Genomic DNA, 60,948 nt, shown 5'->3' on the forward strand with positions numbered 1-60,948 from the left:
ATTATGGATTTGATCTGCTGGTAACAACAACAATCACCAGGCTGTTGGTGCCCTCTGCAGGCATTTGTTATAATACATAATGAATTTTCTTTTTTTATTGCCACAAAAAATCAGATTACTCAATAATCGTCAAAATAAATAGATTAATTACTCGATTACCAAAATAATCATTAGTGACAGCCCTAAATGAGTGTACAACTGATGCACGCTCAACGGCTAGAGAATACCCATGATGCACTGTGAAAGTCACGCCGAATGAATTCCTGCATCTCGCCAGAAGATGGCGCCCGTGGCTGAATCATCCATACGCTTTCCAAACCGTAAATATCTAGCTTGAAGCTTTTCTGTATATTGAATACAGAAGGTGAAGGACGTAGTGTAAGCGTTTTGAACTGCGAGAGGTGTTATGCTGCGTTCACACCAAACGCGAATAGAGCGTCAAATTCGCGTCTACCGCGTCTAGTTTGCCGCTTGAACATTTTGAATGCATTCGCGCGTCTAGAGCGAAATAGCGGGTCGCGGGTCGATAAACGTGTACGTGACTCAAAAGTGGAAATGTGTATTTACAACTTACCAGGTTGCCCAATCTCCTCACCGACACTCTTCCAAGCGAGGTCCTTTTTATTCCTGTCTCTACTATGAACTTGTGTCATAAATCTCTGGGTGACTGCTCACTGATAATATCAGTCGTTCATCCATTTTGAATGAGTGACTCCGGGCGGGCCTGCCGCCACAGCAGCAAGCAGGCTCCTGATTGGTTAACGCGGCGCGAATTTACGCCAAAGTTCAAATTTTTCAACTCGGGCGTCAGACTCGAATTCGCGTCAAACGCGTAAATGCACAAAAAGCACCATTCGCGCGAATCGCACGAAACGCTCAATTCGCGTCATTCGCGCGAACTAGACGCGCGAATGAGGCGAATTCGCGTCATCCGCGCCGCGCTAAACGCCTCATTCGCGCCGCGAGACCTCCAGACGCGCGTAAACGCGTCTTTACATTGACTTAACATTGAAACAATTCACGCCAGACGCTCTATTCGCGTTTGGTGTGAACACAGCATTACACTTTCTTCGTAAGCTGAATACGGGAGGCAGTCTGGCGGAAGCTGGATATGTTACTTTATAACTTGTTAAATATGGATATTTTTCTTACACAAATGCATCGTTTCGCTCCAGAGGTCGTGTGAAATACGTTTATGATGGATGGATGCACTGTCTTGAGCTTTATACTCGTTGGACCCGTTCACTGCCATTATAAATCTCGGATGCGTCAGGATATTTATTAATATAACTCCGATTGAGATCATCAGAAAGAAGAAAGTCATATACACCTAGGATGGCTTGAGGGTGAGTAAAGCTTGGGCTAATAATCATTTGAAAGTGAACCAATCCTTTAAGGTTTATTCATGCTAGTTTCCGTGACAGAGCTCAAGATAAATCTTTTCATTACTACTGGAGCTGCCAGTATGCCAAATTTCAAATGATTAATAAACAGCAAGCACTAGCCCTTCCAGTGCACTCAGTGTCTGAATTCACTCACTCGTTTTCATTCAATCCCTCATAGTGTTGTCAAAAGTACCGACTTCTGTACCAAGTCTGTACTGAAATTTTAAAAATGTGACGCTTTGAGCGCTGTTGAGCAGATTCGTAAACACTTCTGGTTGTGTTCAAGCGCTCAACAGAGATGTCTGTGATTGGCTACAATGATCAATGCTTTAAAAACGGTAAACGGTCAACAATGACGCTCTTGACCGAGCGCTTACACAGATACACATGGACCGATCTACTGATAGACGCCTGCTTTCAAACGCTCACGCTTTCAAATTCAAACACTTCGGTGTGCTTTCAAACACTCCCGTGCATTGATCATTGTAGCCAATCACAGCCATATCTGATGAGCGCGTCATCACGATGGCCAATCAGAGGTGTTTACGAATCCACTCAACAGCACTCAAAGCGCATTTTTAAAATTTTAGTACCGACTGATACTGAAGTTGGTACTTTCTACTCCCTCAAGTGGACTTTATTAGTGAATGAGGGTATGGGGCGATTTCGAACACAGCACATATCTGCTTGCAGTCTCTATTAATGAGCCGATGAGCTGAATCAGGTTTGTTTGATTAGGGAGACATACAAAATGTGCAGTACTGGGGATCACCAGGACAGGTCTGAGAAGCTCTGCTTTAAAGGGTCAATTCTGATATGAAAAAGTAACTAAATCCAAAGTGTAAATAACTTGCTGTGAATAAATACATACTTTGAGCCATCCGGAAACCTGATGCTAGATCTCCCGCTGCCTAGAATGGAAAGCGCAGTGTTGCGACATGAATGGAGAAGGTTAAGTTTAGTCTCCCAGGAGGACTAGGCTTACATACACAGCAAGATGCACAAACACACACCTACGTTCTGTTAGCACTCGCAGGCGGCAGAGCGCTAACTGTATGCGAGCGTGTCCCACGGGGCATGTTACAGTGACACTGGAGTACACACCACTGAGCGAGACAGCTGGGAAATGGCGCCAAAAAGGATCCGTGGTGTGTGTTTTCTCTGTCCTTTCACTCTCTTTTGTGCGGGTGCAAATACAAACACAAAGACAGACCGCAGCCTCTCACGTGACAGCTGCGTCACAACAATGCAGTATTAGGTCAACAGATCAATACATCTGAACTTTACGTTCAATACGCGCGGCTGTTAAACTAGCTGACGAGGAGCTTTTCTCTAATACACCAGCAAAGATGCAACCGCAGACAGAAAATAAACAGACAAAGGCCTCAAAATACGCAAGCGCACTCACACGCACGGGAAAAGTTGCTTGAGGTGCTGAATAGCAGGGGGACACCTGTCACAAAAGCTGTGAGCTCTGGGGTGGGGGTCTCGTTTCCCTCCTCCTCCTCCTCCTCTCCACTGGAAGGATTAAATATCCAGACCGTTTGTGCGGGACCAACAGATGTCTGCTTCAAATCTGACACAGCCTGGCCTGCAATCTCAGTACACTAAGCCAACAAAAACCCCATGACCTCACACTCCAGAGCTTTCTTTTCCAATTACCACACAAAACTACATCTCTGTCTAAAGTCACCATGAAAACAAAACTTTTTTTTTTTTATGGAATATCACAGTATTTATTAGAAATTATTTATATATATATTTTTTTAAATTCATGTGTCCTCGTAATCTTTAATAAAAATAACTTCCCGTCCCTCTTCTCTGATGCCGTGTTTACTGGCATGAGGGTGGGGCAACCTGTCACTCACATGAGATCAAACCACAACCATCCAATCAAGTCCTGATTGACAAAATCAAGTCCCGCCCTACATTTTTTCTTGTTCGAGAAGCCGTTTCACTTGGATATATGCATCACAATAGAGAAGAAAAGACAATCGCAACTTGTTTCATACTGACTTCATATTTCTCTCTATATTTTCTTGAATGTTTACTTCACAAGTGAACAAGCCTAAATAACAAGGCTCAGGTGTTTCTCCACAAAACGGTGCACAGCAACAAAAATAGACAGTCTCAAAGGGGGAAAGAACCCACAGATAATAATAATAATAATTCAAGAGAAACATACTTTACAAATATTCTCAGAAATGGCAATATTAGTGAAAAAGGTATCTAGTTTATGGACATACCATACACTGTAAAAAGTAATACGCTCTATCTACTCAATAAAATTGAAGCAACAGATTACACGCAATATTATTAATTAAATTGAACATATAAGAATTGAGTTGGAATTAATCAAATTAATTCCTTAGAAGTCAACCATTTAAAATGTGTAAAATTAGCAAACACCATTGCAAAAACCACAAACTGACATAAAAAGCAAAGAGTCAAACTGCCCAACTAAATGAAACACTGATCAACATAATAGTGACCAACTATTTTCAATCAAATCAGCATCAACATCTAAACCTCTTAATTCTTGTGTTTCTCTTTCCTTCAGTGATTCTGCTTGTTATCATCAGGTGTCTTCAATGTTAGCAATAAAGAGTTCTTAAAGTGTTACAATGCTTCAGGAAGCTTCAGAGCATTATGAATCTTTTGTGTCGAATCAGCGATTCGGAGCGCCAAAGTCACGTGATTTCAGCAGTTTGGCGGTTTGAATCATGAATCGACACAAAAGATTCATAATGCTCCGAAGCTTCTTCAATGTTTTGAAATCGGCCATCACTAAATAAGTTATTTTGGCTTTTTTTGGTGCACCAGAAATATTCTCGTCGCTTTATAATATTAATATTGAACCACTGTACTCACATGAACTGATTTAAATATGTTTTTAGTGCATTAATGGATCTTGAGAGAGGAAATGTCATTGCTCCCTATGGAGGCCTCACTGAGCCATCGGATTTCATCAAAAATATCTCAATTTGTGTTCTGAAGATTAACGAAGGTCTTACGGGTGTGGAACGACACGAGGGTGAGTAATAAATGACAGAATTTTCATTTTTGGGTGAACAAACCCTTTAATTCATCTTTGACGTCTGTCTGTTATTCAGATATTTTTGTTTAAATTTTACTCGTTTTAAATGGTAGACATTTAAGGAATTAATTTTGATTAATTCTAACTCAAATCTATTTCTCTAGTTGAAGTTAATTAATAATATTGCTTGTAATCTGTTGCCAAAATTGTATGTAGATATAGCGTATTACTTTTTACAGTGTTTGATTTTTACCTGGAGCATACCGCTTTTTTCAAACATGTCACCATGGCAAAATCGTGTTTTTTTTTATTATATTACAATAATTTTTAGTACGGTACCATGGTAACTACAGCATACTGACCACTGTTCAACTGTAAAATACGGTACAACGTGTAAATATGATACATGATTATAGCAATCACTCAGTACCATGGTATGTATCAAGGGACAACAGTATCCTCACCTGACACCATCAATGTACCATAGTAAAACCGCTGAAGGACTTTTCTATGTGTTCCAGCTGATTACAACGCTGTTTATGACTGTTATATATATATAAACGCGTTAAAACCATACAACTGACAGGAATATACTACATTATGCGCGCAAACTGAGGTAAAATCTACTCAGAAGTTTAATGTGACATTATCGCCTCAAGGCCAAAGTTTTATGAGTAACACGACAATAAACTACCTGCCTATTCCTATAACTTTCATCTGAAGCGATGTTAGACGAAAACGTGAGGGGATGTGACGGTAAACGCGACGGTAAACTCGTCAGAACCGAGAACCGAGTCCTCCGAGCAGCGGAAATGTGCAAAAGCTGCAGAACAAACTAACGAACCACCGCCCGGCGCTCGCGCAGCATACGAGCCGCTCCGCGCGCACCCGCTGCCTGACAGCTCGACACACCGGCGAACGCGCGCTCTACTATTATTATCAGCACTTTATAAGGGAATATAACCGCATTATTAGAATTTAAGAGGGAAAAAAACATGGATATAACAATAGAAACTGTTAATTTGTTGAAACTGCACTTGTTCACGTCAATAATTACAGCTAGAATAAAAACATCAACGCTGTAAGGTTTGATAACTGTTAACGACACAAACCTAATTCCGAAAACTTGTTTAGCTTGAACACACAAACAACAAACGCTGCTGTCAAAATATGAAACATTCGCGCAACAGTATGACATTCTCCTCGTTCAGTGTTTATAGTTCAGTCCGAACACGCAAAGTCAAGCCTTACCTTGGATTTCGGGCTGAAGTGCGTTGAAACGGCCTGTCAAAGTGGAAAACAAACAACTTGTGAATGTATGAGAGTGAACGCGCAGTAACCGCTCGCGCCGCGCGCACTTCCTGAGTGCTGTAGAACTCCGCACACAAGCTTGGCGGTGGCAGTCGGCCGGCGTCTCTGATTGGCTGCACCTGTTCGTGACGCAGAACGCCAGATGGAAGGTGATTGGCTGTCCGGAGCGAAATGTAAAGCAGGCGTGGCGCTGCATGAATCAGATGAAAAAAGTAATTTTAAAGGCTTTATGGTGATTTTAATTAGTGTATGCAGACAAAAGGAAACAATGGGAGGTTGCTTTCTGTTTTGGCGTGGCGCGCCATCTGCTAGTAATCACATGTTGATGACGTATAATAATTTGGCATTTAAATATTAAATATATTTGCTTCGTCAAACACGATAAAGGCGTTGTTTAGAAGCTCCGTGAGGCCATTTTCCGGTCTGGCTGCAAAATGCAACAACATTTTGAAAGTTACTCAATTATTGAAACAAGAGAAAGGGCGATTTCCTGTGGAAACTTTTGTTCCTAAACCGAAGACATCAAAAGCTCATTACCACATTATTGCACTTGTTACATCACAAAAGGTCCATAACAAATAAAACAGTTTTATACCCATACAATGTTTCTAAAAGAGTGGATAGTTTCCTAACAGTGCCTTTAGATCAAATCAACACGAATTGTGTGCCTATATAGATTCAGGTCACACTAGTCTAAAATATATGAGTTCAAGGGAGACCAAGACTAGCTGACACCTTTTACTTCACTGCAAGAGATACAGATTTGTGACTGTACATCATATATATATATATATATATATATATATATATATATATATATATATATATATATATATATATATATATATATTAAAATGACTATAAAAGCTATCAACCTTGAAGTCGAAGTAGCAGTTGCTAATTTGAATAAGAGCTACAAAACAGAGTGCAGATTGGAATTGATAAGGAAAGATGCCAAGACAAGCCCACAGCACCCAGGGGCCACACCTGCTCTTTACACATCTGCACAAGCTGTTAGACAACCACTAATGCATGTCATGACAGCAATATATCAGGCATTACATTATGATCACCTTCCTATTATTGTGTTGGTCTCCCTTTTGCTGCCAAAACAGCCCTGACCCGTCGAGGCATGGACTCCTCTAGACCCCTGAAGGTGTGCTGTGGTATCTGCAACCAAGATGTTAGCAGCAGATCCTTTAAGTCCTCCATGGATCAGACTTGTTTGTTCAGCACATCCCACAGATGCTCGATTGGATTGAGATCTGGGGAATTTGGAGGCCAAGTCAACACCTCAAACTCATTGTTGTGCTCCTCAAACCATTCCTGAACCATTTCTGCTTTGTGGCAGGAGCATTATCCTGCTGAAAGAGGCCACAGACACCAGGGAATACCGTTTCCATGAAAGGGTGTACATGACCTGCAACAATGCTTAGGTAGGTGGTACGTGTCAAAGTAACATCCACATGGATGGCAGGACCCAAGTTTTCCCAGCAGAACATTGCCCAAAGCATCACACTGCCTTCTCCGGTTTGCCTTCTTCCCATAGTGCATCCTGGTGCCATGTGTTCCCCAGGTAAGCGACGCACACGCACCCGGCCATCCACGTGATGTAAAAGAAAACGTGATTCATCAGACCAGGCCACCTTCTTCCATTGCTCTGTGGTCCAGTTCTGATGCCAAAATAATGTTATGCCTGATCAGTGTATATACTTCAGTGTATCAGTGTATATATTTATATATACTTGCAATAAACTTGAGAAAAAACAGTTGGTAATTCTCTTATTTTCACAGTTGATTTTATGAGATTGATTCAGATGCATTGTAAGGGCCCTCAGTAAGGTTTATTTGTGACTGACTTATTCAGGGAATGATAAGGCAAAACTTCACAGGAGCAGCTAACAGCGGCTCACCATCTCTCTAACAGGCTGGCCCATAATTTCCTGTGAAGACGATCATGTCGCCAAACACTGATCTTCACAGGGTGTGGAACACTGATGCGCTGAGTTTGCTCACAAGTAGCGGTGCTTGTACTTGCAGCAGCGAATTCTGTGACTGGTCCAATTGTGACTTACTGCAGGGGAGTCAGTGTGTTCTTTAGCTCTGTCAGTGATGCATATTGCACATAAATGTGTGCATATCCTGGTTGTGTTGTTGAATTTCTAATGCACTGCCTTCACTTCACGCTGCAAAACACTTTCCCAGTGTAACACTGCAGTGAGCTTGTGGTTTAAACATATACACTCTGCAGTCCGTGGCATAAACTTGGGGCGTAAACTTGACCTGAAACCAAAGAGAAAATAAAATGCAAAGCCACAAAAAAAGTCACACTAGTCATAAAGCTATCTATAATAATCTTAATAGAGCAGCAAGAGGAAATCATCAGGGTGGAAGCAGATTCAGACAGTGGCGAAAATAACCACATTTGCCAAATGAAAAATAATAGAGTGTATGGATACTGTGGATACGGCTGTTTTAGTGTAAAAATTCTGCTCAACACACAGTTGCACACTTTTGAGTATTGTTTGTTATAGCGCCCTCTAACAGTGAAAACTGAAATGAACTATGGCAGGGGTGTGTGTGCCCAAATCAATTTATTGCTCAGATCCATTTTTTTTTAAAATTCAAGATATCTCTAAATACGTTTAAATCTAAATTTAAAAATAAATATTTTTAAAATTAAAAAATAAAACCCTTTTTAAAAAAAATGATATGGTATTTTTTTTAAGTTTTAAAAAATATATATTTTATTTGTTTACTTGCATGTCATGGGAGCATTAAGATACATAAGAGAACCGTGAACTTAATTTTGTTATTATTTATTATTATTATTGACTTAAGTTTATTATTGACCTAATTTATCAATTTAAAATCGCAGGGGGTAATTCAAGTAAAGGTTAAAGAAAAATGAAAAATTTGAGGAGTCCCTGGATTACATAAAATATGAAATGATGTGAATTTGTACAATTTAATGTGTTTGAAAGACAAAAGCCTTCCAGAGACAGTGATGCATCACTGAAATGATCAATAAAAAAATCAATAAAAAAGTAACTTAGTCTGATTATGAGTATTTTAAAATGTAATATAATCTTATTACAAGTACTTAGTTTTGGAATCGGATTACATAATCCAGATTACATGTAATCAGTTACGACCCAGCACTGACTAACGATTAGTGCTAACTGCTAACGGTAGTCTGCTTTTGTCGTCACGGCGAGAAAAGCTATTGGATGAAATTACTTCAGGGATTATTAGATAAAATCTGGATCCATCATATGGTAAAAGATCTTCAGCACACCATGTATATGCAGCGTTGTATTTTAATAGAATCATGCTGCAAAACAGGCCAACTAAAGTGTAATGTTCAATAAAGACAGCAAACTGCTCATATGAATTAATTTATTGTACATTTTTAAAAAAGTCAAGAGAACAATGGTATTGTACACCAAAAATGTGAATGACAGTACAAATAAACATCAGAATCAAGCTTCAGATCCAGTCAAAAAAGGCTGATTTTAAAAAGATTATAAGTTAATAAAAGTTTACCTGTCAATTTACACAAGTTACATTTATAGTTTACATCTTATGTGCCCCAGCTACATTTTTATTTTCAAACTGAATTAAAATGACCCAAACATACAGGACCTTTATTATACAATGCTTAGACAAAATAACGGATGACAACAGTTTCCAAGGTAGGATTGGCTAATAAAATGTTTAAGGTGGGGCTTAGCAAAGGTGTGTTTACATGCACGTTTCAGATATCTATAAAGTAATTTTGACTAGTCAGAATGTTAATTCCAGATATCTACATTGAAAACAGTCACAAAGCTAAATGCAGATATCTCCAAAATTCAGATTGAGATACCCATAATTAAATTGCAGTTACCTTTAAATGAGATTTGACTAGGAAAAATTCCAATTCAAGTTATCTACAATTGTGATTTGACTAGTAATACATTACTCTCAAATATCTAAAATTATATTTTGAATATCTGATGATGAATTAAAGATATCTTAAATTTGAATTATGACTATTGTCAAACACCAGTTATAGACATATTGCTACACAGGATTCTGGCAAAAGTTTAAAGGTGCCCTAGATTCAAAATTTGGCATTACACAAGGGCAGCCAGTAACGTCTGGATCTGCACAGGTGAATCAACAGACTAGGTAAGCAAGAACAACAGCGAAAATGGCAGATGGAGCATTAATAACTGACATGATCCATGATAGCATGATATTTTTAGTGATATTTGTAAATTGTCTTTCTAAATGTTTCGTTAGCATGTTGCTAATGTACTGTTAAATGTGGTTAAAGTTACCATCGTTTCTTACTGTATTCACGGAGACAAGAGCCGTCGCTATTTTCATTATTAAACACTTGCAGTCTGTATAATTCATAAACACAACTTCATTCTTTATAAATCTCTCCAACAGTGTAGCATTAGCCGTTAGCCACAGAGCATAGCCTCAAACTCATTCAGAATCAAATATAAACATCAAAATAAATACTTTACTCACATGATCCGAAGCATGCACACAGCATGCATGACGAACATCTTGTAAAGATCCATTTGAGGGTTATATTAGCTGTGTGAACTTTGTAAATGCACTGTAATATAGTCGAGAGCTGGTGTGGCAGGGAGCAGGCGAATTAAAGGGGCGGTGCGCTGAAAAAATAAGTGCATAGTTAATGATGCCCCAAAATAGGCAGTTAAAAAAATTAATTAAAAAAAATCTATGGGGTATTTTGAGCTGAAACTTCACAGACACATTCAGGGGACACCTTAGACTTATATTACATCTGGTGAAAAAGCATTCTTGGGCACCTTTGATTTGATTTGATTTGATTCTATGTAAAAAATTATAAGTTGATACATGCTACTAAACACAAGACAGAGAGACGTTCTTTGGCACATGTCCTTTGTGAAATATTCACTCTAAAAAATGTTGGGTTAAAAAACAACCCAAGTTGGGTTGAAAATGGACAAACCCAGTGGTTGGGTTAAACGTTTGCCCAACGTGCTGGGTAGTTTTATTGAACCCAACTGTTGTTTAAAAATTACTATATGGCTGGTTTATAAATGAACCCAAAATAGTATAAAAATCTATACGAATGTTTAACAGGAAGCCAATGCAGTGACGACAGAACTGGGCTAATATGGTCATACTTCCTACTTCTAGTAAGAACTCTAGCTGCTGCATTTTGTACGAGCTGTAGTTTATTTATCAAGCGGGAGGAACAACCACCCAGTAGAGCGTTACAGTAGTCTAACCTTGAGGTCATGAAACGCATGAACTAACTGTTCTGCATTTTTCATTGAGAGCATATGTCGTAGTTTAGATATATTTTTCAAGATGGAAGAATGCAGTTTTACAGATGCTAGTAACATGGCCTTCAAATGAAAGATTGGTATCAAAGAGCACACCCAGGTTCCTAGCTGACGACGAAGACTTAACAGAGCAGCCATCAAGTGTTAGACAGTATTCTAGATTATTGCGTGAAGAAGTTTTTGGTCCAAAAATTAGAATCTCTGTTTTTCCTGAATTTAGTAGTAGGAAATTACTGGTCATCCAGTTTTTTATATCAGTTATACATTCCGTTAATTTTGTGAATTGGTGATTTTCGTCAGGGTGTGAAGAAATATAGAGCTGAGTATCATCAGCGTAACAGTGAAAACTAACGCCATGCTTCCTAATGATATCTCCCAAGGGTAGCATGTATAGAGTGAAAAGCAATGGTCCTAGTACTGAGCCTTGCGGTACTCCATATTTAACTTGTGATTGATATGATATCTCATCGTTTACTACTACAAACTGATAACGGTCAGATAAGTATGATTTGAACCATGCCAATGCAATTCCACTAATGCCAACATAGTTTTCAAGTCTATTTAAGAGAATATTGTGATCAATAGTGTCAAATGCAGCACTAAGATCCAGTAACACTAATAGAGAGATACAACCACGATCTGATGATAAGAGCAAATCATTAGTAACTCTGACGAGAGCAGTCTCAGTACTATGGTACGGTCTAAATCCTGACTGGAAATCCTCACAGATATTATTTCTTTCTAAAAAGGAACATAATTGTGATGAAACTGCCTTTTCTAGTATTTTTGACAGAAAAGTGAGATTTGAGATCGGCCTGTAATTGACTAATTCTCTAGGATCAAGCTTGTGTTTTTTTAATAAGAGGTCTAATAATAGCCAGCTTAAAAGTTTTTCTCTTTCAGTAGCTTAGTTGGTATCGGGTCTAACATACAAATAGTTGATTTTGATTATTTAATGAATTTAGACAATTCTTCCTCTCCTACAGCAATGCATGAATGAACTTGACTCATACTTGACACTCCTGCCCAGCCAGTTAGAGCATAAACCTCCATCTACCAACACATCAGCAAAAACAGTGAGTTAAAGGGATAGTTCACTCCGAAATGACAGTTTTATCATCATTTACACACCCTCATGTCACTCCAAATCCCCATGACTTTGTCTTTTCTTAAACACAAAAGAAGAACTTTTAAAGACACAGTTTCAATGAACGGGCACTGAAGCATCAACCTTCAAAAAGGACACAAAAAACACCACAAATCTATCATAAAGGTGGTCTAAAAGTGCCCTAAACACTACCTGTGAGATTAAGTGTGGATTTGATGGCAAGTTTATGTAATTGCGTTGCTGAAATGCAAGATAAGTAACCTCTGAACCTACATTAAACCAACTCTTAGACAACGTTATTGTGCAGGTGCGATCACTTTACAGTTCACGCTACTGTTACCCAGTTTGCTGCACCGGAGCAGCGATAAAGAGAGGAAGTGAGATGAGACAAGACACATCTGTACAACAGTGCAGAAACAAGGGTTTGTGTACTACATTAGCAGTCCTAATCAAGTGCAACATACTGCCATATATGCAAATATAGAGGCATAACAAACCCCACCTGTGAATGACTCTCTGAGTCTGAGCTGCATTAAACACATCTAAATGCCACTTCAGATGCAGCTTCTGTGCCACATCTGCATTGCAAAGATGGATTTATCTGCAAAATAGTCTATTAAAACGACAATGTGGGGGTCATACCATCTGTTGCATATGGAAGCTTGTTTACGCCACAGAATAAAACTATTTAAAAGATAATAGTGAATTTTTATCTCACAATTCACACTTTTTTCTCACAATTGTGATTTTCTTCTCAGGCTTCTGAGATATAAACTCGCAATTACAAGTTATAAAGTCTAATTCTGAGGATAAAAGGACGGACTTTTCTCGCAATTGTGTTATAAAGTCAGAATTGCGAGTTTATATCTGGAAATTCTGACTTTATATTACGCAATTCTGAGAAAAAATCAGAAAAGTTACAATTACCTTTTTTATTTTTTAATGAGTGGTGGAAACAAGCTCCCATAGTTGCAGAACTCCTTGTTCAAGATGAAAAAAAAAATAAAAAAATTGACAATTCTATTTTTTTATTTTTTTATTTCGTACACATCATTATTATTTTTTATTCATGTGTCCTTGTAATCTTTAATCAGAATAACTTTCCCTCCCTCTGGCTGCTCTTCTCTGATCACGTGTTTGTTGGTGTGAGGGCGGGGCAACCTGTCACTCAAATGAGATCCACTAATAGAAAACCGCAACCATCCAACCAGTGGATAAGATCAAGTCCTGCCCAACATTTTTTTTTTTTCTTGTCTAAGAACCCATTTCACTTGGATATAAGCCACAATATGGAAGAAAACACCATCGCAACCTCCATTTCATGCCAACTTTAAAGCAAATGTTTGTGTTAATCATCTAATCATCTTTTGCACAGTGCTGTCCCAGAAATATTTCATTATATTATAGTAGATTGCAGGGCTCTTATAAGTCTTGATTATGATGACATGATAGAGAAGTAAGAGGAAGAAAGCAGCACTTACACACTTCCAAAATGTCTGTCTTTGGGCAACTACAGCACTCTCGCATTCTGTATGCAGCGCTTGTCAGTGTTTGGTGTAACGCATTACGAAGTAATGTGTGTTACGTAATCAGATTACTTTTCCCAAGTAACTAGTAAAGTAACTCATTACTTTTAAATTCACAACAAAATATCTGAGTTACTTTTTCAAATAAATAGTGCAAGTTACTTTGTTTTCCCATTTACTGACTGACCTTACTCAAGATTTCTCTTCAACATGGAGACAGAGTTTATTGTAGTTCTAGACTAAATGTGAACATTTACTCATCTCACTTGCACAAAAACAGATTTCAGTATTCCTCAAAATTAATAAAAACAGTCAAATGCAAACTCAGAATATTACACAAACCTGCAATAATTAAATATGTTAAACAACACAAATGTAATTTGGCCTGGTTTCACAGACAGAGCTCAGATTAAGCCAGGATTAGAGTATTTAAGTAGCTTTTATAAACATACCCTAGAAAAAAAAAAAACATTACTGGTGTCCATCTTGAGACAAAACAATGGCACTGATATATTTTAAGATAATTACCTTTATTTAAAACAGCTCAAACATGCATTTTAGTCTGGGACTAGCTTAAGCCTGGTCTGTGAAACCGGGGGTAGGCTTACATGTATTTAATCTTTATTTATCCTAACTTCATTAAGCAATGTCTTTGCTGTTGGCCTTCTTTAATCCAATTCAACCATAGATAAACATCACATTTTTTTTTCTTTGAAGTGAACTTTCTTCCCCTGTATCCTATTCTTCTGTGATCCAGAATGGCAGCACAGCTGAAAGGTTTGTTTGAGCTGCGCCCTCTACTGTACAGGTGTGAATTTGCATTTCGAGGTGACCATGTGTGACGTTCTATTCTGAGCTGTTCACGTCCTCCGACTGGGAATTAAGCATTTCTATGGTGACACTACCTAAATTAATCTGCAGGTCAGGTGGTACAGCGGTCACATAAGTACAAGTAGGAGCTCTCAAAACAGTTGCATCTTACACAGAGCAAAATCCCTAGAGTTAAATCAACTCTGTGCAGAGTACATATGGTCCCTCTCTTTTCTTCAGTGATTCTGCTTGTTAACAGCAGGTGTTCATCACTAATGCTCAATCATCACTTAATTAATCGCTTAATTATCTCATTAACAATAACTCTGTTTCAGTGTTACTTTAACACTATTTAGAGAGGGACCATATGTACTCTGAGCAGAGTTGATTTAGCTCTGGGGATTTTGCTGTGTACAAGCTGTAATTACGAGCTCTACAAGGACGTGAAAACTTTTTTGAAACCTTGAAATTAGGGTAATGCACTTTCCTTCATTTCACTTTTGGTGTGAAAGAGCCTTTATATTTGCCAAAACTAGAACTTTAATTATTTCTATTAACCCTTAAATGCATACCTCGGGTCTTTAGTGACCCGGGACGTCATTCACTACCCTCCTCCTCATTCATTTTTTAAAGTTAGACATCAACCTTCTTGGTATTCCTCAATCAATTTATTATAAACAATATAAAAAGAAAAAAATCATAAAAATATAAAAGAATGCCTATTTTTGCGTTCATTTTGTGTAAAAATTGTATAGGGTCGCAAACGACCCGAGGTGTGAATGAGTGTACGCATATTTTTTCTGCACAACAATAATTGAATCTTAGATGACGGAATAAGTGCAATTCACCTTTATTCCACAAGGTGGCAATGTCTGATAAACAATGCTGAAGTGACGACTCATTCAGACAGAAAACGAAATAATAAGAAACATGAAATGGTTCAGTGATTTATTGCAGAGCAGTACTGAACGCAATCAAATATGACTGTAACTGTCACTGGATGGATCTGGTGAAGCTGTTAGTGATCGAAATATTGATTTTGAAGATGTTGAAAATTATATAGCTCTGAGAATACGTTTGAGATCGCGAATTGGCTCATATTCGTGACCTCAAACATAAAAATAGCCTATTATTTGCTGAATTTACTGGGAAATGAGCTCTGACGAGGACAGTGGTGATGGCATAAAACATCTGCACAAACGGAGCCCTTTCAAGCTCCAAAAGGTAACAAAATATGCTTTATTTTATTCTTCTGTAATTGTTACTCTAATATCAGAGGAGTTTTATATTATCGCGACAGGTAGAGATCCTTCCGTGTTAGAAATAGTTTTGGATCGATAAAGACCCAAATATGTAAGAATGATTGGCGAAACAGTCATGCATTTAAGGGTTAAAAAAAACAACAAAAAAAACAAGCAAGCCCAGCCCAGCTTTGAAAAAAGTAACGCAAAAGTAATGTAACAGATTACTTTCCATAAAAAACAGGCACATTCCATGTTTAATTCATCGTACATCATAAACAGCAGATTAAGAACACCCACTAAACAGATCCCAACACATTTCCGTTACTTCAGTCCAACATATAGATTTAAAACCTTTTTGTTTGTATATTTTGTAGAGCTTTGTTTATCTCAAAGTTTCTCAACTGGTTTTCTTTCAGTTGGAGATCAAGTGGTTACTCAACGGTACCAACAATTATTATACAAAAGTCACAGAAATGTCCATAAAATAATGCAATTAATTAGTTAGAGAGTAACACAATATTTGTAGGCCTATTGCATTACTTTTAAAAGTAACTTTCCCCAAGCTCGTGGCATTGAGGCAACAGGCTATTGCACATGGGGGAACTGATCGGAAGAAAACACAGACAAAAGCAGACAGTCACTTCAGCTCAACACTTCTCAAGTGTTGCAAATAGTGCAGTGATGTAGAAATTGTATAGTCACAGGCACATTTTACAGTGATAAATGGAGCATGAGACTACAGTACTTCTGCTGGGTATAAAGCTTCATGTTTACAGTTAAACCAAGACATTTGTCAGGGCTTGACTGTATGGTGGTATACTTTATCTTCCACGATCACATCAGTGAGTATTTACAGCAGACACACATACAAATACACTCGCCTGGAGTTTCTGAAGAACAGAAAGATCATGTTGTTCTCTGCTCTTCAACCAAACTCTGTCATGCCTGTTTTTTTCTTTTCTTATTCCATCGCAAGCTATTGCTGCCTCTTCCTCTGACTCAATTTAAAATGTGTCCGTTCTTGTTTTTAATTCTAAAGGAAGATGTTGATTACACATTTAATTCCACACATTTAATCAACTGTTCCGGTATCTCAAAAACCAGGAGCAATATTCTTATAATAGATATTTCTGAGCACCAAACCCCATAGTAACTCTGAAAAAGAGATTGTTCTGCCCGAAATAAAATAATAACAATAATAAAACTTTTATTTACTCAATCTCATGTCATTACAAACCTGTATGACTTTCATTCTTCTGTGAAACACAAAGGAAAAAAATAGATATCAATGTAGGGTAGAGTGGGGGAAAACGCCTCCCCTACTGTTTTTTCCCCAAAATAACCACTAGAGAAAGTCAAAATACATCTTTGTTGTTGCTATGGGCTACATTGACACTACATTGACTACCTAAATTAATTTGCAGGTCAGTTGGTACAGCGGTCACATAAGTACAAGTAAAAGCTCTCAAAACAGTCCCATCTTACAAAGCAAAATCCCTAGAGTCAGTTGTAGTTTTTGTGTTTCTCTTTTCTTCAGTGATTCTGCTTGTTAACAGCAGGTGTTCATCACTAATGCTCAATCATCACTTAATTAATCGCTTAATTATCTCATTAGCGTTAACTCTGTTTCAGTGTTATTTTAACACTATTTAGAGAGGGACCATATGTACTCTACGCAGAGTTGATTTAACTCTGGGGATTTTGCTGTGTACAAGCTGTAATTACGAGCTCTACGAGGACGTGAAAACTTTTTTGAAACCTTGAAATTACGGTAATGCACTTTCCTTCATTTCACTTTTGGTGTGAAAGGGCCTTTATATTTGCCAAAACTAGAACTTTAATTATTTTTATTCAAAAAGGAAGACACGAGTGTTGTAGAAGTATCTAAAATGAAGCTTACACTGGTGATGTACCTGAAATAAAATGGATTTCACTGTAAATTATCTAATTTTTAGCAGTAAGAAAAAGGTGTTTTAAAGCTTGTTGTTGTGTAGAACATCAGTTATATATGATATGAGTATAGTAAGGCCTGTAGATAGGGAGTACGTGTTATTTTAAGGAAAATATAATTATATTTTCAGAATGACAACATAGTCTGTGGGGTAAAATGCCCCGTTCATTCACAATTACTGTAGTTACTCTGTTCTGAACATCAAATCCTTTGTTTTTTAACAGTCAGAGATCGTCCAGGCTCCATCACCACCCAATCACAGAGATCACTGTCACCAGAGTAATAATCACCCGCACCTGATCGTCATCTCCTCATCACACAGCAGCATATATATATATATATATATATATATATATATATATATATATATATATACCTTATAAGCACACACTTCACCCTGGCACTTTGTACACGAGTAAGGACTCACTCACCTGCTCCACTTACCTCCATGTGTTATTGCTCCATGGGCTTTCCTGATCGTCTGTGTCTCCAGCGTCTTCATTCTCCGGACTCCTTCCATGCTCCACTCTCGCCACTGAAGCCTGTGCTCAGATGCTCTCGTCCACAGCCTCCTCAATCACCTGCAGTAACAAGAACTGTCAGTATTTCCATCTATTATTGCATTACTGTTTGAACTGCTTTACTCACCTGCTTGTTTACATTACCTGTGTCATCCAATAAACTCTCATATTCATTTCTACATCGTTGTGAGTCTTTTATTCAACCTAGGTGGTTGAATAAAAATATATTTGGACTTTATATTTAAAATTGACTTCAAGTTAGCATCAGGTAGCTAGCCAGTTAACATCAGCTAACATCATTTTTCAAATAAGATATAATTTTGTAAATCATAATTATTAAATTATTTTTAATTTTAAGCTAAAACTGCACGTTTTGCCCCTCAATTTCAAAACACAGTTCTCTTTTATCCACAAGAGGTCACTGTGTGCCATGATGAAACTTAATCTTTCTCACGGGGAACCTTGAGTTACAAATGAGCTACTGATCTAAAATGCTGTGCTTCAAAAAGGACTAAAAAAACTATGAAATAATTCACTTTACACAATACAATAACGTTTATATAAACGTTTCTATTCTTAGAAATACCCCAGTTAACACTGAAAACATGTCTACAAAAGCAACCAAAACAGACTCCTGAAAACTGACATAAATGTATTCCACAAAAAAATAATGCAATATTATGTATATGAATTATGCAACATTTAGTTCCTACGGAAGAGGATTAGGGCCAAGCAATAATAAAAAAATAAAACCATCTCGAGATTAAAGTTGTTAAATTTTGAGAAAAAACTCGATAATTTCGAGAAAAAAGTCGAGATAAAATGTTGAGAATAAAGTCATTAAATTATGAGAAAAAACTTGTTAAATTACGAGAACAATTTCGTTAAATTATGAGAAAAATGTCGTTAAATTTCGAGAAAAAAGTCGAGATAAAATGTTGAGAATAAAGTCATTAAATTATGAGAAAAGTCAAGATAAAATGTTGAGAATAAAGTCATTAAATTATGAGAAAAAAAAGTCATTAAATTATGAAAAAAATGACGTTAAATTTCGAGAAAAAAGTCGAGATAAAATGTTGAGAATAAAGTCATTAAATTATGAGAAAAAAGTCGTTAAATTACGAGAACAAATTTGTTAAATTATGAGAAAAATGTTGTTAAATTTCGAGATAAAATGTTGAGAATAAACTCATTAAATTATGAGAAAAGTCGAGATAAAATGTTGAGAATAAAGTCATTAAATTATGAGAAAAAAGTCGTTAAATTATGAAAAAAATGTCGTTAAATTATGAAAAAAATGTCGTTAAATTTCGAGAAAAAGGTCGAGATAAAATGTTGAGAAAAAAGTCATTAAATTATGAGAAAAAAGTCGTTAAATTACGAGAACAATTTCGTTAAATTATGAGAAAAATGTCGTTAAATTTCGAGAAAAAAGTCGAGATAAAATGTTGAGAATAAAGTCATTAAATTATGAGAAAAAAGTCGTTAAATTACGAGAACAAATGAAAAAAATTAAATTATGAGAAAAATGTTGTTAAATTTTGAGAAAAAAGTCGTTAAATTTAGAGAAAAAAGTCGAGATAAAATTAAATTATGTTGAGAATAAAGTCATTAAATTATGAGAAAAAAGTCATTAAATTATGAGAAAAAAGTTAAATTATGAAAAAATGTTAAATTACGAGAACAAATTCGTTAAATTATGAGAAAAATGTTGTTAAATTTCGAGAAAAAAAGTCGAGATAAAATGTTGAGAATAAAGTCATTAAATTATGAGAAAAGTCGAGATAAAATGTTGAGAATAAACTCGTTAAATTACGAGAAAAAAGTCGTTAAATTATGAAAAAAATGTCGTTAAATTTCGAGAAAAAAGTCGAGATAAAATGTTGAGAATAAAGTCATTAAATTATGAGAAAAAAGTCGTTAAATTATGAAAAAAATGTCGTTAAATTACGAGAACAAATTCGTTAAATTATGAGAAAAATGTTGTTAAATTTCGAGAAAAAAAGTCGAGATAAAATGTTGAGAATAAAGTCATTAAATTATGAGAAAAGTCGAGATAAAATGTTGAGAATAAAGTCATTAAATTATGAGAAAAGTCGAGATAAAATGTTGAGAATAAACTCGTTAAATTACGAGAAAAAAGTCATTAAATTATGAAAAAAATGTCGTTAAATTTCGAGAAAAAAGTCGAGATAAAATGTTGAGAAAAAAGTCGTTAAATTATGAGAAAAAAGTTGTTAAATTTCTAGAAAAAAGTCGAGATAAAATGTTGAGAATAAACTCGTTAAATTATGAGAAAAAAGTCGTTAAATTATGAAAAAAATGTCGTTAAATTTCAAGAAAAAGGTCGAGATAAAATGTTGAGAATAAAGTCGTTAAATTACGAGAACAAATTCGTTAAATTACGAATTTGTTCTCATAATTTAACGACTTTTTTTCTCATAATTTAATGACTTTATTCTCAACATTTTATCTCGACTTTTTTCTCGAAATTTAACAAGTTTTTTTTCTCGAAATTTAACAACTTTAATCTTCGAGATTATTTTTTTATTATTGCTTGGCCCTAATCCTCTTTCGTAAGTTCCGGTAAACCAGCGCGGATTTTTGAAATGTTTTGCTGTTTGTATTATACCATTGTCTGTGTTTGCTACATATAAAAAAAGCAAATTTATTATTGGAGGACTAAAACAAACTTCTAACACGGAGAGTTCCAGCCCTTGATTCTGATTGGTTGAGCCGCGTTCGAAGCCGTTGTAAAATTCCCGAAAACATACAGCTGACCACATTACATAAGTATTGCCGCAGACATGATAAATTCATAAGGCCTCTTTACACAGCAGACTTAAGGCTGCTCTTTGCCTGCTCAAAAGACATAATGCTGCATAAAAGCCAGACCAAACTATGCCTGCTCTGACCCACCTCAGACCCTAGTGTCAAAGTACACCGCTGAAATTGCTGTGTGAGGCATTTATGCCACCTCTGAGCCAGACCCGGCGCCAGACACAAATTCACGGACGGGCATTTCATTTTTTTCAGGGGGGCACAAATGAGATCAACTTCATTGCATAAAAAAACATTAATTATTAATTAAATGGACAAAAATGAGTAAGAACTGACGTACCACTCCATTGACGCAATACAACAGAGTCATAAAGATTCAAGCCTACTGAAGCAGTGAAAGAAAATTTTACTTGCCCGACCGGACAAGTAGACTAGCTTGATTAAAACGCTAATAACAATTTTACCAAAGCGCGATAATGATTCTGCATCATTTAGTCTAAATGGCGATCGATAGTGCATGTATAATGTAATGACGCTAACAAGGTTGCTTGCACTGCTTCTCTCGAGGAGAAATCGAAACAAATTAGCGCAGCAAACACAAAGTGAGTTAAACTCAGTTAACATACTGCGGTAAAAATAAAAAGTTTTTATAACATGATCATTAAGCAACATCACACAACCAAGAATGCTGAAAGCTGAATACCATCACGATTGAAAATGTGACACTCATTTTATAAGACAGTTCACCAAACAAGTAATTAATATTAAGTCACTTACATTTTAGATGCAATATTGACTGTTTTTGTTGTTTCAGCAGCGAAAATAGTTCAAAGCTCACAGCAGAACCATAACGCGTCAGTCTCACAGCAGCACTCAACCGTGTTTTCATTACTGAATGATTCGGCGTTTTGAACGAATCGGTTGAGTCAAAGATTCAATGACCCATTCATAAACAACTGCCTCATTCTTGATGAATCAGCGGTTTGAATAAATGACACAATGACTCGCTCAATAAGACCGCTTATCACCTGCCGCCACCTACTGGCGGTTTAGTTTGTTTAAAAGTGTCATTCTTTCTTTCCTATATTTCTTATTTGTATATTCAAAAAAATATTTGTAAATTATTTAATGTAAATTATTCAATTTGATTAGTAACAGCCCTATAGTGTCTTATTCTGTATTTAATTTATTGATATTTATTATTTAAAATGAAAGATGCATATATTTAAAAAGATGCCCTTTATAAAGGTAAAAATATCACAAATATACATATTTAACTGTCAAAGCTGATTGAACTCTGATGAGAATATTGCTTTATAATCAATTATATACAACACAATTGTCACAATGTCAAGCCCTGACGCATTTTATTTATGTATTCATTGTTACAGTCTATATCTTTATTACATTTTGTTTTTTAAAAGGCAGGGACTTTATAAAATAGTCAAATATAAGCAACTCACCACTCCAACAAGTTTTAAACAAATAATAATAAAAAATAATATAAAACTAGGTCTACTCAAAGTGCTATTTTCTATCACATATAACCATATCATGTTTTATTTCATTTTTCACAATGTCTAGACAAGGACCTGCTTAAAATAAAATAGGCTTAGCCTACCCATTCATATTAGTAGAGCGGTAGGCGACGTTGTGCAACAGAGTGGAATCTTCTTAAAACAATGTCCTTCCACTCCCCCCTGAACTTTTTGGTTAGGTCCTTTTCAAATGCCAACTTAATTAAATTGGCCTTGCGTCGATGAAGCATGCTAAGGCGATGCTCTGTAAGCACGTTCTTTAATGTGGAAAAAGAGTTCTCACAGAGTGCTGTGCTTGCACCAAAGGTCAAAGCATGTTTGAGTGCAGTGATCACACTTGGCATTGCTTCGAGAGGTTTCTGAAAGTGTTGTAGAACTTTTTTCATTGTCCATTTACCCCCGTCGGCTGGAAATGAATCCTTCATTTGCACGCTTAGGAATTGGTGAGCCACTGTTTATTCAGATTCCACAATGGGTGTATTAGTAAGGTCCAGTAAAGATTTCACTTTGGACACATCCAAGAAAGTAGAATCCTCTGGGTCCAGAGATCTGAGTGCATCCATCAGAACACAATTGCGTTCCCCAAAGCGTTCCTTCATTTCCCCACAAACTGCATCAATACAACTGAAATACAACCTGCGTAGCTCTATGTCATTGCTGAGATCTTCATATATAATTCTTTCCTCAACTGCATACATAGCGAAGGATGTGTTTAGTGTGCGTCGTCTCTTATTTGGCACAGGCTCTATTGTTGCATCCTTGCAACGCTTCAAGAGTGTCACAAATTCTGTCTCAGAACGGAGATTTTCAATACACGTACATGCTGAATTTACAAGTTGCACACCTGTTAACAGATCCATGTCTTCTGCCTGTAGCATCAGGTTAGGGGGGTCAAGATACGATAAGATTTTGTGCACCATCTCTGCAATGAACCTAAAGCTGGGTTCAGACATGGCCCGTAGTAAACCTGATGCTTCAACTCGCACATCTGCTCCATAGGATGGGCTGCTGTTGATTTCTCGGAGCAGTGTGGTTAAGTCATCAAATGATCTCAGAATAACGGAGACCGTGCCAAAATGACCAGTCCAGCGTTGGTCTAGGAGGCGCTTCAATGTCTCTCCCTTGTAGAGAATGGCAACGGTAGGCTTTCTGCAGAATTTGTAGAGCATGTTACACATAGTGAAAAAGTCCACCAAGGCCTGCTCTGCTGCCAACGCATGGGTAACCACCAAATGTAATTGGTGGTTGAAACAGTGGACATAGGGTATATCTCGGTGCAATTTTTGTTGGAGACGTTTTTGCACCCCTCCATGTTTACCTGACATCAGGGAGGCACCGTCATACACCTGACTGATGATTTTCCCAGAATTCAGTCCTGCTTTTGTTAATTCTTCAATGATCGTGTCAGTCAGTGTTTCTGCGTCTCCCTGGTCAGCGGTGGCAATTGTCAGAAGACGTTCAGTTGGCTCATTCAGTTCATTCACAAAACGCACAACTATCGAAATATTCTCTCTTCCTGTCGGGTCTCGAGTTCCATCTACTTTTATCGTATAAAATGACTCGCCAACCTCTTTCACTATGTGCTCCGTGACCAAAGTACTCATAATCTCTATCAAACTGTTTTGAATGTCATGGCTAGTATACCTAGCATTGTGTGGGATAGTCTGCGCTATCTTGGCCAACACAGCATCTTTCCTCAAAGTATATTCAAATAAGGATAAAAATAATCCGCATCCTTCTTCAGCCATACAATCAAAAGCATCATGGTCACCTCTAAAAGGTAGCTGGTTCACTGCAAGGAACTCGACAACATCGATTACGGATGATAAGTAGTATCTGTTGCGTTCTAAATGTTCTGCATTGATTAAAGTTGTGATTTCTTTACCGGTCTGAATCCGTCTCTCCTTGTCCCTCCACATAGCTTCACAAGTCTGATGTTCCCTTGACGCTGAATGTTTATTAAGTCCTTTCCCAGTTTCCACTGCATGCTTCCAGTCGCAAAATCCAATAATCGTAAATGTTGTGTCTGTGGCAGAGGATGGCGCTCGAAACGTTCTGCATGGGTAGCAGAATGCAGCATCTGCATGAATAGAGTATTCCAGCCAGTCTCTGCTTCTATACCAGGCGCTGTTAAATGATCTTTTTTCCCCTGAGAAAACACGTGCAGGAAAGTTTTTTAAGATTACTTGATTGGGTTTCTCAACTCCGAGATCCCCTGGTGCTGCCACCTGTGACGACCCTTGCTTGAGGCCTTGGCAACTGGAACCGCTTGCCTCTGCATTGTCGGGAGTTGAATCAACGTCTCGCGAACTGCGACACCCAGGGCTTTCACCTAACGTTACATCGCTGCTGCTCTCTCCTGCCAACTTAGGTTGTTTTTTATTAAAGAAACGCCGTATATCCATATCACTGCCACGCGAGACCGCTCATCATTTTTTAAATTACAACTAACGCGGTAGCGCTATGCTTAGCAAACAACCAAATATTTCCGCGCGCACTATCGACAAGCCAATCAAATACGTTTATTTATTTTTTTTTTTTAAATCAGACCAAACACATTTTATACAGATTTTTATTCATGAGTTATGTAGCCTATATACAAAACGATAACTTTTGATAACAGCAGCCTATTGATAAAAAAAAATAAATAAATATAAATTAATTGTGCAAACAAGCAAGGAAGGACTGGTGGTTGGTTTGACGTGGAGCTGGTGAACAGGTGAAGGGAGACAGCAGGCTCGTCCAGGGCGGGCACTAGTGACTCTCAGGGCGGGCCAGGCCCCCCAATGCCCGCCCATGGCGCCGGGACTGCTCTGAGCAGCATTAAAAAGTCTGTGTAAAGACACCTAAATGCCACTAAATGCACCAAATTTGCAGTGTAAATTTGGCAATAGACGCCCTATTGGCCGCTGGATCGCACGTCAACAGCGCCACCATATTGTGCGGGGCAACTTGCTGTAACTCTCATAGGCAGATGCCTACCTTTTTTGAGGTTTTACAAACCAGTACACAATCCAAACCACATATCAGGGAATTACCTTTCACATGTAAGTCTGGTTGCATTTGGTCATTATAACATTATTTTGACAGCTAGTTGACTATTAAAAGCTAACGACAACGCTAGTTAGCTATGAAAACTGAGACTTATAAGAAATAATATAAAGTTTACATGATTCTTATGAAGTCTGAGATTATATTATAGTTATATATATATATATATATATATATATATATATATATATATATATATATATCATTAACTGATCAAAATCGCAAGTCAGTCTTCCGCAATGAAGCCAGAGGACTTTGACAGGACAGACTGTCAGAAGAAGAAGGAAACATCTCAGAGAAGGTGATTTGATTGATAATCGTGGCTCATTTATATTTTTACAGTTTATCCAGAGGAACCAGGACAACACAAACCTCAAGGAAGGCTGAAGAAAGCCTGTCAGTGGACTGTTCTGTGCTTCATCTGCATATTATTATTATACGACTATTATATTATTGTACTCACTATTTTATTTGCCATTTTTATTTTATTGACTATACTATTTTACCATTTATGATAGGCCTATACTATCTGCTATTTTATTCAGTTATTGTATTATTATATATTATTTTACTGTTTTATACTCAATTGTATTTTTAGGTTATTTATAATAATAATATGGGCTGATAATATGCAGATTAAATCACATAATTCACATTGTACTGTAATTGTATAAAAAACCTTCTACCGCTGTAACTCAAATGTTTTACTGGATCTATTAAGGATTGTTATTATAATAATTAGTACAAGCTGTGCTATTAATGTTGTCCACTAGAGCGAGCCACAGGATGAGGAAACTTTTAAGCCCAATCCTTTTATATCTTGTTAAAATCTATTTGAATCGAAATAAATTCATTTAGTACATTAACTATGCTGTACTGACATTAAATCTGTGAAATGCTTAGGCCTATAGATAATGTTTAACTTTCTTTAGACCCCAATAAAGTTGCCAGACAGTTAAATATAATGCTGTTCATTCAAAATGTTGTGTCTTTTTTACTATAATATAACATTTCTGTAAAGCTTGTTGTGTTATGAATAATAAAACATACATTTGTGTGTTAAACTGCAAGCATAAGGTTAGGAGGCATCACCTGTAGAAATAAATTATAAACATGAAAAGGACCTTAAGATAAATGCTTCAGATTAATACGGTTTTGAGATGCAAATTATCTTCATATTGATTTGAAACTGTCCTGTGATGTGATTCAAGAGGAAAATATAAAGGCTTTTCTGTTGTTGAAGACAGAAAAAGCCATTTCCACAATTAAAATCGATGTCCACATTCTATGTACATTAAATTATATTACATTAGGAACGTCTCCTCAATTATTACCCTTGAAAAATAACCAAATCTACGTTTGAGAAGCGAGATTCAGGAGACAAAACCTTCCTCGTACTCCACGCAGATCATAAACCGTTGAAATCGGTTGAGAAATGTAAACTTTATTGCGCTTCTAGTCCAGAAAAGCCGCAGCTCCCCGTTCACTTGCATTTGTTTAATGAGGAGTCTTGCCCCGCACAATATGGCGGACTCGTTGACGTATCGCAGCAACAGTCCAAAGCGGGGCGTCTATGTATTTATGATGTTATTCAAATAAAAAGTAACCGTAATAAAAATTGACTTTTATTCCTCGTGAGGTGTAAAATACTGTAATTTCTTTCTTTTTTTGCAATCTAACGGCTATCGATGACGTATCCGGCGGATGCAGCCTCTGAAATGAGACGCAGAGAGTATCACTGCGCCACCGTGTGTGTATGTTGTCTTAGCAACCACTCTTAGCAACGTAAGCATATGATTATTTTGTTCATTGAAGCTCACTGCATTGTGTAGAAGAGTAGCCTATTGTGAGAGAGATATCGAGTGACCTGCATTCAGATTTAGCATTTTCCTTCAGGTTAGTCTTATGTTCTTTTGAATATCCGCTGCGATCTTGTCCTTTTAACAGTTAATGGGTTTTCCGTGCCCTGCTTACACTGACAGCGCTAGTCAAAGCATTTGTCATTTTCGCCTTGTTCCTTAATTGTTCACAATAAGTTTCAATATAAAAGTCTTTGCGACTGAATGACTCGCTCATAAAGTCAATCTTTGTCGCCTTCTAATGGCGTAATAATGTAACTTCTGTTGCTGGTCACGGTCAGGGACTATTTTTTCCAGCGGAGGGAAGGCTTTTAATGATTTTACTTCATGAAAGTTGCATTGATAGTACATATTTTTTTTTTTTTTTTGCTTTAATATTTGTATTGTATGGTAATCGTTTTATAAAAGCAATATGCTCCAAGAAGCCGTGGTTTACAGTGAATTTATAACAGCTCCACGTCGTGCCTAACAACGCCCCTTAGCTGTTATAAATTCACTGTAAACCACGGCTTCACAGGGCTTATTGCTTTATTAAATAGCCGAAACGTACCCTGTTGAAACAAAAGATTACTGAGTGCAGCAGAACTACAGTATTTAAACGGTGTAAACCCTGGTGTCAAATAGCGATGTCATGCTTCTGCGTGAAATGTTTATTTGCTTTATTACGCAACTCGCTTGCTTTATTATGTCTGAACTCTCAGGAGGGACGGACAATCGTCTGAGGAAAGAGCTAACAATAACCTGTAACTCAATAACAATACTCCACCCTCGTGAGAATACCTTGTTCTCGGCAAATCTGATATGCTTACCTGGTGATAACGAGCACGAGCTCCGCAGCGTGTCTGCGCACAGACCGGCTCAACCAGTTCAGCTGGGCTCGTGCTCGTGGCTGCTTTGCTTGACAATATCAGTGTTACAGTGCTTGAAAAACAAAACAACCAGACAAAACGTGTTGGAAATAGATTTTAATACAAAAAATTCGTCAACGACCAAACACAAAATCTACTGGTGCCTTAGTACGTTTTTAAAATATATCTTATTAAGAAATTATCTGCTTCACACCATTACCATTCAAACAACACATCTGTATTGGAAGTGAAAGCCGTCCCTCTTTATATTTACAGATCATACTCACAATATTACTGATCCAAACCTAAACCTTAAAATGGCTATTCTCTAATAACTTCACAGTGATAGGAAATCAAGTTAAGTAATCCAAAGTATGATTTTTCTTATTAGCTCGTCTTGCATTTGAGATTTGAATGCAGATGGTTTCACTAGAGCCACATTTTATTTATCATTACTTTATATATTTATGCCACTTTTCTCTTTGGGACAGTGATTCCTGTCAAAGGAAACCTCTCAAGGCAACCCTGGAAATAAAACATTTAACAGTTGGCAAGCCTTGCATTCAGAAAAAAAAAATTGCAACCTTTCTATTTAAAGGAATAGTTCTCTAAGAAAAGTAAAGTGATGTTATTTATTCACCCTAATGCTGTTCCAACCCTGTATTATTATTATTATTATTATTATTATTCTTCAGCTGAAACACAAAAGGAGATGTTTGGAAAGAATGTTCAATCTGCCGGTTTCCATACAATTAAAGTGGATGGTGATTTATACAAAAGAACAAAAACACCATACATTTATTATAACAGTCCATATGACTTGATATAGGTCTCCTGAAACCATAGGATTTTCCCCTCAGGCAGCTCTCAATCCCATCTGCAGTCATATAGATCAAAACGTCCAATGTATTGGTCACAAAATACGCAACAATCAATCCACATTGAAACTTTCCTATGTGATTGGACAGAAAATGTGCACTAAATACATTTGATGAAGATGTCAGACCTGGTGTGAGACATCCTTTCTGTCATTTAAATGTTAGTGTGAATAAAATTTGTGGCCTCCAAAAGAGAAGTCTTTTTTGTGGAGACTAAAGGATCACACCAAGAATGATAACTATAAAGATAACGATATAGTTATAAAAATCGCTCTAAATAAGAAAACAGCACTGTCCACAGCACAGCTATAACCATAATGATATAGAGGAACGATATCCGTTGGGATCACTTTCAGAATGATTTTTCCAGTTGTTGAACGATAAAACAATGACAGCCAATCACAATCCGTTCTAATTTAAGGGCTCGCGCATTTAAAATGGCGGACGACATTGAGAAAAGTTAACCGCCGAGGTCCAGTAAAAGTAAAACTTAAATCCCCTTTTCAAGAATACTTTAAAGAAAATAGATATATGCAAAACAATCGGTCATACCCTCAGAAAAAGATAGTGAGAAGTATTAACGATAAGATCGTTATGTCAGGCTAGCAAACTGTAATAAAATGACCTCAGGTATCCAGAGCTAGTTGTCTTGCTTCCTTTGAAGTTGCAGTGAAAAAGTCTGGGCGTTGTTTTTATTCCACTACATTGACTTCATCAGCTAAAAATTCACTGTTAGATCATATCGATTACACTAGCTATCCACTCCAAATGTAGCATGCTGAGGACATCTGCTGGTTAAAGCCTGTAAATGCAACAAGAACAGCAAAAACAAGTTGTACACACTTTGAAACTGCAGAATAAACAGACCATTATCGTACATTGGTGGACGCTAATATAGTTATCGTTCTTGGTGTGAACGAGGCTTAACGGTATATAAAACAGAAAATAAGGGGTTGGAACGACATTAGGGTGAATAAATGACAAATTTTTGAGTGAATTCTGAAGAAGCTGAAGCAGTTAGTGTCAATGAACACTAGCATTCCTTTATATCGTTGTATGCTCGTCACACGGCTTCCTAAGAATAGCACTAGTCGATGGTAATTGAATGTGAAAAGGGAAGGGAGGTGCTGCGGCTTATTAGCAGGCCTTTACTTGTCCTGTGAACTGTGAGGCACCATAGAAGCCCGCAGTAGGAGTGTTGAGGCATGTTCACCTGATATTTCCTCCACTGATGGCTGTCGAAGGCTAAAGTTCTGCTAATCGAATTCCTGCAAGAGATTTACCTCAAACAACACCTTCAGACTGCTCATTGACGGCACTGTGCGGGTCCCGAACGCTAAATCGAGCACTGCGTTGTAACACGTGCTGCTGTTTGAGGCACTTTGACTGAATGACCGTCATACCAGAGAGGCTTCTTCAACCACACACAACAATGAAAGCTAAAGCATACGGACTCTCTTCCTCTGCCTAAACTAGGTTCAGATGGGATATTTGTTCCATAATCAAACCATCCATCCATCAGGATTGGTTCAGAATCAAACCATCACTGTAAAGGGTCTGAAAGTCATAAAATCCTCTTTCACACCAAAACCAAAGGAGAAAAAATTAAATATTTTGCATAAAAAACATGAAACTGTGTGTATGGAAGCTTGTTTCCACCACTAAATAAAAAATAAAAAGGTAATTGCAACTTTTTATTCCACAATTCAGACTCCCCACAATTCAGAAGATATAATTTCTCATAATTGTAAAAAAAAAAAAAAAAAAGTCAGTCTTTTCCTCAGAATTGGACTTTTTAACTTGTAATTACGAGTTTATATCACAATTCTGAGAAAAGAAGTCAGAATTGTGAGATCTCACAATTGCAAAAAAAGTAAATTGCACAATTATATCTCGCAATTCTGACTATTTCTCGTAACTGAGTTTATATCTCACAATTCTGACTTTATTTCTCTCAATTCTGGGTTTATATCTCGCAATTCTGACTATTTCTCGTAACTGAGTTTATATCTCTCACAATTCTGACTTTATTTCTTGCAATTCTGGGTTTATATCTCATAATTCTGAGAAAAAAAGTCAGAATTGTGAGATAAAAAGTCACAATTACCTTTTTTTGTGTTTTATTTAGTGGCGGAAACAAGCTTCCATAGGTGTGCACAAGTTTAGAGCAGGTGCATGACCAAACTAACATTCAAGAAGGACTTTAAAAAGGACAGCACACTCCCACAATGCTCTATTTTAATAGTAGACAAACAGTGTTTCGACCACCTGGCGAAGACTGCATCGGTTAAAGCCGTTTGTCTACTATTAAAATAGAGCACGGTGGCAGTCTGCTGTCCTTTTGTTCCCTTTTTTAATAAAGAAAATGAAGGCAATTAAGATTTTTCTGCATTAAAACTTGACCTTTTGATTTTGATCTGGCAGTTTTCGTGAGATTCATCAAGGCAAAGTCAGAATGAGAATCAGTTTCAACAAACAATGACTCTTTTTCTAGGTTCCACACCCATAGTTGTCAGCAATTTAGACTATTTGCTGTCGCACACGTGAGATGAATCGACAGGTCTCACAAGTCTTGTGTGTCGAGTTTAATTCCTGTTAGTACATTTTTACAGCCTGGATGCTGGTGGCAGATTAAACCTGAGATCCAATATGTGGGTTCTAAAAGAAAAGATGAATTAAAAAGAAGAAGTAGAAAAGCAACAGGTGTGTGAAAAGCAGCAGGGCAGTGACATACGAGGCACTTTCAGAAGACACTCTCTCCGTTCACGATCATATGATCCTCTAAGAGTTTATTAATAGGAGCAGTGGCAGAAATGGGCATTTATGCTGCACTGATTTGTGTCATCTGCACATGTGAAACCCAAACATGTGACAGGATCCCACAATCAAAAATAAAGCTCCCTCTTCAAAACATCCAGAAGGCACACTTTGTAGAAACTGAAACTGAAACCAGTACAGTTATTGCTTAGAGATCTTATTTGCCATCATTTAAAGTGCCTCAAGACAACAGTCCAAGAATGAAAGGCCACCTGACAGTTTTATTCAATATCCGTCGTTCGAGGGAAGGACTGGGGGATGCTGGTTGTCCCGGCGCTTTGTGAAAGTCATTCAGGATCTGAACACGTGCACTGCCCGCACCACATACTGTCGGCAGATGGGACATTCGCTCATGCGCTTGCCGCACTTTGTGCATGTGACCATGTGCCCGCACTCCAAAAGAACACAGTCGATGGGCGAGTCCATGCAGATCTTACACAGGTTCTCCTCCACGGCCGTCCCAGATCCAGTATCTGCATGCAAAAAAGAAACAAGAAATCATGCAACGCGGAAGAAAAATCAGTGTGAAGAGATATTAAAGGTCCCGTTCTTCGTAATCCCATGTTTCAAACTTTAGTTAGTGTGTAATGTTGTTGTTAAAGTATAAATAAAATCTGTAAAATGTTAAAGCTCAAAGTTCAATGCCAAGCGAGATATTTTATTTAACAGAAGTCGCCTACATCGAACGGCCAGTTTGGACTACATCCCTCTACTTCCTTCTTTAATGACGTCACTAAAACAGTTTTTTAATAACCTCCGCCCACAGGAATACACAAGAGTTGCGTTTGTAGAGTGTGATTGTCGCCATGTCGTCGAAACGCTGTTATTTTCATCCCGCAGTCCAATCACCTTTGTTTGGCCTTCCCAGGGACGCTGTACTTAGAGATCAATGGTTACAATTTATGTTTAACTCGGTTGACGAAAATTATAATCCACATGTAAAACTATGTGCAGCACACGTTTACAATAACACTGAGCGCGTGCATCTCCACGTTATGGTAAGAGGCGTGACCTTTCAGGGCAAGGTGCGCTAAGCTGCTGTCGAATCACAACACAGGAACCGCTGGCACAATCAGAACTCGTTACGTATTTCTGAAGGAGGGACTTCATAGAACAAGGAAGTCATCAGCCCGTTTTTATGACAGTGGAAACAGCGGTATACAGATAAGTAAATTATGTGAAAAATACTGTGTTTTTTTACACGCGAAACATGAACACATGTTATAAACACAATCAAAGCTTCAAAAAACCACGAAAAACGGGACCTTTAAAGACACAATGACATTTTAGTCAGGACATTAATACAGTTTATTCACTATAGTTTAAAACAAATGGTAATAAAATATGTCAAGATCTCAGAGTTAAACTGTGTCAGAAAAAAATTATCTTAATTATGTCAGATAACACTTAAGCAAAACATGTTCAGGTCCAATAATTTTTGGTTCCAATGTTTTATCAATTTTACTGGTAGTCCACTGTATGAAGATTTTTTGCATATAATATGTAAGTTTACTTTATTTTGCTATCCTCACTTACATGAATGAACTATAGTGTTCTGCACCCACTAGTAAAAATATATCAAAAATATAAAAAATGCCTGAATAATTTTTGGTTTGACTATATTTCTTCTTTTCAGCAACATTTTACAGAAAGGACAATAGGTGCAGCTCTTCCATGTGATGAGAGTGAGGATGAGTTAGCCAAATTATAGGGAATGACAGGGATTAAATGATAGGGATCTACTTGTTTTTGGTTTGCTTGAGTTCCAAGTATATAAATCTATCAATTTCTAAAAGAAATGTGCATTTAAATAGAAAAGAAAATCATAATTTTATAGACATTTTATAGACACCATTTTCCATTGTGGTACTGAAGCAATTTCATGTGATAAAAACTTATTTGAAAAAATATAAACATAATGCATACCATAGAGGGTTAAATTGACACTTAAAATATTAACAAAAACCATTCATAACTTCTGAAGTCATAAGAAATTGACCCACCTGTGCCTTCTATAGCAGTGGACACTGTAAAAATGAAATACAGCCCACGTTAATGAAATCATAACAGGATATAATACATTCAACTTTTACATTTACTTCAGAAAACGAGGTCATGTTTGCCCAGGGTACCGACTAAAATACCACTTATGAGAAAACAGATGAGCCCTCATCCTCTTGTTTATGCATCAAATTCTTTACCCATGTTCTGCAGGTCCTTCTGGTCGTGGTAGAGACGCGTGACTCTCTCCATCAGTTCCCATTTCTCACAGCAGCCCTTGTAGTCCACAAAGTTCCTGGCCAGAATCTCCTTCAACTGCCGGACACTCAAAGCCTCAATATCATCCACTGATCTGAGGTCTGAGAGGGACGCCCGTCGCCCAGGAGCCAACACTTCTTCAGAGTCTGAAGACTGACAGAGCAAGAGACAGAGTGAGTGAGAGTATGCAAAACAACTGTTCTTCTTGGGCTGCTTACATAAATGATCTCTTGGCATACCAAATTCATGCAAACCTCATTCCTCTGAGAGTCAAAGACAACTTTAGAGAAAGAGAACCTGCCAAATCAAGGGCAAATGCTAGAAAATGAAAGTGTGTCAGTGTTCACTTTACTGATTTGGAAACATTTGACGGTTTAAAAGCCCCAACCACAACACGATCTAGAGATGTGCAAAATAGCGGCGGTCTAGATGAGGTTAGCCAGAAAAAGCTTGGCCCACATAAACACAAACAGAACATGTGTAATGCCGAGAGAGATGACAAAAACACACACGAGGATTACTGATTACTGCAAGACAGTGTGAGGGCAGTTTGTTTAACTCACATCCTGTTATTATACAAACACTATATGCTAATGCTGGGGTAGAGATAACATGCTGAGTGCTTCATTAACGTCTACGGTTTAAAGGTCTTGTGTAGATGACTTCTAATCTTGTGCTAAGGAGTGGTACCATGTGTCAATGTTGGCCTTGCACCGCATGGTAAACATTGCCTTTCTGTGCTATATTTAGCAAAATAAGTGCAAATGTCCATCCATGTTTGACCAACAGAGAGACTATATGTAAAAGAAAAAGTGGAGCCGCATGCACAACAATTGCAATGGAAAAGTCAAAACAGCCCATCCTCAAGTGGACACTCCTTTAATGTCAGTTTAGGGGATTTTATATAGTATTGACAGACTCTTTTCTTTTAAATACAGAGTAACAGGGATTGCACAGACAAATCGACTTTAACGCTCTGTCATGACGCACTGAGCATGTCGTCAACTAGTCGCTGATCATGGCCTATAGAGGGCACAGCAGGATAGTCCACATTTACACTCCATATACCACAGCTAATGACAGATAAATGCATTCTCCAAGAGCGCTCCACAAGATATGTTTGATTATAATATATTTTAATTATTTAACCTAAAATACATGTTTACTACTTTTCCAAATAGTTCTATGTTGCTTAGAAATAAATATATTGTGTTCAAAGGGAAAAATGATTGTTTTTTGCCTAGACATTTTAGAGCTGTAATAGCAATACCATGATACTGTAAAATCGTGATATTTTTCGCATACCGTCAAAATCTCATACCGGCCCATGCCTAGGACAGATATGGTTCATTTCAAGTGAAAACACCACAAGTAACCAACTTCAGCATGGACACCTAATGATGTGAAAATTAAACTTGAATTTCAATCTTTTAGACCATACACACAACTTTGTATAACACACACTGGCACACAAATACAATAAAAATAGAAGAAAAAAAAAATGAAGGCACATCCTGCATTAAACTGCATTTTAATATTAATTGGGTTTTTTTTGTATTATTTTTCATGTCCATTTTCCACTTTCTCTCGGGTCTTTAGAGTTACACAGTCCATTTTTGGCTTACTGCACCTTTAAGAAACACCCCTTTCACATGTGAAAGGAGCAACAGTGCTCATGCCAGCATGAGGGTCTGTTTCTGTGTCTGATGTAGTTCCTTAAAGTACACATGAAATCAAAATTGACCTTATTTATTTTGTTAGCTTTTGTTGTGGTTAACAATTCATCCGTGCAAGTCAATCCACACACAAAAATTGTTTGGCTTCATAATATTTAATAAAAATCTGAAAATGCTCCTCCCCTCTGCAAACGGTGCCCCTTCTCTAATGACGTCAGTTTGACGGCTTGGGTTGAAATCGCTTAAACCACTCCCCTGCAACCGTTAGTCTGCTATGAGCGAGAGATGGAGAGGAGGAGCGCTAAAGTAAAACTCTGCCCTATATTCAATATTCCGTTTCATTTGGAAATACGTCACAACACTGGAGAAAAGTCGTTTGCAACTTCCGGTTCACGCGGACTTTAAGGTCAGATTGAAATGACAAGGAAAAGAATTGTTCTATTGAGTCAGATCTTTGAAATGAATCGATCGATCTGGTTCACAAAACTGGTCTGAATGCTTTGTGCCATGGAAATGGTCTAATCCGGATCTTGCGTTCAACAGGTCACAACATGAGGGTGAGTACATGACAGAATCTTCACTTATGCATGAACTATCCCTTTAAGATGGACTGGCGTGAAAAGAGTAGACTTGAAAAATAGACTTTCAAAGTAGCAGTGATTCATCCCAGCCTGTAGCCAAGCTTTTTCCCACGCACAAGGCACCCACATGGAAGAAGACATTCTTTAAACGGACTCTACTGAAGACGGCATAAATCATCAAAAGGCCAAATCTTTTCATTGCAAAAGAACGACAGAAAGATTCCCAGGTCACCGATCTATCCTCTGCCCCATTTAACGGCCCAGACGGCGCAGCAGGAAGAAGAAGAGGAGAGGTAAGGAGTTTCAGGAGGTACCTGCATCTCCTGCTCCACCTGCAGCTCATCGTCCATCTCGCTTTCAGCTGTCGCCTCAGCCAAGCTCTAAGGGTCAAAGGTCGCAGCCAACACAGTTTAACACAGCTGTGCTCTCTAACTCGTTTTAAGTTACAACAAATATTTCACACACTCCTTAGTGCGCTTAAGGGACGGTCCATGTCAAAACTTCTTTCCAAAGCTGTGCTTTACAGTGCTTTATGAACCACACCGAGAAGTGAAGCACATGCCAGGGACTGTGAGCAGAGATTAATTTGAAATGTTTTCCAGTCTTAAAATAATTTCGCCTAACCGTAGAGACAAATATAAACAAACCTTTTGCAGTTTGACTTCCTGAAGTACACTATCAGTCAAAAGTTTGTGCTCAAGGCTGAATTTAATTGATCAAAAATTGTAAAATATTGTTACATTTTAAATATATTTCTGTGATCAAAGCTGAATTTTCAGCATCATTACTCCAGTCTTCAGTGTACGGAAGAGGATTAGGGCCAAGCAATAATAAAAAAATAAAACCATCTCGAGATTAAAGTTGTTAAATTTCGAGAAAAAACTTGTTAAATGTTGAGAATAAACTCATTAAATTACGAGAAAAAAGTCGTTAAATTTCAAGAAAAAAGTAGATAAAATGTTGAGAATAAACTCGTTAAATTACGAGAAAAAAGTCGTTAGATTATGAGAACAAATTCGTTAAATTATGGGGAAAAAAAGTTGTTAAATTTCGAGAAAAAAGTCGAAATAAAATGTTGAGAATAAAGTCATTAAATTACGAGAAAAAAGACGTTAAATTATGAGAACAAATTCGTAATTTAACGTCTTTTTTCTCGTAATTTAATGAGTTTATTCTCAACATTTTATCTTGACTTTTTCCTCGAAATTTAATGAGATTTTTCTCGTAATTTAACGAGTTTATTCTCAACATTTTATCTCGACTTTTTTCTCGAAATTTAACGAGTTTATTCTCAACATTTTATCTCGACTTTTTCCTCGAAATTTAATGAGATTTTTCTCGCAAATTTAACGAAGTTTATTCTCAACATTTTATCTCGACTTTTTCCTCGAAATTTAATGAGATTTTTCTCGTAATTTAACGAGTTTATTCTACACATTTTATTTCAACTTTTTTTCTCAAAATTTAACAGCTTTAATCTCGAGATGGTTTTATTTTTTTATTATTGCTTGGCCCTAATCCTCTTTCGTATCAGTGTCACATGATCCTTCAGAAATCATTCTAATATGATGATTTGATGCTCAAGAAACATTTATTTTTATCATTTATGTTGAAAATCATTCCGCGACTAAATATTTTTGTAGAAACTGTGATACACTACCATTCAATATATATATAAATTTTATTCATCAAGGACACATTAAATTTATCAGTAGTGACAGTAAAGACATTTAAAATGTTCAAAAAGATTTTTTATTTCAAATAAATGCTGTTCTTTTGATCTTTCTATTCATCAAAGAATCATGAAAAAAAATTTATCAGTTTCCACAAAAATATTAAGCAGCAAAAACTTGAATATTGATAATAATAAGAACCAATTATTAATAACTGAGCATCAAATCATCATATTAGAATGATTTCTGAAGGATCACGTGACACTGAAGACTGGAGTGTGTGTATATATATATATATATATATATATTTTTATATATTTATATATATTTTATATTTTTTTTTTAATTTTTTTTTTTACCTGTGCATCTTCTGTTGTTTGAATCGGAGGTCCCAGTTCCGTTATGCCGTTGTTCCCCGACGGGCTCGCTATAATGACTGGAGTGTTAGGGGCTTCCTGCGGGTCTAAGCGTGTGGTTATTGGGGGTGGAATGTGCGTGTCAGATGTAGGTGTCTGTTGGCCAAGAACCAGCTCGACCAACTCCTCCTTCTCGCGGCACATCTGCGTGGGGACCCCGTGCAGGTGGAGGTACTCCCTCAGATCCTTCACCTTGAGTTTCATCAGCTCGGCTCGCTCGAAACAAGATGCCGCGGAAACGATGGCAAGTGTGGCACAGCCATGGCTGGAGGTCCTGCTGAGTGGAGCACCGGCTGCAGTAGTTTTTCTTGCAGTCCATGCACATGTGCTGCAATGATAAATGGGAGTGTGCATTTTAAAGCCAGGTTAAGACTAGAACACAGTGTCAAATCTTATTGCAACACCATTAAGAACACTGAATTTCGCAGTTGGCAAAGGCATTAAAGAGTTTAAGAACTGGGTCAAAAGCTACACTCTAAACATACAGTATGTACTGTTTTGTGTCATTACATCTGATAAACACTGAGCTGTACTGGATAATGCCAAAGCAGTCTGGGAAGTTTCTTCAGGAAATATAAACACGTGACTAACTTAACTGGACCGTAGTGTTCTGGAAGTCACAATGCCATTCAGTCAGAGCTGTGGATCAATGCACACGCAAGAGCTGTTGGCTCATGTCCCGATCTCATTCCCCTCCTCTCACTCCTACTTTCCTGTCTACAATCCTCATCACTGTAATATAATAATAAAATAGCTCAGTCTGCAAAACCTCAAAACTGACCCCCATTTACTTTGTTAGTGCACATTATTAGTCTTACAGTGAATCTGTGCAAACAAGTCTGTCTAGTCAAAATCTAAAAAACTGCTCATTTAAGGCCAAATTTAAGGCTTTTTAAGACACACAAATAAAATTATTACCATATAATACCATATTAATACCAGGGGTGGAAAACAAAAAACAAAAAAAACAAATCGATTCACATAGGAATCGTGACTCAATCTTCTGCCGATTTAAAATGATTCACAAATTTTGAAAATCGATTTTCTAAAAATGTATTAATGACGTGATGTTGTCGGGTCAAAGGCGGCGAATGTCACCCAGGAGAGCAGTTCAGCAGCTGGACAGATTAGAGGAGCACACAGGCTTGCAACAGAGGAAGCATTATGAATGAAGCTTACTTGACAACAACAGTTACTATATCAGTAACTTAATGAATGAAAATTAGCCTTAAATAATATTTAGTTACAAGCTTTCTTGGAATCTTGCCGTGTACAGGTACTTTTTACACACAAAAACGTGTTTAAATACCCGCCTATAAAAGCGAATGAACATACCCTGTATCTGAAGCTAAAGTACTAAGATTGAGAATCCAACAGTGCGTATATATATATTTCTAACCCAAACATTCGTCCACTGATCGGATCCAGCTGATAATCACTTACTTTGATTCTTAATATCTGTCAACTTGACGCTCACATAAACTGATCACATTTTAACGATGCAAAAGATGCGCACGCACCGCTCAAGCTGAAGAGGCCAATATGAAAGGCTGAGCGGCAGCGGGCTAGAGTAAAATAACACGCCTACAAGGGGTCTATCATTTAAATTACTTTATTAAATAAGTCCCGGCACTAACAGTAGCTATTGCTCTTCTGCACTCTTTCTGAAAGCGCCCTTCATTAAAGCGACAGGTGAAGGGTTGCCAGATATCACAAACGTTTTTGAATCGATTCGTGACCCCAAGAATCGATACGAATCGAATCCCACCCCTAATTAATACCACATCCTAAACCACGAAATGACTGTAAAATGACAATTTATCAACTTTACAGTTCAAATAATACAGATTATGACAAAAACAGTCTTATAAAATATAAACCTCACATTTCAGCATTTATTTCATTTAAGAAATGAGTCAAAAAAAAAATTATCATATTTATTTTAATATCATTAAGATGTTACCTTTTGAAGTTTAATAAGCACATTAAGCCATATCTTGATTCCTGTTTAATTTTAAATATTTTATTTTTTTTTTAATTAAAAACCTCTTGAAATGATAAGACTTTTTTCCCTTCCTTCTACCATTAGCAATATTTAAGACTTTTTAAGAACTCGTGGGGACCCTGTTTTACCTGTACAAAAAGTAAATTATCCTGTTTGATATTGCAAACTGGTATTTGTTATCATATTTTAATTCATTATCATAATCAAACTGTTTCAACATTTACTGCACTTTGTTTTTCTACTATATTTACATATAGCCACTAATAAACTGAAAGTCACTCACATTGAAAGAAAATAGCTTAACATTGCTAAACAAGGTGGATACTGAAGTCTGTCTCAACTTCTGGTTTCACGCAGACTTTAAGGCCGTGAAACAAGTTGGCATAGTTTTTGCCGTTTGCTCCACACCGTTAGCACTGGTTGGACCTCCGTCAGCAGCTTGAGCATTGAGTATTCAGCCGATTGAGCATGTTGAATCAGCAGCAAAACCCATCGGTAAGAGATATCACTCTGATTGGCTGCTCAGCTTAGCAAACCAGTGTATGACAAGAAAAATGGAAGTGAAGAAAACAAGCAAAGTCAAGCGGATACATGAAAGGGCTCTTTCTGTTGCAATTTATCAGACATATTCAAAGAAGATACATTATGAATTCATCTGTGGTGAGTGAAATTGGTGTAAAAAAGATAAGCAAGCACTGCTATGTTTATGGTTTTATTGATGAATACAGACTACTGCCTACCACTGTCTTTGTGGTGTGTTCAAGCACAACTTTTTGGCCCAGACACAGGTGACGCGATGAAAGCCACTAGTTCTTTGAAGTCGGCTCAGTGTGTCATGGCCTTTATGTAGGCCATGTTTTTAGGACATCTGAGGCTGGTTCATGCTTCTATAGAAGCAATACTTCAATGGAACTTAAGATGAATTCATAAGAAACTGTTTTTAACAGGGCTATGAACCGGTTCAAGGAACGAAAACGAAAACCGGAAACGAACGAAATTTTGACCGGAACGTAACCAGAAACGAAAACGAAATCAAATTTAATCGTTCTGAACAGAAACGCTAATTTGAAATGGCCATTAACCGGTTAATAACGTTATTTTATCGTTCCGTTTAATATTTTGATTTGGTAGTCAACCAATCACGAATTCAAATAGTACAGCCTGTGCAAATGTGACGCTGACGCATCCAACGAGTGAAATGCCCGCGCTCACGCTCTAAAGTGAGATGCCTGCGCTGACGCTCTCAGCCCAGCTGTCAAGTCATCATAGGTAAGTCACAATGGCAATGCCCTGGCATTAGTTTTTCCGATGATAGGCCTACATGTCACCAACCGTCAAGTATTAGGCCTACATTTAAGTGAAAATGAATGTCAAGTAATGCAGCTTGTTGTGCGTTTTGAAACCAGCGAAAATTGCAGGATAGTGCAATTTTCAACGTCACATCACGCATCTGCAGCTTCTGTGAACGGAGAAAACTAGGCCTATCTACAAAACGCATATAAAATAAAAGGGAATATTTAGGCCTATAGGCTACGCGACATATTTCACTTAAATAATCAGGTCTACGGATTAACAAAACGAAAGTGGTTATTTGTGGCGCACAAAGACCTAGAAAAGGAAACAGACATTCTGCTTGTTTTCGTTATTTGAGTGTCTTTTGTAAATGTATGAATGATTGAATGATGATGCTTTTACCTGTATGAGCATAAATTACTGAGACAGTTTACTGTCTTATAGAAGGAAAATAAATCCAGTGGTCGCGCCGGCGCCTCACGCGCGCACACACAAATTCTTGCATTGCTTACTGGATATTGCAGCCTGTTAAATATTAAAATAAAATACAATCAAACGTTACACTGCTCAATTCAATTCTGTAATACAATGTGCCGTTTAGCACCCGTGACCACCGCCTCACTGTGCTGTTATATGTGAAGGATGTCGATAATGCGAGTGAAGTACAAACTCATAAAATAAATAGTAGTTTAGCATCCATTCGTCTCGAAAATGAAAACGGTTGGATTCGTGCCGCATGAGAAAGGTAGGCTACAGATTCACTTTAAATTAATTCGTTGTGCATCTTATTTAGTTTTATTTCCAATAAATAAATAAACCTGTTTCTCGCCTTGAATATAGCAATAGAAGCTGGAGGCGTTAAAAAAAGAAAAGAGATTTTTTTTTTATTCGTTTTGGCTTGATGTTTATATAGTCTGAATAGTCCAACTGTTAACTTTAGAGGTTTTGTTGTGGAGTACATAAGTGGATAGGTAAAATAATATAGGGCAGTTTTGTTCATAATTTATGTTTACATTATATGTATAACATTATAAACAAAGCTATGTCTAGGTTACTTTTACATTTTACTTTATTTAGGCTACCGATAACTTTATTATCATTATTTCTGAATGTAATAAAATGCGACGTATAGGCCTATGCGACTTAACTTTTTTCCTCTCAGAAATAGCGTCGGTATTTTTAACCATGCAGCAAACATTAAAATAGCCTATCTTGAAAAAATACTTTAATTTATAAACCATTGTTTTTTCCTTTCGTTTAATAGGTTTACATTTGGACAGAATCTTGTTATAAAAGATAGCCTAATTGTATGCCTATTGACTAAGACGGCAAATACACTCTGTTTTTTAATAAATAAAATGCTGTATGTATTATTATTATTATTATTATTATTATTAATATTAAATAGGCTACATGCAGAAAATGAATAAAAAAATAAAAATAACGTTATTAACCGTTATTTTTTCTAAAGAAACCGGTTTCGGAACGTTTATAATACCAAGGAACGCTGGAACAGAAACGATAAAATACCGATTCTGCTCGGAGTGGAACGATTGATTTTTTTTTTCGCTTTTAAGCCCTGGTTTTTAATCACAAAATTACTAGAGAAGCACTACACTACCCACAAATCTAAAATGAAATCCTACAATTAGAGAAGTCTCCATTACTGTGGAAATAGGAACCATTGTAATTTCCACAGTGGCAAGCTTTTGCTCTGTTACCCAACAATGGTTTGGGTAATGGGATGGGATGTTGAAAATACATCTACAACATTCTCGATGTGTCATGGGATGAGTCCTTCATTCATTTACTGATTCTCAAATACTTTTTGTCTTAAAATCAATTGTTGTCGAATGAATTAAACCATGGTGCTAGTTTGTTTGGTTCAAGGCTTGGAAAAAATTTTTCAAAATATCTATTGACAAAAATACTGGGCGGTCACTATTGAGCTCTATTTGAAGAACAATACTGGATGTGCTATTAAGTGTATAAAACAGCTTGCTTTTCAACATCAAAAACTTCTAATTCAAAAAACAGCATTCCAAATCAGGAATCCTGATCCCAATGTTACTCTCTCTTAATACTCTTATGTAAGGTGCGTGTGCAGGAATTCCAGGAACGTGATGTGACAACAGCAGCACTACTGTAAGGAATTGGTACAATGGCCATGACATCGATATGCTCCATTGTATTCGAGTCATTCGAGCCACAGTTTACAAAGTGCATTCCGGACAGCTCTCCTTGTGAGGCGAGTGAACATCAATCACGCTGAATCAAACTGGTATTTACCATTTCACATAAAAAGAGAACATGCCTATTCAGATGCACCTGCTTCCAAGCATAAAGGCTCACACATTTAGAAAAATACTGATAAAATCTCATATTTACATCACATTTCTTTAGAAAGAATGAACATTTCTATTAATTTCCCATTAAATTATGCGATCTGAGAAGGTTTTAGCAATCTCTCCCGTCTCACTATATCCTTTCAGCCAGAGAAAGAGATGGAGCTCATGAGAAGAAAACAGGAGTTATGAGTTATTACGAGTTAACCGGAGTATAGGTAATTTATGACGCAAATGTGGATGGCTTCATTAATCCAGTATCAACAAAAGCACAGGGAAGAGAGAGATAAAACATGAATCCAAATAAATACACGAATACAATCATATATGCTTTGTCTACGTTCTTCAAGCAGTCTCTGGTATTATCCATAAATGTGTATTTATTATTGAAACGGTTAGCACAAGTAGCCTTTAGCATCGCATATAAATATATTTCTGAATCCCCATCGGATTGCAAACGGAAGTTATTTCAAACACTCACTGGTGTCTGAAAGTGAGTTTTGAGCTGAAAATTGTATAAATGTTTTGACCCACATAACCTTATTTCTTCCATGGTGATGCGTCATACATATTTCCATGCTTGGAAACAGCACACCACAGCCACAATAAGGGGCCGTTCACACAGAACGTGTTAATCCATTCCACTGCACTACTTTTCCATTATTTTTCTATGTAAACACGTGCTAGACGGACATGTTTGACTGTTGTACTCGTGTTTTGTCTTTTGTAGTGTTCCGCGCATGACACAGCATTATAAAAATGTGGCACTCAAGTTAAATAACTAAATTCCCCATTCCAATGCTTGCATCTCAAAGCAAAAACATGCTCTGTATGAACCAGCCTTACCATTGTATGACAGATGTATCTCTTATTTCATTTCTTTTTTTATTCAAAATATTCACAAACTCGCTATCCGTGCCATCAAATATCGGATATTCCGATTCTCAAATACGTGTAAGTGAATGTGTTTTGTCGTTTAAAACCCTTTATAATGATCTTGATCTATAACGTGAGATGGGCGCCGCTATGTTAGTTTGTGGCGCAGTTCAGAGAATTCTATCAGTCATATTTACATATTTATGTATATTCTTAAGTTTCTCTTGAAATACATTTAAGTAAGTGTCCAATGAACTGGGAGAAGTATAGAGTAAACTTTATAGTTACTTACATAATTTGTATCTGATATAAATAAAACACACCAGCAAATTTAGATATGAATGGATTGTTATTGCCGCATCCTTAGACATCTGTGTGTATTTTACAAACTATAAAATGTATTGTTTTACTAGTACTTGTGTATTTAAATGTCTGAAACCTAAAATAAACATTGCTAGTGACAAGCACTAAGCACGTCCGTCTCTGGCTCAGCGCCGGCCAACACGCGGAAGCACAGTTTGAATCTGGCAGTTATGTGGCGTCACTGTACATTCGAAAATCACAAATGTGGGACTAGGGTTGCAAAGGGCCGGAAAGTTTCCGGTAAATTTCCGGAAACTTTCCACGGGAACTTAACCTGGGGAATTTTACTTAACAGGAATTTATGGCAATTTACAGGAATTTATGGGAATTAATTGGAAATTTTGGGAAATGTATATAAATGTATAATATTTACATAAAAAGTATCATATAAAAACAACTATAAACATTTTGTTTGGTCATAACATGAAATAACAGTTATTTATTTTTCGCATTCAATTAGTTCTAATTTAGTAAATATGTAAAATAAATATATTTTTATTGAAGCAATTGTTATGTGTTATTTATTTCAGTGTCACATGATCCTTCAGAAATCATTCTAATATTCTAATTATTATCATTGTTGGAAACAGTCGTGCTGCTGAATATTTTTTGGAACCTGTAATACTATTTTCAGGATTTACTGATTAATAAAAAGTTTAAAAGTCCAGAATTTATTCAAAATAGAAATCTTTTCTAACAATATCACTTTAATATCACTTTTTATCAATTTCACACATCCTTTCTGAATAAAAATATTAATTTCTTTCAAAATAGAAAAAAAATTACTGACCCCCAAATTTTGAACAGTAGTGTATATTGTTACAAAAGATTTCTATTTTAAATAAATGCTGTTTTTTAAAAAAATTTATTCATCAAAGAATCCTAAAAAAGTATCACAGGTTATAAAAAATGTTAAGCAGCACAACTGTTTCCAACATTGATAACGGAGTATCAAATCAGCATATTAGAATGATTTCTGAAGGATCATGTGACACTGAAGACTGGAGAAATGATGCTGAAAATTCAGCTTTGCATCACAAAAATAAATTATATTTTTATGTATATCAAAATAGAAAAAACATTATTTTAAATTGTAGTTATGTTTCACAATATTACTGTTTTTTTCTGTATTTTTGATCAAATGTGCATGTTATGGACTGGGAGAATGCACAGTGCATGCAGGGGGTGTGGCCTCAATAGCCCTGCAGTAAGTCGTGTGCTATGTGAATGTGATTGAGGAATGTGCAGGGGAAAAATTTAACTAAAATTGCATTAAATCTGGTTGTTTTAACCAAAATTATGCTGCAAGATGTTCTTTTCAACTACATTTAAGTACCCTGTTATAGGCTAACCTGTAACTTTGTAAATTCCCTGTTTATTCCCATTAATTCCCATATATTCCCATTAATTCCCTTATATTCCCGTTAATTCCCATATATTCCTGTTAATTCCCATGGAAAGTTTCCAGCTTTGAAAATTCCCGGAATTTTGCAACCCTATGTGGGACTGTACCGCTCAAAAAATTAAATGTTGAAGTTAGCTGGTAGGCTGATATAATAACATGGGAATTGAGCAGCGGTGTTGACGTCTCCTGACTCAGGTAAACTCCGCCTTTGTTCAGGACCACTCCTCAAGCCCCAGTTGACCTGCTTTGGACCAAGGTATTTGGCAGGACAAAAACCCTGACCACTGGCCCCAAAGAAGCCCCGATGAGGCCTGATCAAGCCCCGGAAGCAACTGGCCCTAGCACTCTCGCTTTTGATCCGACAGTGGAAACGTGGCTAATAACTCCAGTCACTAACTCAACTTGGATGAATGGATGTGCTAGGATGTATGGTGGCTATAAACTTGAGCCTTTCCCTTATCTGTCAGTGACAGGAGGATGATGTTAAATGCAAAACATCAACAGTACTCCAAAAGGCACCAATAAGTGCACTTACTATTTAATGTATATTTTGTCCCATATTTGACAGCACTGCCTAAAATTTCTGCAAGCCTAATTGACCTGCTTAAGGTTCTCAGTAGGTTAAAACTTGCTGTGGTTTTTAATAACATTAAACACAGGGGAATCTCCAGTTGAACTACTAGAAGGAGCAAGGCCTCATGGTCGTCAGCGACACGGCCAGTTGGAAGGGAACTGGAATAAACTTGACTAGACACTCTGACACATGTGATAATCTAGCACAATAATCATTAAGCATAGGTTTAAGACATCAGTACATGTTGCAATTGGGTTGGACTTCAACTTTTATTTCAAATAAACTGTCATATTATAGGATTAACGTGATCGTTCACCCTAAATTAAAATGCTGTCATCATTTAACTCACTTTCTTGTCAATATAAACTTGTGTAACCCAAAAGAAGATGTATGAGAAGAAAGCATGTTGTTTGTAACTTTTTGAGAGGTACAAGCAACATTTGACCCAATTGACTTTCATTGTATGGACAAACACAACACTAAAATAATATTTTTAAACATCTTTTATGTTACACAGAAGAGTGTAAAAAATGAAGCAAAGGAAGACAACTTTCCTTTTTGGGTGAGCTATCCCTTCAAAGACTTTTTAACCACAAAAATTTCCATGTTAATTAACCAAAATTGCTGTTAATTGTCATTTAAATTTCAGAATGATAATATATACTGATTTGTTGACAAGTTTGTCCAATTCATTGACAAAAATGAGCACAAATTAGAAATCATGTGAAAAAGTTTTATTATAAAAAAGCAATACTTAGCCTATGAAATATTTTAGAACAGAACACAAATAGAAATGTAATGTTCATTAAAGAAATTCTCACTAATTTTCCCCTTTATTTCCAATTTTTCCATGACAGTGAGAGACCTGTACAAGAAGTACAAACTTCAAGCAAACTGCCATTTGCCAGTGCTTTACCAAATAATTGTATACCACTGTTAAAGCTAAACATCGCAAGATGGAACTGTACATCATGTCATGTCGATTACCTTCCTGGCGAGGCTGTCAAAGCGACCTCCGCAGGCCTTGCACGTGTGTTCTGGAGCAGGGGGAGATGGGTAACTGCTGAAGCCAGAGTTAGTGAAGGCCTGATGTTGTGTGCTACTTCTGGTTTCCTCCACAGTGGAATCATCCAGACAGAGCCAGCCGCAGCAGCTGGCCCACATGCTCCACACCTACTGCAAGAGAAAGAGAGACGCTTAAATTACAAGTCATCACACCATAAATTGAATCTGCTCAGTCTTCAAATAGAATCAAACCACCTTAGTCCTAAAAGAAAAAGGATGTACTTTTTCAAAAAGTAGACTGGTCTTCTCGAATCAATACCCTTGGAAGTGAATTAGCAGCATGGAAAAGTTCTTCCAGCGTCAGTCAGGGTGGCTGATAAGCTCTCAGCTGGAGTCATTTGGCTGAAGAAGTAGGACTTCCATCATTTATTCAAAGGCTGTGTGCAATACTCCTACTAGGATGACACTGTATCCCTCTCTCTCTCACACACACACTCCCTATCTCACTCAAAGCCAAATAAAGGCTGTCTGATCCAGTATCACTACCATGGTTATGCCTCACACGGTTTGGGCACAGTGTGTGTTGAGTCAACTGATAAGATTAATCACTCAGAATAATAAAAAAGGACTTGGTTAACTCCCTGCCAACGCCAAGGCATATTACCATGATAACCCTCAATAATTTTACTTCAGTAAGATATGCTTGTATAAGATTTTAGTTTTGACTAAAAGTCACATGCAAAAAAGTATTGAAATCAAAAACCTGTATGACCAGAATTGACATTATAAAGTAGTTACTGTAAACATTAAAACAAATTGACACCGCTTACTTTCCTGGTCTTATTGTGCAAGATTAATCAAGGGATATTCTTCCAAAAATAAATGTTACGTTTTTGTAATCTTTCATGAAAACTATAAATTGCTTGATCATTTCAAAAACAAGATCTCAAGACTTTGCATTGCATTCAACTGTACTCAGTCTTATAGGTATAGTTAACCAAAAAATTGTCCAAATCCCAGAGTCAAAGTCACTGGGCCTTAATTATCAATCTAACGTAGATCCGAGTGCGACAGATCATCTTACGACAGGGTTCATGTGTGATTTATGAAATATTCGTATGCTGCCAATCCTATCATACGAAAAATCCAATGTTTATAAGGGTGGAGCCTCAAAACAATAGTCATTTAAATATCACGCCCCTAAAAATTCATGGTTTAGAGAAGTTTACGACACGGAGAAACATAACCTGGCCAAGAGGAGGAAGTAATGTCATGAAAGAGAAATTGATCTTACTCCAAAAACACCCGTTAATCTCGTAATTGCAAACAAGTACATTAATTTATATGTATATTAAATGCCGGTAAATATTTACAAACATTATAAACACTATAGCCTAGGCTTTTTCCCCCCTCACTCCACAACAAATCCTTTAAATTCAGAACAGAACAAGAATGAAAAATAAGTAGCTATAAATTATATATTTAACTATAAAATAAAGCGCAAATTAGCTACAACATACAAATGTCAAGACTAAATTTATTTAAAGTGAAACTAAAACGGCAATGGGCAAGAATCCAAATGTGTTTCCATATTTGCCATGTAACATTTGGTTGCTAAACTAGCCTACATTATGTATATATTATCGGCTTTATACTTCACTGCTCCAATTTCCACCTAAACAGCATCCTTCAAATGTGCAAAAATGTGTTTGGTTAGGCGCTGGGCATGCTGATTTACAGCAGACCATTTAAATTGAGCAGTGTAACTTTTATGTTTGGCTGACTGCATTTTAGTTGGCTGAAATGTCAAGTTAGCAATGCTGGAACTGATATGTTGCGCATCAATGCATGAGGCGCCTGCGCGACCAGTTTAATAAAATAAAGATACAAATTAACAAAAGAAAAAAATTGTTTTTGTCACACACTAAAGTATTGTTAGTGTGTCACAAAAACTTTTTTTTTTTTTTTTTTTAAATCAGTTAATTATTTAAGTGAAATATATTTTGTGTAGTCCTATTTATTTTATTCCTTTGGTTAATTTTATTCAGCTTTTCTCGGTTCACAGAAGCGCTGCAGGTGTGTCATGTAACTGTGTGTGAATCCTCATGTTCTCTTGTTTATGCTGCTATTTGCACATGTAAAGCTAAACCTCCTGGGAAAAACAAACATTTGTGGTATTTTTAATGGGTCACAGACACCCATCTATTCTAATTTAATTTTAATTTGACATTCTAGCCGTTTAATGATCGATTAATGAGCTTCTGTTGTCGGACTCGGTAAAGAAAATAATCTAAATGATCAAAATGCTCTCATTACAATTCTCCAGCAGATTTAATATGCTGCACGCAAATTCATGCCAACTCAAAAACTTGCGTACACGAGCTGAGCCACCGCTCACGTCCATATTAATGTCCACAAATCAGTCACCATGGATATAATCTAACCATTATTTGTCCTTGTTGAATGTTTCAATTATGAAAGTAAAATGGGTTGTGTATACCATTTCCTCTCTATATGGGTGGACAGTTGTAAAGACGACGACTTGTTTCACTGAAGTCTTTGGTTTACAATAACACTGCAAAAGTCACAAAAGTCAAGAACCATGACGTGACAAAAGAAAGCCAACTGAGATGTCAAATAACAAGGAAGTCAAGTACTGGGCGGACTCCCCTGTGGTGCTCTATTCACTGCCTACAGTGGTAACCTGTGCGATTACACACAGACACTGTCATGGTGACTGACCAAGATTCTCCTGGCACTGAAGGAAAAAGCAATTAACGTTCTGCCTCAAAAAGCAACAAAGACCAAAGAAAGAGACAGTAGGATCCTGTTACTTTGGCAAAACCTGGAAGAGCAATTCTGATTAGTTTGAGTATGGTGACAGAATCTCTCTCTGCAGTCAAGTGGCGTAATAACCCAAGTAAAAATAACATTTTGCTTAACCTCAAATACATTCTCAAGAGAATTCCTGACCTTGAAACAAAATCACACGGGTCTACGAGGTTATGAGGGTTTTATGATTTAATTGTCACAACAGCAAATTGTCTTCATGCATGTTGGTTAGACCACAATGACTTCACAGATTTCAGTTTGGCAGACAAAGGTTGTTGTAAATAATAATTAGGGATGAACCGAGAGGAAAATTCTGGGCCGAAACCGAATTCAGGATGTACTCAGCTGAAATCCAAAAATAAATAATATATTGATAATCAATTAATTAATCAAACTTATTTAATAATCAACACTCAAATAGTTGTACAAACATTTAAATTGCACATAATGCAGTTTTAGATCAACTTTTTAATAACAGAATTGTTTTTACTGCAGTTTGTTGGTGAAATATAAACATTAAAATGACATTAAACTGTAATAACTTGTTTTCATGACTTATTCGAACATACAGTAGTCAACGTTTGAAGCGGATCAAAAGAGTTCATAAAAGTTGTCCTAAGAAGAAGGCTTTAGGACAACTTTGATAAAAGGTTTTGTTCCACTTCAAATGTTGACAACTGTACATTAAATAACGAAGACATCACTAACAGGTTAAGTAAAAATTAGCACTTTCAAAATTAGCATGTTAACGCATGCCATTAATTTTTTCAGTTTAACGCGTTAAAAATGTTTAACGCAATTAACGCAGCATCTGTTTTTTCCATCATGGTTTGGCCCGCGTTACATTATATGATCACGGTCTTATTCACGCAAATGCTTTTAAACCATTCAAGCACGACAAGACAAACGAGTCGTGTCATGTGACACACACAACTCGTTTGCACAGAAAGACGTGTGCCGGTATCGAGTTCTATTTCACGCTTGAACAAACAATAACACACAGAATTATGACAAAATGCTTGTTTTGTTGAGTATCCTCATAGGAGCAGTCTTAAATTAGTAAGTTCATTTAAGATGTTATTAAAGACTTGTGAGAAAATGAGATGCGCGTCAGATTCGTGTCACGTTTGGCAGCGGCAGCTCTGCTCAAAGTGACAGCAGCCTAACAAACCAGTTGCTGTGATACTGTCATTAATGTTCATCAAAGAACAAAGGGAACAGAGAAAATTGTAGCTTTAATAAAGATCAATCTATATTCTATAATTTATGCAGTGAAGACTGTAAAGTCTTTGATAACTTTATTCAATTTCTGTATTATTTATTACCTGTTAGACAGGTAAACATGGCATTTATTATAATGGGTTTATGTGAAGATTGTTTTAAGTTTACTTTAAAAGTTGATAAATGTTGAAATTGACAGTTTTCAGTTTTACTGTAATGTTGAATGTCTATAATTAATGTTTAAAAAATAGATTTCATAGACATCAGTAGCAGTGTTAGTGTCAGTGATACTGTCATTCATTCATAAAAAGATGCCATTAAACAAATATTTATAATATACAGTCTTTAAGTTGCTTCTACATTAATGTGGAGAGTAACTGTGGAATTATTATTTAGCAAAATGCACCTCTTGAGTTATTTTTTCTAGTTGACAGTCTAGTTTTGGTCACTGAATCCTGAGCTAAATGTTATGTGATGTGACTCTGTTTACAAGCTTTTTTATTGACAGATACATGCGATTACATGAAACATGATACATGTCATTAAGTAGTACTATTCCAACATTCCTTCTGATGTTAATTCATGTTTATTTTGTGACATAACTAGTAAAGTGGAAGAGAAGATTGGTTCATGTGCTCTCCCGAGCTGCTGCTCGAATGGTATTTGCTGTTTGAATTTTTTTTTTTATAAAACTGAAATAATTTGAAAGCAGAGATTTTGTCTCACATCAAAAGAAACAAAGCAAAACGTTTATTGCAATTAAAATATTAAAATAGATTAGTCCAAACCACAATAAAACCATAACTACACATGCAATACAAAGTTAATTCTGAAACACAGGCTATGAGTTTAAATACCTTATGCATTTCTTCCACTTTTAAAAAGGAAACCAAAACGTACATCCATGTTGAAAAAGAAAAAAATCCCCCAAATCAAACAAACAATTCACATTACTTGGTGTCAGCAAACATGGCAGCATGTGCAAAGTTCAAAACAACAAATGCTCTCACAGTCCCCACTGACCAGCTGACTGGACATTGTTGCCGCTGGGCTGTCAAAAATACCCCAGCCCCCCTGTAACCCCTCAGCCTTTAGTGTCAGTACACCCAAACGCTCCCTAGTAACAGAGCAACAATAGCTGCACTGTGGCTAGACAACACACACACTGAGACACATCGCTCAGCAGCAGGAGGATACTTGTAATGCCTGGAGTTACTGGTGACGGGTCATATGGTTTGAGGGAATTGTGGTCAGAGTGGAATTATAAATGAACCATTAGGTTTGACTGCCACAGGGAAAGAATTTGAAGTATGGAAAGGAGATGAATATTCTGAACAGTTTTAAAGGTAAAATTATTGGTGCAAGTCTATACAAACTGGTGCATCGAACCTGAGCGGGAATTGTGTTAATGCATCATTTTTGTTTGCCTTTAAATTGAAAGCTTAAAGGCTTAGTTCACCCAAAAAATGAAAATAATGTCATTTAGTACTCACCCTCATGTTGTTTCACACCCGTAAGACCTTCGTTCATCTTCAGAACGCAAATTAAGATTTTTCATGAAATTTAAGAGCTTTCTGTCCCTCCATTGACAGCTACACAACTACCACTCTGACACTTCAAAAAGTTCATAAAGAGATTGTAATCCATATGAATTAAATGGTTTAGTCCAAATTTTCTGAAGAGACTCGATCACTTTATATGAGAAGATTGAATTTAGGCTTTTATAAACATTCATCAACTTACACATCATGACATGTGAGAACCAGTGTGGTTCATTCTCGTCTTATGCACACACGTTCTCGCGTGTCATTCAGGTTCTGTTGAGCTTCTGTTTATGTTCGCTGATCAATGTTAATATGGGAAATGAATAAATGCCTAAATGAAATCTGTTCATCATATAAAGCAATCGAGACTTTTCAGAAAATTTGGACTAAATTTGGATTAGTTTTATGAACTCTTTATGAACTTTCTGAAAAGTGGTTGTTGCATACACTGTAAACCCTAATGCTCAAAACACTTAATTGATTTGAGAAGGACAAACTTAAATTGAACAAATTAGTTCAGGTAAATTAACTGCTATGAGTATTTAGAACTTTATTTTCTTTTGAGTTCACAGAACTGATCAAGTAAACTGAACTGTTTCTTTGTTTTGAGTTGTATGAACTCATTTCTTTTAATTTAGACTAACTTAAGTTTAACTGAAACTGGACTGGGACTTCTGTTTCCCAGCATGCTTTGCCCATGGCACTCGAAAGAGAGAGTAAATGCTAAAATTAAGTGTTATATAATGTGCAAGATTAATAGTAAGGGAGATTTAGTAGTGATGAATGTTTTATTATGCTAATTTAGAAGAGTTTCTGTTAATGTGGGTTTTTGGAGAATTGCCATCATGGTGACAAGCAGCGCATGAGCTTGGTTTGAGAGCAGGTAAGTTACATGTTTTAAGTTGCTGTATTCAGTAAGTGCTATAGTAAGTGCTATACCATGCTATTGTTAACATGTTAGCAAAATAGCAAGTTGGCATTTTCAGAATTTTCTTATTAGGGTTTACAGTGAAGTAAACAACTCATTTGATTTGCAAGTACTCAAAATAAAAGTTAATTAACAATCTTTTATGTTAATTGCTATAAAAATGTACAAGTTAGCTAAAAATCGGTACTTCAAGTTAGGAGAAATTAACATGCATGAGTACTACAAACTCAAAACTTGATAGTTCTGCTTACTTAAAATTGGGAACATCATAACTCAAAAAATTTGATGTAACTGTTCACCTCAGTTTTTTTTGAGTTAGCCCAACTTATTCAGGTTTACAGTGTACCTGTCTATGGAGGGACAGAAATCTCTCAAGTTTCATTAAAAAGATCTTCATTTTTGATCTGAAGATGAACGAAAGTCTTACAGGTTTGGAATAGTGTTGTCAAAAATATTGGTATTTTGTTATATATCAATACTAAAATATCTGAAACGACTCTAATACTCCTTTCTGCAGTACGATACATGGATAGTAGCTGCGCTTTCTTGCTCTCCTCTCCGAATTGACACGAACCCGCCTCCTGTCATTCAGTCGTCTCATTCGCTCCAGTTAAATAATGTTGGTGCGACCGGGTCTGAATTTGCTTGTTTAAAAAAAATAAAAAAACAGAATTGGCCATGAAAAATCACATGTATGTGTACACAACACATCTTCTCTCACACCGCAAAATCCCCAGAGTTAAATCAACTCTGCTCAGAGAACATATGGTCCCTCTTTACATAGAGTTAAAATAACACTGAAGCAGAGTTAAAGTTAATATGATGATAATGTGCTGTTTGTGGAGTTGTTTAATCAGATCTTGAGAGATTTAATGTCTTTTATCTTCAGTTGATTTCATCAACTGAAGATAAGGCTGTGGCTGGAAGTCCTTTGTAGTTATTGTGTTTATTTTCAGTGATTCTGCTTGTTAACAGCAGGTGTTCATCACTAATGCTCAATCATATCTGCGTCGAATCACTTAATTAACTTTCACTCTGTTTCAGTGTTACTTTAACACTATGTAGAGAGGGACCATATGTAATCTGAGTTGATTTAACACCGGGGATTTTGCTGTGCACTATTTTCAAAAAGATAAAAGTATTGTTACAAATATCATAAATTATTAATTCGTAAAAGCCATTATGTTTTTGAGGAGTCGAGCCATTTTACAACTTGAACTAAACTTGCCTTGTCATAAATTATCTGATATTTTAAAAGTTATTGTGTCGTGAGAGGCTGCAGGGGTCTTCTCTATAATGTAATTTCCAATTTTATTTATTTTTTTGGTCTGCATGTTGGATGCGCCACACTCAAATATTAATAAGCCATCAGGCAGTAATGTTAAAATATTGTTTTATAATAAATTTCATTCGTTTCATGAGGCTTGTATTCTTCATTATGATTTCATGACATCTTTTACTTTATGCTCTTGGAAAAATATCTCAATTACTATAATTCATCAATTAAAACAATTGTCTTTTAAATGAAAAAGTGCATTCATGTAATTACATGCATGGATAGCACTTTTAGTGCACTTTGAGGATAAAACTGCGTCAGTTAAGTTTAATTACTGTTCGTACCTTGAAAATGAGTCAGTGACTTGTAAACTGTGACGTTCAGGGATACATTGACATCTATAAAGAGAAAATGAACACATTTATGAGTGCCATTTACTGCAATAGTTGGGACTCCTCCTTTTACGCAAGGGAGCAAAGTGTTGAACGTGAGGATCTGGAACACACCTTCCTCTCTGTTTGCAAATGAAGCTCGCAACTCAAAGCTCACACAATGACTTGGCAACCTCAAACATCCGTGTGTCAGATCACTCTGAGCTGAAGCTTCCTCTTCAAGACAGGAAAACTTCTGTTCACCAGGACCAAATCGTGCCGCAGAAAAGTATATGATAAAGTGTGATTGTTTAAGGGTGAAAGTTTCAGGATTATAATCTCAGGATTAAAATAAAGTGTAGTCACAGGACAGTAGTTCACAATGTAGTCACTATAACAAACTTAGTTTATAGTATGAGAAGTCAGTCACACTTCAGTATCATGCGACACGTTCACGAGCGGTCACGAGCGCAGAAAACAAGACTGAAGTCAAGAAAAGTGCAATGAAGGTGATATTAAAGCGTTTAAAACATATATTAGTGTGCGTAAAAGTAAAAGAGAGCACCGTTTCTTTCATATCTGCTCTCTTTATTTAGTCGAGAGGACGTTATTAAACTTACCTCAAATGAAACGAAGGCGCTGGAAAACCGCAGATGTTGAAAACTCTGAACTGATCAATAATCCTCACCAAACAAATAGAAACATTGGGAAAATACTATCAGCTTCTCATTTTTTATGGTTGATTTTGGTGGAGCTCACGTCTCGAACATCGAGAAGTTTGTCGTTAGTGACGCTCCCGTGTGTGAGGTAGAGTCGTTCACTGTAGCGCGAGCACGTCTTCTTTCAAAACACGAGAACGCGCACGTCGATCATCAACGCGTTTGACGCACCTATTTCGAAGTTATCAGCCACTGACCATTAAATGAAGCAGGTATAATATGATTTTTTTAGTGAATTCTCAGTAAAAAGTTGTTGTTGTTGATGTTATTTTTCTTTTCTTTTCTTTTTTTTTTATGAGACTTTCTCTTGGGGGGACCTGACGGTTCAAAAACCGAATTCAAATCTCTTTTTTTCTTCCTTATTGGAGATTCGAACACTAAAACTAATATATTAATTTATATATAATTTATTATTATACGAATTTGTGCCTGACCGACAGTTGGAAATTGTACCTCTAAAAAACTCTACCTCTAAAGTACCGGTTAACCACACATGACTGTGATTGGTCCATCCAGGCCCGCGTGGAGAATAATAACATGTGTCACATGACCACACTTCTGCTGGAGCGTTCTGGACCTGCCAGCCAGCCTGAACAATCATTTATATTTGAAAAAACCAAACTTTTTTTATATTTTAAAATCGTCCCCAACCAATTGGCTCCATCTTAAATGTCTTAATATTAAATGCATATTAAAGAAAGGACGTCATAACAGGTTTAATTTCAATTTATAATTTTGATTGGTAATCATAGATTTTCTCATTACTTTCCATCTTGATTAGTCCATTATGATTAGTAATCTATGATATCGTTAACAGTCCTTTAAAGACATCTTCCAGGAAGTGATATAAAAGCACATATCAAGCTTTGACTTTGAACTTTAGTGCTTTTTTGAAATAACCAACTTAATTATGAACGCTGAAGTGTTTGAGAATGAGAGAATATTTCTGAATGTCTATCCTTTCATAGAGATGATTGCTTAATACAACACCAAACTCGTAGAGATTGTTCATTTTCTACGATCTAATGCGATCAAATATAGGGTAAATTAGGTAGAAGGCAGCGACCTCTGCTGAAATAAAATAGTATGTGCAACGGATTGAGAATGAAAGGGAAGGAAAATCCCAGAACTGTATGGAAGTTTAACTGGAAAACCCTTGTTTTTTCGTTCACTGTAACCTGAAGCCTATAGTCTCAATGAAGTCACCACACATAAAAAGTCATTTGCATATTTTCAGTCCAAATTGTATAATCTGGACTAAGAATTTACAATAAAACAAGCATGTATTTTCTCAAGGGCTGTAATCCAGACACAGGCATATTAGAAGCAATATCTTCACTCACTGTACAGGTAAAGAAAAGCACATCCAACAATGAATCTTGCAAAACCTGTCATATTTAACCTCAAATTCTATGATAAAATGTAGAAATTGTATTTTTTTGCAGACCTCAATTTGACACTATTCATGACTATCATTATGGGAAAAAATAAATAAATAAAAATCCTTATATTATTTAAAATACAAGTATCTACACACCTAGGCAGAATTTGTTATTGAATTTAAGTTACCTAAAATGTATTATTTCACAATATTGCAAGAGATAAGTCAGGGCAGACGCCATAATGGATTGTACCAAAGTCCCTTTAAGACAAGTCATTTCACTCGGCGGCCATCTTTGAAACGCCTTTCGGGCATCCTGGGCATCATGCAATCTCTTTGAATGGGGAAACATCAAATTCTCCAAAACTGTTCGCCAACCTTACGATTAAATTTCATATTTGAAATCACCAATGAAATCTAACAACAACCGGCTCATAAATTTAGTTTATAAACGCTCGAATCATGACAAAAAAAACTATTTTTCAGGCTGGATCAAGCTAATGCGCATGCGCAGACCTAAATGCTCGTGTCTTCCGAGGCGCGCGTTTGACTGTTTCTATAGAAACCAGTGATTCTAACGGCCGCTGAATTGACGCGATGACTTTACCAGTCGGCGATTGGCTCTTATTTAGAAGGCGGAACTTATTCCGCCATATTGCGCGTTACACTTTCTCCCATTCAAAACAATACGAGGACTGAAGCGTCTTGTATTATTCTGCAGTCTTTGATTGTACTCAGCTGTGGTGTTACGCGAACTGTGCTAGATCACGACATTTTCAAATCTCACAACTTTCAACAGTGAAAACACTAACAACTGTTTTGGTGTTTTTGTCTACTGTAGTAGTTTTGGAAATGTTTCGTTAGCTGAGGAATTCGCATGTACAGTAAAGATCCACTGAACACTGTATTTCTATCCTTCATGTAGTTTTCACTCCCGTCAAACATTAAATATGGCGCTACCCTGACTAAGTTAATACAATTTCATTCTTTTAAAATCCTCATGGTCCTAGAACTAACCTTAAAGGATTAGTTCACTTTAAAATAAAAATTACCCCAAGCGTTACTCACCCTCAAGCCATCCTATGTGTTTATGACTTTTTTCTTTCAGATGAACACAATCGGAGTTATATTAATAAATATCCTGACGCATCTGCGCTTTATAATAGGGTGACCAGACGTCCACGTTTTCCGGGGACAGTCCCGGTTTTTGGTGCTCCGTCCCCGACTGGAGCTGTCCCCGGAAATGTCCCCGTTTTATATCTCGTTCAAAATAATCCGCAAATACATTGCAAAAAAGTCTGGCCAGCATACAGCATAGAGGTTTCTTAATAGTGCAGTCAAAATATATTTTTTTTCTAAACATATCTCTCTATTAAAATATGTTAAACAGTTCAATACCGCTTTTCTACAGTATCCACCGGCAGCGAGTTCACGCACACCGCAGTTGTACAGAGCCACGCCTCCTGTCACTTACTCAGCGCAGCGGCAGGCCTCGAGATCTCGTTCGGTCCGGTTGAAGGGTTTTCAATATCAACTGATATGACAACTTTAGCACATGTGTCAGCTAAACATTCATTCAGTGTTTCCCATTAATGACCCTGTGCGCCGCCACCGTTTCATAATAAACCGAAAATGTAAAACATAAATGGTCTCTACGTTGTATTTTGCCAAGTCACTATGATATGACATGACTTTGTGCCTTATAAAACAGCAAAATACAGTGATTAAGTAAATATACAGTCTGTCTGTGCAGCGTGTTTTAAAGAGAAGACCGCACTTTGCTCACACGATCAGCTGGCGATTTGGTGATCAAAATTAAAGCTCAAGGATTTATCTTAGAAATTGGCTACAAACTAGTATTTTAATTCCCCTATACGTTGTGTAAAGTACCCTAACTAAAAAAAATAATAATTTATAATTATAATTTATTGCGTTTGTTAGAATAGCCTATGGATATTATTGTCATATGAATAATTATATAGGCCTAAAACATTATTATATTATTATTTTATTGTAATAATTGTTTGGCATCCTAAAACACCTAAAACGATGTAGACTTTATATCACAACTAAAAGATGTTTGAACCCTCTTTAATGTCCAGGTACAAGTCAATGCTGTTTCTTTGTTCAATGTGCACACTGTACATGGGTTGAAGCTCTTAATTTTGAGCTTCCAAAGTGCACCAGATTGATGCATTTAACCT

General features: G+C 36.6%; 2 protein-coding genes and 1 long non-coding RNA gene across 5 annotated transcripts in view; all 3 read right to left on the bottom strand.

Moving 5' to 3' along the window:
- Positions 1-5,804, bottom strand: part of tfdp2 (transcription factor Dp-2) — a 73,709-nt gene extending 67,905 nt beyond the window's left edge. Inside the window, exon 1 of one of the 3 annotated variants that reach the window (XM_048160412.1) lies at positions 5,674-5,804. The gene's annotated coding sequence lies outside the window, so the exon portion shown is untranslated. Of the gene's footprint in view, positions 1-2,799; positions 2,822-4,886; positions 5,267-5,673 lie in introns of those variants that run through there. The other 2 variants (XM_048160414.1, XM_048160413.1) reach the window with 2 other exon arrangements.
- A 25,842-nt stretch (positions 5,805-31,646) lies between these two features.
- rffl (ring finger and FYVE-like domain containing E3 ubiquitin protein ligase) lies at positions 31,647-54,026 on the bottom strand. Its single transcript, XM_048160867.1, is given in 8 exon segments — positions 31,647-32,474; positions 34,005-34,028; positions 34,203-34,413; positions 36,832-36,897; positions 38,550-38,828; positions 38,830-38,934; positions 48,455-48,643; positions 53,383-54,026. Coding segments are annotated over 7 exon segments (1,044 nt in total). The 5' UTR covers positions 48,632-48,643; positions 53,383-54,026; the 3' UTR covers positions 31,647-32,292.
- Positions 54,027-54,883: 857 nt separating this feature from the next.
- LOC125248762 lies at positions 54,884-57,797 on the bottom strand. The gene is made up of 3 exons (XR_007180367.1): positions 57,265-57,797; positions 56,618-56,671; positions 54,884-55,641 (listed from the first exon to the last, which is right to left on the bottom strand). It is a non-coding gene; the product is annotated as an uncharacterized LOC125248762 (long non-coding RNA).
- Between the last annotated feature and the right edge of the window lie 3,151 nt (positions 57,798-60,948).

The sequence above is a fragment of the Megalobrama amblycephala genome, linkage group LG16 (assembly GCF_018812025.1).
Source record: "Megalobrama amblycephala isolate DHTTF-2021 linkage group LG16, ASM1881202v1, whole genome shotgun sequence".
Classification (NCBI taxonomy): Eukaryota; Metazoa; Chordata; class Actinopteri; order Cypriniformes; family Xenocyprididae; genus Megalobrama; species Megalobrama amblycephala.